The 72,089-nt window shown below is 38.7% G+C and overlaps 2 protein-coding genes across 3 annotated transcripts; both read left to right on the forward strand.

Annotated features, from left to right (window-relative positions):
- Positions 1-21,503: 21,503 nt before the first annotated feature.
- LOC141592470 (uncharacterized) lies at positions 21,504-28,392 on the forward strand. 2 transcript variants are annotated; one of them, XM_074413154.1, is made up of 5 exons: positions 21,504-21,711; positions 22,731-23,632; positions 25,982-26,182; positions 26,899-27,094; positions 27,966-28,392. In XM_074413154.1, the coding sequence occupies exons 2-5, from the start codon at positions 22,778-22,780 to the stop codon at positions 28,148-28,150; spliced, it is 1,437 nt and encodes a 478-aa protein (XP_074269255.1). In that variant the 5' UTR covers positions 21,504-21,711; positions 22,731-22,777; the 3' UTR covers positions 28,151-28,392. The 2 variants fall into 2 exon arrangements, with proteins under 2 accessions (XP_074269255.1, XP_074269256.1); XM_074413155.1 differs by having other exon boundaries at positions 22,775-23,632.
- Positions 28,393-29,151: 759 nt separating this feature from the next.
- LOC141592469 (protein PAM68, chloroplastic) lies at positions 29,152-29,984 on the forward strand. The gene has a single exon (XM_074413153.1). It carries the CDS (start codon positions 29,259-29,261, stop codon positions 29,856-29,858), a length of 600 nt encoding a protein of 199 aa, XP_074269254.1. The 5' UTR covers positions 29,152-29,258; the 3' UTR covers positions 29,859-29,984.
- The last annotated feature ends 42,105 nt before the right edge of the window (positions 29,985-72,089 follow it).

The raw sequence follows: 72,089 nt of genomic DNA on the forward strand, positions 1-72,089 counted from the left end.
TCTAAGCCTAATATATCTCTCTCTCTCACCTATCACCACCTCTCCACACACTCTCATCTAGCCTAGACACTAACCATGGAAGGGGATTGGTTTATATGTGGAGTATTCAAGTAAGGATGACATCGTTGTTGACTTCGGTCCGCGTCTCAAGGTAAGTCGCCGTTTCGTGGTTGTCTTTAAGTAGGTCTTTGGGGTAGTCTTGTAATAGGATATGGTTATCGTTGTAGGGTTCGTCTCGGAGTCTTGCCTGGCTAGTTGTTGGATGCATTTTCATGGATTAGCGATAAGGTAGGGTTTCTCTACTCGGTTTACTGTTTAATTGTTATAAGATTTCATTGTGATTGTTGTACGATTTGATATTGCGATTATCTGCTGATTGTTGATTTGGAGTTGGGTGTTGGAGTTGTGGTGGTTGATGGTGATGTTCGTGAGGTGCGTCCTCGGCTGAGTGGAGTCACTTGCGGGAGTGGCTTCACGCCCTAGTTTCGCCCTCTGTGGAACCCGCCACAGGAGGGGATGTGCACATTAATGAATAGGGTTATCGCTCGTTGATAAACGGGGCTTAGGTGGGTACGGCTGCGGTCCCCCATAGGCAGAGCTACACACTTTAGTGTGTAGTTGGTTACATGTTGTGATTGGGAGTTGGAGGTGGATGATGATCAGCTATTTTTCTTATTGTAATTGTCTTAATTTTGTTATACAGTAAACTGACCCCGTGTTGTGTTTTCAAAACTGTGGTGATCCATTCGGGGATGTGTTTTCAAAGATGATACATGCATTTTATTTAGTCCTTTTTGGCCTTTTTATGCACGTATTTCTATGCTATTATCGTAGTTTTATGCTACGAAATGTCCCGAATATGCTACTTTGGTTTGTTTTGTTCTATTTGTAGGAATGGACCAGAAAGTCGTAGAATCAAGCCTTTTACCGTCAGTTTTGCACGCATTTGGAGGAAGAGTGAATTTGGAGCGGAAATGTAGCTGTCTTGGGATGCGTGAAGCCATTTCGGGAGCTAAATAATCAAGTCAAAGCTGAAATTAACGGAATAAGTGGCTGCTGAAGTTAGATATCACTCGATCGAGTACTTTACTGGTCGATCGAGTGGTTTTGGATGGAATAATAGGTCGATCGAGTATAATATGTGGTCGATCGAGAATGTTCAATTTAGGGTTTACTCGATCGAGTAGATTTTCTATTCGACCAAGTGGTTTGAGCTTAGTTTTACTTGATCGAGCAATTTAAAAGGGCTCGATCGAGTGATTCCTTATTGGGCTCGGGCTTTTTAGCTATTAATTCGTTATTAGGTAAGATAATTAAAGATAAGAGAAATTAACAAGAAAGAGAGAAAACTAGGATTGCCGGGTCATCAACGAACATCAGTTAATTGCAGCTAAGGTCACAGATCAGTCGATGTGTCGGTCTAAGGGGCAACGAATATCTCCTTCCGGTCTCAATTCGCCCTAAAATACTATTAGCTTAGCTTCCGCCCTCACTAAAGCATCTTATTGTTCACTGCGGGTCTCACCCCTTCCAGCCTTTCGGTCTAGGTCAAGGCTTACCAAGGTTAAAAAGGCTAAATGCATCGATTCAAATAGCTAGATACAGTTTAAGGCAGTGATTAACAACATAGACTTAACAACAACGACAATCTATAAACCTAATTAGCAATTAACATCGGTTCATTAACTCCCCTAAATCCTAGCAGGGAGAATTAGCTAGACATAATAAAAGGAAGAATAGAAATAAAGAGAGAAATAAACATAAACATAAATAAGGAGAAAAGGGAAAAAGAGGAAGTTACAGTGGAAAAGATCCGAAAAATGAGAAGGTAATGTTTAACAGTGTAAAAGAGAAAAGAGTAATGTATCAGATGATGGCCGAGAGAGAGAAGTAGTGAAGAGATTTACAAATGACGTCTCTCCTTCCTATTTATAAGAAAATAGGATTTTATTTAACCTAATAACGAATTAATAGCTAAAACGCCCGAGCCCAATAAGGAATCACTCGATCGAGCCCTTTTAAACTGCCCGATCGAGTAAAACTAAGCTCAAACCACTCGATCGAATAGAAAATCTACTCGATCGAGTAAACCCTAAATTGAACATTTTCGATCGACCACATATTATACTCGATCGGCCTATTATTCCATCCAAAACCACTCGATCGACCAGTAAAGTACTCGATCAAGTGATATCTAACTTCAGCAGGCACTTATTCCGTTAATTTCAGCTTTGACTTGATTATTTAGCTCCCGAAATGGCTTCACGCATCCCAAGACAGCTACATTTCCGCTCCAAATTCACTCTTCCTCCAAATGCGTGCAAAACGGACGATAAAAGGCTTGATTCTACAACTTTCTGGTCCATTCCTGCAAATAGAACAAAACAAACCAAAGTAGCATATTCGGGGCATTTCGTAGCATAAAACTACGATAATAGCATAGAAATACGTGCATAAAAAGGCCTAAAAGGACTATATAAAATGCATGTATCAAATCTCCCCAAACCAAACATTTATTCATCCTCGAGTAAACTAAATGCAAACTAATGGAACGGAAAAGATAACTTAGAGTTAGCTACAAATGCTCACTTAAACCAATTTAATGCAAGCAAACTAACACTTATAGCAAACAGTCAAATGCAAACGAGTTGTAAGATGTTTATAAAAAAAAACTGAATCGTCGACCTTGCAAGACCTTTAAAAATGGACTCTCACGGGTCACTCTTCTCTCATGAAGTAAAGGGTGAACATATATATATAAGAGAGAAAGAAAAATAGTCGCTCACCTAGACTACGACCCACCTAAACATGCATGCAGCTAATATGATAGACAATTCTAGCTACCGTACACACATTCCAACCAACAAGGTCCTGTCACAGCCGAGAGCTTACAAAAATATGGTAAAGTGAGGCAATGGGTAAGAAAAGGCAAAACATTTATGGGAATGTGGAGGTATAGGCGGCCAAGCTAGTACCTAAATAGAACCAAATAACAACATCCGATTCTTACTCAATTATGAATTAAGCACATATGCCCTTCATTTAGCACAAAACTCACCAAACCGAACTGAAAATACTCCTCAATAAATGTAAATAAAGCATAGGAGCGAAACCGTCTCATCAAACAACATCTTTTTCTTTCTTTTTTTTTCTTTTCTTTTTTTTCACGGTTTCCTTCTTTTTTCCTTTTTTTTTCTATTTTTTTTGTTTTTTTTTCACGTTTTTTTTCTTTTTTCACGTTTTTTTCTTCTTCTTTTTCTTCATAAATTACCAACTCCAAATCAGTGGATACAAGCCAAACTCGGCACAATAAAATATATACCGCAAAACATACACTAAACTAGCTTGACAAGGCAGGCTAAATTTGGAATGTAGCTAAGGGTCACAGGCAAATTTAGCTAATGTGGAGTTAAATGGGTAAAAAGGAAAGAAAGGGAAATTGTAAGCACCTCCCTGCATGTGACACCAACCACTAACCCGAATGTATGTAGGCAAAAAGCAATTGAATTTCATAAACGTGCAAATTGATGAACATGCTATGCAAGAAGTAACTACTCACAATCCTACATGAAACTGGTCACAAATGACACCAGTTTATAAGGCTCTAAATCCTTAGAAATTATAAGTAGGTTGCCAAAATTTCAGGTCAAGTCTATTCGTTCAGCTAAATTTTAACATAAACTCGTAGATATGCAAAAAGACAATGCTAAAAAGAATAATAGTTTACAGCAAGGCTTAAGCAAAAAGACAATTGCAATGCAATTTCATCAATGAAATCAACCGTTCCGACTCAACCTATATGCAAAAGTAGACGTGAAATTTTTGAAATTTTTCTATTTTTTATGAGATTTTTTAAATTTTATGGAAATAACAATGTAATGCATACAGAAATTAAACGTGATAACAGAAATGCAATAAAAACAACATGCAGACACATATATGGATGCATAACCTCCTCAAACCAAACCGTACAATACCCTCATTGTACCCAAAACAGGGGAAGGAAATGCAAACTAAAAGAGAAAGAGAGTAAATGCGGAAAACTCACAAGAGTACGCAAATAAGGGACCTCCCCAAACCAGCCAGCAGCGTGGGAGGTCGCAAACAGCTGCCAAATACCGTCACAAGAAGCTAATCCAAGCAATGAGAGTCCAAAGGCACTCGATCGAAGAAGAATAGTGGTCGATCGAAGACTTCTCTCTTTGCAGGTACTCGATCGAGTAGAATAAATGCTCGATCGAGTAAACTTAGCAGCAAAAGCTCTCGATCGAGTACAAAAAGTACTCGATCGAGTCATCCTTAGTATATTCCTGCAAAGACGCAATAAAAACAGCCCGCAAAACTAACAAAACAAGCATAACCGATATAGTCTATGGTCTGAAAACCAATTATTACAACTAAAAAGAAATTTAATGTTCGAAAAACAACTGAAAATAAAAATCTTCGGGTTGCCTCCCGGGTAGCGCTAGTTTCAGACAGGTCCCAGCTCGACCTTCTTTTCTTCCTCCAGCCATCCTGATCTATCCCAGTGAAAACAGCTCAAAGCGCGCAGCAACCGATCAAACAGCTGAGCATGTGCTACACAAAACTGTAAGTAGCACCAAGGTAGAATAATAGCATAGGAAAATAAATGTACAACTGTTTAAGCCTAACAAATTTCCTATGACAACTCCTAAATTTGTCCACAAAATAAAGGAGCTCAGGAGCAATTAACAATAATTTAAGGCTCCGTTTCAGATTAACAAGTTTGTGACGATAAGTACGGTGAAAAACTATTAAATTACTTGTCTAGCTAGGAGGGGGTATGACATTAATATATGAAGCATGAGTCAAATGAGGCAATGTACTATTTAAACAAACAATAATATAATTATCGTTAACTACCTCGGTTTGGTCGCTCTTAGTGATGGAATTATCGATAAAGGAAGATATTACCCCTTCCGTGCTAGGAGCAATTACCGACTCAGCTGCCTCGCCATCCTCCTCTGTGGAAACCGTCCCGTAAATCGCAGCCTCAAGCGCATCCAGCTCGGCCTTGAAAAGGGGGGATTCACCGTAACCATTATCTTCAGCAAAATCGTCATCTAGAACAAACCCACATGACGTTGTATTGCTCACACTGGCCAATTCAGTCGATCGAGTAGAAATGTTACTCGATCGAAGACTCTCCTCTTGATTTTCACTCGATTGAGTGCATGAAACAGCTCGATCGAGTAGTTCCTCTAAGCAGCAGTTCGATCGAGTGGAATAAAGTGTTCGATCGAACGATTCTTCAGGTATTTCACTCGATCGATCAATATATTTCACTCGATCGAGTGATTCTTGATGTACAGTGCTGGAATCCTCGTGTAAGGCATCATTATCTGATAGAACTTCGTAATCCGAGTCATAAAAACCATCATCAGCACTAGGCAGCATGGGTTCTTCATGGGAAAAACCGCTCTATGCGTAGGTAACGCAGGCTTTCTCTAGTTGCCTAATTTTCGACTCAGCAGCTAGCTGAGCTATGTCAGACTCGAGCTCATCAATTTGCGCACAAACTTGTCTATCATATTCTTGCCTTTTGATTGCAAGTGCCTTCATCAAAGATTTCAGCTCCGCAATCTCTTCTTTCTGTCTATCAGGAGGAGGAGCTTGTTGTTGCGGTGGCCAGATAAATGGAGGCTGTTGGTAGCCTCGTTGATAGGGTGGATGTGGCGGCACAACTACATAAGGTTGACTAGCTCGTCTACGCTGTTTGAATGCATAGACCTCGTCATTTTCAGCTAAGCAAAAAGCTGCATTGTGCTCAGCAGCACCACATCTCCTGCGGTAAATCACCTGCTCTGCCATATAATGGAACATGGGTGACGGGTCAAAGGTACTCAACCCTTCCCCCTGACGATCTTTTACCTAGAACTGTCTAGGTAGGACCTGTGGGGCCTATCAAAACAGCACTAAAGAAAAAGATTAGAACGGTCTCAAGGGATAAATCCCTTGAGGCTAAAGACAGACAAAATTAAACAAGTAAATAAATAGTTGCCTCCCCGGCAACGGCGCCAAAATTTGATACCGTCGTTAGGTACCAAAAATAAATACCTAAGTACAACTAACAGAAGTCAGTTAGACAAGTAGATAGTGACCGCCTCCCTGTGGAGATCTACCCTACTTACAGCTGACTTCTGTTAGTTGTACTTAGGTATTTATTTTTGGTACCTAACGACGGTATCACAAGACTTAAAATTTGCGCTTCTTGGGAGGCAACCCAAACTTTTATTTATTTTTGTTTTTCATTTTCCACAATTTAATGTTTTCGTAGAATTAGAAATAAAATTACTAGACTTGACGGTGTTTATTTTTATGGTTTGTAGGTGAAAAAATGAAGAAAAGGAGTCTCGATAAGGTTATGCACGCTTCCCCATGCACGAAACCTCGTTTGGGGTCGTAACTTTCATCAACGGGACGGAATTAAGAAATGCGGAGAAAGTCCAAATCTGGCAAGATATGGTCAACCCCGATCGGGGACGCAACTTTTTCCGGAAAAAAAAATTAAAAAAATTAAAAAAAAAATTGCCAAATCACTTGCAAACATCATTCCTTCATCAAACTTTCAAATTTTGGCCCTTTTCTTGAATTATTGATGAATGGAAGAGTCCCCCGTATACGTTCTAGCTTAGGGGGAGGCTAGCTAGTCTAGTAAGTTTTCTTTGCTTTGCACTTTAGTTTATTTTCTCGCAACCCATTAAATAAAACCCCTTATCCTTCTTGTTTATTTTAGTAAATGTTCTTTTACTGTTTATTTGATCTACTACCTCGGGCAACCGAGATGGTAACACCTTCATGCACTAGGTTGGTCTTTGGTAAGACACCTTGGTGTACGGGGGTGTTACATTGTCTCCTTATTTTAGCTCTAATATATTTTATTATTGCACTAGCCTTAGTGATTTTATGAGCTAATATTGTATATGATGATAATTTGTGCACTATATATGATGATAATTTGTGCACTAACGATTTATTTCATGGTCTTAAGCACGATGCTTCATCTCTTACTAACGAGTGGAGTAATACAGTGGTTGTTTTTGAAGCCTCTCCTACGCATTTTGATAAGATTTTTCATCTTTATCCTTTGATCTTTTATGCGTTAATCTTATCAATTGCGTATATATGCTTTTGCATTGCCCATGCACAGGTATATGATCGGCTTCTAAGCGCTTTGACTTATTTTTTAAGGATGACGACGGCCATAACGCTTGAAAAAATAGGAGTCTAGCAAGACTTAAAATTTGCGTTTCTTGGGAGGCAACCCAAACTTTTATTTATTTTTGTTTTTCAATTTCCACAATTTAATGTTTTCGTAGAATTAGAAATAAAATTACTAGATTTGACGGCGTTTATTTTTATGGTTTGTAGGTGAAAAAATGAAGAAAAGGAGTCTCGATGAGGTTATGCACGCTTCCCCATGCACGAAACCTCGTTCGGGGTCGTAACTTTCATCAACGGGACGGAATTAAGAAATGCGGAGAAGTCCAAATCTGGCAAGATATGGTCAACCCCGATCGGGGACGCAACTTTTTCCGGAAAAAAAAAATTAAAAAAAAAAATTGCCAAATCACTTGCAAACATCATTCCTTCATCAAACTTTCAATTTTTAGCCCTTTTCTTGAATTATTGATGAATCGAAGAGTCCCCCGTATACGTTCTAGCTTCGGGGGAAGCTAACTAGTCTAGTAAGTTTTCTTTGCTTTATACTTTAGTTTATTTTCTCGCAACCCATTAAATATAACCCCTTATCCTTCTTGTTTATGTGCTTTGAGCCATTTTTATGGTTTAGTTGGGTGATTTAGATGTTGCCACATTGAGGACAATGTTGTGTTTAGCTTGGGGGGGGGGGGGGGGATTGCATTTGCGTTGTAGTGTAGTTTGCATGTAGAAAATTTGAAAATTTTGAGAGAAATTGTGTGTTTTTGCTTGCTTTTGGCCTACTTTCCCTCTTGCTTATCCTAATGATAGCTTATAGCTAATGATTTATTCTTATTTGATGGATAATTGCTACATGGGGATGTCTTGACATAGTAGGTGGGAGATGGAAAATGAACCGAATAGGCTTGATCTTGACTATTGGCAAACTACAAAATTGGTAAGGTAGAACCTCTTTGCACCGATGCATCCATATCCGGTCTTTCTTAGGTGAGTGTAGGTCTCCTTATGGCGTGTGTTTCATCAAAACGCACAAGTATGGTCTTAATTTCATCTCTTTATAAGCATGCATTCATTTGTTGTTAGCATTTTGGAGTCATTCACAACATTAAATTTGTTTTTTTGAACCCCTTCACAAAATTTATCCCTAGCTACATATAAAAATTGCCTACTTTGTTGAGCTAGTAGCTTTGATTAGTTGTGTTTGGGTGCTTATTTGAGATTTGTTCTATCTTGAAGTATCATTGTGAGCTTGGTCTTAATGCTCTTGGAGAAAAGAAATGAGAAAAGAAAAAAAATTGAAAAAAAAAATGAAAGAATGATGAAAAAATGATGAAAAAGAAAGAAAAAAAAAAGATGAGAAAGGAAGAAAAAAAAAAGCATGAAATGAAAAAGAGAAGCATGCTTTGTATCTTGAAATAGAAGAAGAAGTTGGTGTAAGAAGCTCTCATGTCTTATTCATATATTTTGGAGAACATTCTTATGATTTGATCGAAATTTTTGGGAATAATTTTGGGAATTGAGCATCCTTGCATATGGTTGTTACTAGCTTAACTTAGCTCCACATACCATAAATCATTCGTTCCCCTTTTTTACCCATTACTTATTTGCCTTCTTCTTACCCATATGGCTTATTTTTCATGCTTACATTTGATTGTTTTGACTTGTGTTTTGAAATGATTACCATATTAGATTGCGGGCACATTTTCATGAGTCGAGGATAGATGAATATTTTCACACAAAATATCCTTTCACATACAAATGTGTTTGAGTGCATCGTGAGAGTCCACTAGTCAAAAGATCACGCAAGAGTTTAAAGGTTCGTTCAAAGTCTTTCATGCTACGCCATCATGTAAATCTCATCCATGTTTTTGCATTATTCCTTATGCCCATGTTGTCTCGGGTTTTGAATCATTATGCTTAGCTTGTTTTAGGATATTGCAATTGATGGGATATGGTTTCTTGCTTAGGGACAAGCAAGAGTTTAGCTTGGGTGAGTTTGATAAGTCCATTTTATATAGACTTTGTCTCCTGATTTTAGTTCTAATATATTTGATTATTGCACTAACCTTAGTGATTTTATGAGCTAATATTGTATTCTAGTTGTCTTTGCATGATTTGTCGTATTTTGTAGGAACTTGAGCTTTTAGGTGCTTATTTCTAACAAATTTGCAAGTAACTAGAATCAAGGCTAAGTGTGGAAGCAAGATGGACCACGGTAGGATATTAAGGAAATGACAAGTCCAAGTATGAAGAATTGTGAAGTGGGTTGATGCACAAATGAAATCACAAATGAAGCCCAAATTAAGAAGTCCACACAAATTCAACATGGGATGCTCAACTTTGGATGCTCATGGGATGCTAAATTATGTGATTAACCGGAGGCTTAAAGATGGGATTAATGGCTCATATTGGATCCCCTTGGCAATTACTTAAGAATTGAAGGAAAATTAAGAGTGTGCTTAGGATGCCATTTTGGATTCCTTTGCAAATTTTACTCCCTTATTCTTATATAAAGGGTGTTGATCAACACACTTCTTACACACTTTTTTCCACACAATTCCCATTATGTTCTAGTTCACAAAAATCCTCTAAATTTCAGATTAGTTTTAGTCATTAAGTTAGGTTTAGATTAGTTTAGTTTTTATTTATGTTGTTTACATTTCACATTAAACATTTCAAGTTATAATTCAATTACAAGTTATTTACATTTCATTCATTGTTCTCATTTGCAAGTTCTTCCATTATCAAGGTAATTTCATTTCTTGCATTACTTTTATTATTCATTTGTCTTTAGATAATTTACATTATGTTCGAGTAATTTCCTTAGTCTAGGGACTAGAGAAGCCATTCAATAACTAATATATGTAAAATGACAAATTAGGTTGATATAATATTGTCTAATTGTTTCTATCACATGTTTGTATTGTCACGTTTAATCTTTGTTTAAAGGCCTTATTCATTGATTAAGTTTGTTAATTCGTTCTATAAGTCGAGAGGCACGAAATTGGATTAGACTAAGCATGTGTAGTAGGACGACCTAGTCATAAACGAGAGTTTCTCTAGGACCCGGTCTATGGTTGACACTAATATCGTAAGGTGGGTGTCTTTAAGCCTAAGCAATTGACAATTTTATTATTTCCGAGTTTAACATGAATATATATTTACAATTGCATGTGTGACCCGACTCCTCTAGACTCCTTTTATCATATATTTTACAACGTTTTATTTGCATAACCAACCAACAACCGATAAACCGATCTCGATAAATTAATCCATAGCAACTTGTTTAGCAATCTCCCGTCTCCTTGTGGTTCGACCTCTATTACTACATTTATTTGTGTTTAGGGAATTTATCTTTGCATAGGTGTGCGATAGCCTATCACCAATTCGATGATTATTATCATCCATCATTAAGAAACGTCGGTTTTCATCCTCCATTTGATTCATCTCCCTATATACTAAGAGAATAAAAATTTTCTAAAGTTTTCCCTCCAAAACGCTCAAACTTATATACGGAAACAAATTATATTTTCATTTATTAAACTAACTTTTTATTTAAAAATAATCTTTTCATCATTAAACTTAAAAATATAATCTTTTAACAAGAATAAAACAACAACAACAACAACAACAACAACAACAACAACAACATTAGAGCCTTAATCCCAAAATGATTTGGGGTCGGCTAACATGAATCATCTTTTAGAACCGTCCATGAGTGAAGGCACACCTCAAAATGCGACTAGAAAAGGGAAAAATAAAAAACAAAAGGGAGAGCGAAAATGTAATACAAAGTCAAGGTAAACTTACAGGTTTTAAAATCGAATTCCGGATTTCTTTTATAAAAACTTAAACTTTAAATCGAGAGAAAAGATTAAAACGATTTTGAAAACCGAAATAGAATTAAAGATCCGGAATGCCTTAAAAGTAAACCAAGTAAAATATATAAGAAAGTGGTTGGTAAAAAAAGTGTACTAAAGGAAAGAATAACAAATATTTTTTTTTTAAAAATTAAATAAAAACACTAATATGTCAAAAAAACATCAAATACTAAAAATGCACATGTATCTTTTCCCTCCATTGTGCCCTCTCTGTCACCATACGTTCCTCAAGCTCCAGAAATCTCATATCGTGCTCTATCACTCTCAAACATGTCTGTCTCGGTCTCCCTCTACCTTTAGGGACCTTTTCTGTTCTTCAAGTCTTCAGCCTCCTAACTGGTGCGTCCATGGGTCTCCTTCTCACATGACCAAACCATCTATTATAATTTATACATAAACACTTACTCCTATTATTAACGTCGTGATGAAAAAAAGAATTTATTAAAATAATTTGAGTTAGTTAAAATATTTCCATAAAAAACACACTTTGAAATTACTCAATTCTCTTGATTAATTTTAAGATTAGTTTTTTTTTAAAAAAAAATTCATGAGATATAAATCTAAAATTTATAAGTAATACAATAAAAATTAAAAGGTCTATATATAACGCGCTTTTATACGGGATCTAGACTAGTTTATAAGTTTAAGGAAAAATTACAAATAACCACCACGTATTTACGTATTTTTACAAATAACCACCATGTATTTTTGTTTTTACAAATAACCCCCTAACTTTTATGTATACTCCCCAATTACCACCGTATATTTAACCCGCCACTCATTTTTCATATTTTCCGACTCTTTAATTAACGATTTATCATAAATACCCATATTACCCTTTTCAACTCCAACAATAAACATACCCTATTCCTTTTTCCCCAAACCCTAAATCCCCAAATTGTTCTAGCTCTTTAATCTCTCTCTGTGCCAATTTTCAGAATTTCAGCAAAGTATGATGCACTTAATTAGTTTTTCCTTGACAAGAATGTAAGGACAATCAGACAAAGAAGATGAATGATTGAGCGGAACGAAGGGAGTCTGAGCTTATCTTGAGAGCCACCGAAACCAACCACGCGGTGAATTGCCATGTTCGTTAGCCTTCTGTCGTCGTTGTAGTAGCAGCCATGGCGGTCGTCGCCATTGTCATCATTTCAGAGGTGTGCGGTGTTCGCTCAACCAAGACGAGACCACCATGGCCCCATCGTTTGTGGCACACGGAAGCACCACGGCAAGTTCGTTTCAGGTTCACGAGTCGTCCTCGACTTCGTCAAACATCGTAGTGGCGCAAGAATAATTTCTTTGCAAACCAGTTTCTCATAAATTAGTGTACTATACTGCGATTCTTAATACGAGTCCAAGCCCATCACACCCGGCTGCTCTCCAACGGCTACATATCACCATAATCCGGGCAACAATCTTCTATATTATTATGTAATTATTTACTAGCCGTTAGCACATATTTACCTTCCGTAAATATCGTATTCTAAAGTTGTATATATAGTAGAACCTACATACTTGTACAACACAATTGATCCTGTCATATTAATAAGATTATCAATATTTCCATATCTCGATTTATAATATGGTATCAGCTAGGTTAATATAATTTCCCTTTCATTCTGCCTCATCACGTTTATCACATCTCTCTCGAAAACTCACCATGACAAACAACAGCGGCAACGAAATCGTCGATACCTCGAAAACACAAACTTACTCATTCGTCCATGTCGAAAATCCGAGCAATAACATTACCCAAATCGTCTTTAATGGTAACAACTACGACGAATGGTCCCGAGATTTTCTCCTTGATTTGCTTGCGAAAGGGAAAAGCGAATATCTCGATGGCACCGTGACCAAGCCTGCCACCACGGCAGCCACCTATCCCGCGTGGCGCTCTGCTAATGCCCTAGTCACTGCGTGGATCTTCAATTCTCTCGATTCCTCGATCCGAAAGACGATTTCACTCCGTCCCGAAGCCAAACAGGTATGGCTCGATATTAAAAATCGATTCTGTCAAAACAACGATGCTCGTCTCTATCGCTTGCAGGCCGATCTTCTTGCTTGTCGCCAAGGACCCACCGAATCTCTCATGGCTTACTACGGGCGACTGACTGCGATTTGGGACGATATTCTCGAAGTTGATCCACTCCCACCATGTTCCTGTGCCGTCTGTCCCTGTGATTGGGTTCAAATTATGGACTCCCGTCGCGGTAAGAAACGAGTTCTTGATTTTCTTATGGGCCTTGATGATCGGTATGACAATGCGCGCTCTCAAATACTTGGTACCACCCCTCTCCCGAGTCTTGACTTTGCCTATAATAGATTGCTCCAAGAAGAGGGAGTTCGTTCCCTTCACTCGACCAAAACAGAATCTCGACCCGACACCATGGTGTTCGCTGCTCGTGTTCATCACGGGTCTAAACAGTCAGGGGGGTATCTCGCGACAATCGTACTACCCAAAACAGAGTCCCCTCTGATAATCGCCCCTTTTGTCTTGCTTGCCAACGCCCTGGTCATTTTTTTAAGTCCTGCTATCGTGTGACAGGGAATTTTCCCGAATGGTGGGGTGAGCGACCTAGAGACCGTGTCTATCTCCCTCCTAATGCGACCGACATGAGTCAAGCCGTTTTCGTACCCGATGAAGCAGGCCGTGCTCGCTGGGCACAAATTAAGGCCTCCACGGCCTCCTCTTCATCCCGGCCTAAAACCCATGACCCTACTGGTAATGCCACCTCCTTTCCACGCGCCAACATGGCCTCGGGTCAGGCTCCTCCGGCTGGTAACTCTGCTGCCTCGTCCTCCCGTCCTCCTGTGACTAATCTTGACAAGCTTGACCTCAACAATCTCACTCCTTCGGAACTTGAAGAAGTAGCGCAATGGTGGAAATCGCGTAAGACCGACGCCACTGATCATCTAAACGGTAATATTTCCTCTTCCTCTTGGATTATTGACACGGGTGCGTCCCATCATATGTCGGGATGCCTTGCGAATTTTATTAATATACATAACATCACTCTTCTGAGTGTTGGACTGCCGAATGGAGACACGGCCATGGCGTCACAAAGCGATGATATTCGCTTATCTTCACGACTGATTTTAAGAAATGTTTTATACGCACCGAATTTATATTGCAATTTAATTTCTGTTTCGAGCCTGCTACTTGATTCCTCGCTTATTATACAATTTTCCCATCACTTATGTCTTATACAGGACCGTTCCTCGAAGATGGTGATTGGTGCGGGCGAACAAGTCGAGGGATTATATTACCTGAAGGGTGTTCGATCAGACGAAGTCCTTATCTGCTCCACCAAAACCGTTGATGAAATTGAATTATGGCACCGTAGGTTGGGGCACCCTTCTTCCGCTATTTCTCGTTTCTTACCTATTTCTAATAAAACAAACAATTGCTCTTTTCATAGCAAGCACTGTGACATTTGTCTCCGTGCTAAACAAACTCGGGCACAGTTTTCTTTAAGTTTGAACATTGCCACTGGTATTTTTGAATTATTACACTGTGATTTATGGGGGCCTTACTCAGAAAATGCCTCATGTGGATCCCAATATTTTTTAACTGTTGTCGATGATTTTTCCCGGTCCACATCGGTATATCTCCTACGTCGGAAAAGTGACACTCGTCAAACCTTATTAAATTTTTTTGCCTTAATAGACCGACAATTTAACAAGAAGGTAAAAACTATTCGTAGCGACAATGGCACCGAATTTACGTGTCTCGAATTTTTTTTAATGAAAACGGCATCATTTTTCAAACATCAATGGTTGATACTCCCCAACAAAATGCTCGAGTTGAAAGAAAACATCGCCATATTTTAAACGTTGCTCGTGCCTTATTATTTCAAGCGAACCTACCTATTCGTTTTTTGGGGGAATGTATTCTCGCTGCCGTATATCTAATTAATCGAACCCCGAGTATTTTTCATAAAGGTAAAACACCCTATGAAATTCTTTTTAACAAACCTCCACCTATGGGCCACGTTCGAACCTTCGGTTGTTTATGCTATGCCCAAAATATCAACCGTCCTAATGACAAGTTCGCCCCTCGAGGGCGCAAGTGTGTCTTCCTCGGTTATCCATTTGGCAAAAAGGGGTGGAAAGTATATGACTTGGACACGGGTACCTACTTTTCATCTCGCGACGTTGTTTTTATCGAACATGATTTTCAATACTCATCCTTAGACACTCGTGACGAACCCCCGAACACTTCGTCTTTCCTATACGACACTCTTATACCCATCACCACTATCCTTACCACGCAACCCACCCCTTCGATCCCTACCATCGACACCACGTCTCCCTCTACCACCACCACCCCCGACGCTGGCTGCTCCACTGCTCCCGGCACCACACCAGACACCACAACCCCGACTCCCCCTTCGACCCCAAACACCAACCCCCCGGCTGACACGGATAACCCACCCGTGTCCGTACCCGAACCAACTACCTTGGGAAAAGGTCATCGGATCAAGATACCCAATTCTCGCCTCAAAGGATTTGTCCGACCACCTATTAATCCCTCGACACACGTTACTCTCGCAACATCAACTTCAGGTACAAAGTATCCTATTTCACATTTTATTGATTATTCTAAGTTTTCAACTAACCACAAACTTTTTCTAGCGGCCGTGACCGACAATTACGAGCCGAATTCGTTCAAAGAAGCTATGCAGGTACCTCAATGGAGAGAAGCAATGAAGAATGAAATCGATGCGCTTGAAAGGACCAACACATGGACACTCGAACACCTTCCGCCCCATAAAAAGTTAATTGGATCAAAATGGGTATACAAGATTAAATACCACGCCGACGGATCCACCGAACTATATAAGGCCCGCCTCATGGTTATGGGTAACAGACAAGTGGAGGGCATCGATTTTCAGGAAACTTTTGCACCTACCGTTAAAATGGTCACAGTACGCACCCTCCTCACCATTGCTGCCGCCAAGAATTGGGTCATCCACCAAATGGATGTCCACAATGCCTTCCTTCATGGGGACCTCGATGAAGAAGTCTATATGAAACCACCCCCGGGGTTTAATACGGCTACTGACGTAAAAGTGTGTCGCCTACGAAAATCCTTATATGGCCTAAGGCAAGCCCCTCGGTGCTGGTATGCAAAACTTGCCTCCGCTCTTACTTCCTATGGGTTCCGACAATGTCCTTATGATCATTCCTTATTTTCCATAATCACGGCCAACACTGAGGTACATGTCCTTATATATATCGACGATCTCGTTATCTGCGGCAACGATTCCGTCATGATCGACCAATTTAAAGATTACCTCAGTAGCTGCTTTCATATGAAGGACCTTGGGCCTCTAAAATATTTTCTCGGATTAGAGATTGCGCGAAACTCGACAGGGCTATTTATTTCCCAAAGGAAATATACCCTTGACATTCTTAGAGAAACTAGACTTCTTGGGACCAAACCTCTTAACATACCCATGGAACCCAATCACAAATTGGCATCCACAACCTCCCCCCTACTTACGGACCCTCAACCTTATCACCGTTTGGTCGGCCGATTGGTCTATCTCACGATCACACGACCCGAACTGACATACTTCGTCCACATACTCGCTCAATTCATGCATGCTCCACGCATGGACCATTGGCATGCGGCACTCCAAGTCGTACGGTACCTCAAGAGTAATCCCGGGCAAGGTATTCTTCTTCGCTCCGATAACGATCTAAGGCTACACGCATACTGTGATGCCGACTATAACACTTGTCCAAACAGTAGACGGTCACTTTCGGCTTACATTGTGTTCCTTGGAAGCTCCCCTATCTCTTGGAAAACGAAAAAGCAAAATACAGTCTCACGCTCGTCCTCCGAAGCCGAATACCGCACCATGGCCTATACTGTCTGTGAAATAAAATGGCTGAAAGGATTGTTAAAATTCATGGGCATCACTCAAAATGGCCCCACCGAACTCTTATGTGACAACCAATCAGCCCTTTATATCGCTCGCAACCCGGTTTTTCATGAGCGAACCAAGTATATTGAGATCGACTGTCATTTCATAAGGGACGAAATCATCAAACGCACCATCCAACCGAGTTACGTCCATACTAAAGCTCAATTATCTTACATTCTAACCAAAGCTCTCGGACGTGCCTCTTTCGGTGATTTACTATCCAAGTTGGGCGTTTCAAACTTACACGAACCAACTTGAGGGGGGTAATACGAGTCCAAGCCCATCACACCCGTCTGCTCTCCAACGGCTACATATCACCATAATCCGGGCAACAATCTTCTATATTATTATGTAATTATTTACTAGCCGTTAGCACATATTTACCTTCCGTAAATATTGTATTCTAAGGTTGTATATATAGTAGAACCTACATACTTGTACAACACAATTGATCATGTCATATTAATAAGATTATCAATATTTCCATATCTCGATTTATAATAATTCTCAACCAATTCTCCAGATTTTTCAATTGACTTTGACACAATTTTGGCCTCTATAATCAAATTAATTGCATTTTGATGAGTATTAATGATACTAATAGCATCGGTTTAATCAAAACTAAATTTTCAGAAATTATACTAATTAGTTCTGAGCAAGAGTTTCAGTTTCCAGAAATTATAAAGTAATTTGAGAGAATCATGGAAAACGTGATTATGGAAAATGTTATGTTGGGTAGAGTGACTTATCGTAATTAAATGAGGGCAATATGGGTATTTAACGTAAATCGTAACTTAACAAGACAGGAAATAAGAAAAATGATGTTCGGTCGATGGTGATTGGGGAGTATACATAAAAGTCTGGGGCTTATTTGTTTTTTTTTTGGTGCTAAAGAGGGGCGAACTCCGAAACTAACTAGAAACTATTACACGGGGAAAAGCGACCCCAAAAATGTCCTCCCGCAGGATAGAACGTAGAGCATTAGGTGGAGAGTCTAGGTATGTGCCCGAAGTGCTGGAGTTGATGCCTTGATTTGCGAGCCAATCACTGGCTCTATTCGCCTCTCGGTAGCAATGCTCAAGTCTGACTGTCCAAGAAGTAGCGACTATAAGTTCTTTGCATTGCATCACTATAAATTTAAGGCCATTGATCACCAATTGATCCTCCAATACAAGCTTAATACAAGGCTTATTGTCCATGTGAACGATAAGCTTGGTGATTCTCAACTCTCGCGCCCATTCCAAACCCTTCAGTAGAGCTAAGAGCTCTGCTTTCATGGAGGTGCAAAAACCACAGGAGAAATAAAATGCGTGTTGGAAATTACCCGTTTCGTCTCGAAAGATGCCACCACCTCCTGCCATCCCTGGATTTCCCTTTGAGGCGCCATCCGTGTTTAATTGGAGCCACCCATACGGTGGTGGTAGCCAACGAACAAAGATCTCTTTACTAGCTAGACATACTGTGGGAACGAAGATGTCGAACTTATCAAACGCTAGCTTCGTTACTTCGAACTGTCTGATAAGAAAATCCCTAGGATTGGTTGGGTTTTCATTTGCTCGGCCAAACACAATGTTGTTTCTCCATCGCCATATCCACCAACAGGTAATAGTAAAACGAATCGGCCAATCGGTGACGGAAATTGCAGCATCATTCCCGGCATTCTTGACTAGCCAATCCGAAAAAGGGACATTATAAAAAGGGGTATGGGAGGAACGGATACCTAGAAGGCTCCATATGTGTTTAGAAACCGGACAAGACCTAAGAAGATGCTCCTCTGTTTCTTCATTGGTCTCACAACGAGGACAAATATAATCGTCACTAAGATTTCGACGGACTCGATTCACATTAACCATCAACCTTCCATGGGCTGCAAGCCATAAGAACATTTTAACCCTTTGTTAGATAGGTAAGCGCCAGATAATCCTCCAAATGGGAGCTTCGGAATTGTTAGAGAGGTCGTGTCCACGGAGGAATCCTAGAGCCGACTTGATCGAAAATTTCCCTGAGCTTGTACCATTCCAATACAATGTATCCTCAAGTTCCGGGTCTGAAATGAGGGAAATGGAGGTTATTTTTTGTAGATAAATTTGAGGTATAATATCTGAAAAAAGATCCCACTTCCAACCAGATTGTTCACTCCACATCTCGGCTATCGTTGCTTCGAGTATATCGTCAGGAATTGTAGAGATAGCCACATCCGATAGACAAGTCCCATTGACCCAGGGATGGTCCCAGAAAAGAGTTCGTCTTCCGTTACCCACCGCCGTGGCTGATCCCATCACAATGTTTTTCGATTGTGAGGTAATACCGGCCCATACATTAGACATGTTTCGCTTAGGTTGGAAAATATCTAGATCACAGCGACCATGGCAATACTTTGAGCGAATGACCCGTGACCACAAGCTGTCGGGTTCAGAAAGGACTCTCCAACCAAGTTTGGTTAGGAATGCGGCGTTAGCTTGACGGGCCGAAGTGATGCATAGGCCTCCGTGAGATTTTGGGCGTTGGATAGTCTCCCATGCAATTAAATGAATCGTTTTTTTATCTTCGTTACCGCCCCATAAAAATCTCCTAGATTTTTTATCAATAGAGTCACATACAGTTCTCGGGATTTTTGCGGACTGCATACTATAATTAGCGATCGTACTCAAAGTGGATTGAACTAAAGTGGCCCTTCCCGTAAGAGATAGCCGTTTTGTCGCCCAACCAGTAAGACGTTTATTGATCTTTTCCTCAAGATGGGCGAAAGTGTGTCTAGTTACTCTACCATTAATGATTGGCATACCAAGATAGGTCCCAAGGTCATTTGTTTTTTCCATATGCAGAGCTCGACATATATCCACTCGGATTGCAATGTCTGTATTTTGCGAAAAGAAGACACGAGATTTGGAGTGACTTACTTTTTCGCCAGAAGCTAAACAAAAGGCATCAAGAATATATTTGATAACTAGGGCTTGAGCAACAGATGCTTCACCAAATAAGACCATATCGTCTGCAAAGAACAGGTTCGTAATACCCGGACCATTGCGGCAAACCGAGAAAGGGTTCCAGTTGTTGTTACGGACTTCTTGATCAATTAATTGTTGTAATTTTTCAAGGCACATAACTAATAAATAAGATGAAAGTGGATCACCTTGACGGACTCCTCGAGATGGTCTAAATTGAGCAGTTGGTTCACCGTTCCATAGGACTTGCATTCTCAGGGTACGAACGCACTCCATAATGACATCGATGAGCAGCCCGGGGAAGCACATGTCGTTCAAAGTGGCTTGTATGAAATCCCACTTGAGACGATCATAAGCTTTTTCGAGATCTATTTTAATCGCCATGAAGCCCTTACGTCCTTTTTTCGTACGCATGGAATGGATTGCCTTTTGAAAGACTACAATGTTGTCAGTGATCTGCCGCCCTGGGACAAACCCACTTTGGGTCTCGGAGATACGGAAAGGGAGCACCTTTTTTACCCGGTTAGCGATGGTCTTACTGATGATTTTGTATGCCACATTACAGAGACTTATAGGTCTAAATTGGGACACGGTTTCCGGAGAGTCTACCTTCGGGATTAGAACAATGTTCGTGTCATTTAATCCTTCGGGAAAGCCCTTGCCCTCGAGTGCCTTGAGGACCATCGAGCATAAAGAGTCCGCCACAAGAGCCCAGTGTTTCTGGTAAAATAATGCTTGGAATCCATCTGGGCCGGGAGCTTTCAAAGGACCCATGTTATTTATAACTCGTTCGATTTCCGCTATAGTGAATGGTTTTGAAAGCCATTCCCAATCCACTGAGTTAAATTCTTGGAAGAGATCGTACGGAATACAATCCATATCATCAGGCGGTGTGTCATCAGTGTATAGATTTTTGAAATAATTCACAACTAGGTCTTTAACAGCTTCACTATCTTCAACCCAAGACCCGTTGTCATCTTTTAGGGAAGTAATATTATTATGCCATCTTCTTATTAAGGTGCTAACATGGAAAAAAGATGTATTTCGATCCCCATCTTTAATAAATTCCACTCGGGATTTTTGGTACCAAAGGATTTCTTCCCTTTCTAACACATCATCCAATTCTTTACGTAATTTGGCCTCAAGTATAATTAAATTGCGTTTTTAGTCCCCAGCGAGCTCTCGCGTTGTGACCACTAATACGTGCCATTAACTTCTTTTTCATCTTGTAAAAACGCAAATACGTGATGGTAATTTGTAAAAATACGCAAATACGTGGTGGTTATTTTTAATTTCGCAAATTCTCCCTTGTGACGGGTACTATTCCGTCACAAACACTGTTCACATTTGCGACGGGCCAAATGTGACCAGTTTTTGAGAAAATGTGACCATTTTTTTATAAGTGACATTTTATGAACAGTACTTGAGTGGTTACATTTTATTAAAAAGTGGTCACATTTGCCCGTCGCAAATTGTGACCGTCATAAGGGAGAATTGCTGTTTTAATTTATCCTAAATTTAACCAAATTCATTATTGTAGTTCGGGCCGACAAGTTCGGGCCGGATTTGGTATTTGGATTTGGTTTAAGACCAAAAGATTAGCTATGCTTTTACTTAGCGCATAAACCACCCCCAAATTTATTTCTACAAGAAATCCAAATCCCCTTTTATATTATCTCCTTCCTTTTCTGCATCATCATCAACATCATCATCATCATCATCTCTATCATATACTGCAGGAAATTAGTAAAGTCATCTGCTTTACTCAAGGTTAGTTTTTTAATTATCTCCAAATTTTCCAGCAATATTATACTCTCTGTTGATTCTGTATTTTCAATTTACGCCTTTTGGTTTAATTATTCATTTGTTGGTTGTTAATTTGTTGATTTAGAGTATATTAGGTTAATATTTGGATACTCGTGGGTGTATAATTAAGACTATTTTACTGAATTTCGTGGTCTAGGGTTTCGATATTATTGGTTAATACAAATTCCCAAATCAAGGGTTTCACTTAGCTTTAGATACTCTCGGAAACAGCCGCTTTGTGTTGCTAACACTTATGGCTGCGATGTCCAACCCCCTTATCCCTCAATTTGCGGGAGCCATTGAGGCACTAAGGAAATGAAGTTGTTTTGTCTTTATTTTGGAGGGGAATTAGTGAATTACAATTCTGTTTGTTAATTATCTAGGGTTTGGAAAAGCTTGGAACTTGTAAATGGGCGTGTGAAATTATATGCTAGTATCATATGGGAATTAAATTTAGCGATTTTTATTGGGAAAATGTGAAGTTAAATTGGAAAACGTGTACCTAAGAAAAGAATATACAGTATCGGATTTCATTTGCTTATGTGGTTTTAAATAGAGAAAGAATGGCACATGAGCTGAGCTGAGCGAAGTTTAGGTCAAGCTTTTTTATTCTATGTCATTAGGCATGTGTAAGATTAATGGAAGCTCTATTCTGATCTTTTTTCCCTAGTATATGCATTATCTTTTCAAGTCACAAAAGAAAGAGACCTACACATGAGTTTTAATTCCAACATTTTGTAGTATAGACTATAGAGGAGTCTCTCGGACTTGTTTTACTTTGTGTTCCTACTCTGTGAAAAGAAAGTATATGTTATGTCGAATAAAACTTGCCCTGTAATTCCAATGTGATTCATTCCTGCATATTGCACCCATCATTTATTTATTTACTTTCTTTGTTATTTCCCCGCGGTTTGTGTCAGCTCAAATGAGCAAGTCTGAAATGTCTCTTCCTGTGTTTGATGAGGTTTTATTTTGAATTTCAGTACTAAGAACTCGCTTGTCTGATTGATATCCGTATGTGGCATAGTAAATGGATAGTTCTGGACAAAGAGTGTCATATTCTTCACTAAGCAATGTGGAAAGGGAGGACAAAAAAGTTCACTATGAGGATGACTATGTCGATAATGAATGGGCTATGCCAGAAGACGACAGCTGTTTATCTGGGTCACCGTCTTTGAAACAAGGTGCTTTATACCCACATCTACCTGATCCTGAAGATTTTATTGATGGAGGCTACGATTCTAATGAGGAGCATCCTGGTTCTTTTCATCCTAATAAGCCGCCAGATATAAACTTGAAGAATGTGTTGGCTGGGATTTTTGCTATCGTAACTGGGCAAAATAAGGGCGGAAGTAATGATCAACAGTTCTCTTCTTCTAGCGTTTCCTTCCTGGGGCCTGGAAAAAATGGCGATTCTGTCTTGAACTCCTCAGTTTACATACCTAGTGCCCCACCAATTCTTGAGGGAAGCAGGTTTGATTATAGTGCATACAAAGATATTTTAGAAGCTGAACCTCCGGAGTGGCTTCCAGATAGTTCTGCTATGGTTTGCATGCAGTGTTGTTCCCCATTCACTGCAGTTACACGTGGTAGACATCACTGTCGGTTTTGTGGAGGGGTATTTTGTAGAGTATGCACAAAGGGAAGATGTCTGCTTCCTGTTAAGTTTAGGGAGCGGAACCCACAGAGAGTTTGTGACGCCTGCTATGATAGACTTGATCCATTGCAAGCGGTACTAATTAACAGCATTAGCAACGCTGTACAGGTAGCAAAGCACGATGTGGTGGATTGGACATGTGCAAGAGGTTGGTTAAACCTTCCTGTTGGTCTAACTATGGAGCATGAAATCTACAAAGCGTCCATCACTCTGAGGAGTTACAGTCAGGTAGAACCACCAACTATTATTATTCAACCGACCATTTATTTTAGTGCCTAGCTTGTCGGCTTCCCTTTTTTTCATGTTTTTTTTAAAGGGTTTTTTCTACGTGGTACCCTTGTATTTAAAGAATTCTTCGTGATACCCCTCATCTTTTAAAAATATCACTAGTACCCCTAAACTTATTGAAAACTTCTTAAAATACCTAAAATGCTCTATTCCACCGTTTTTAAATTTTTAGTTTATGCACTTTCTATTGATTTTTTGGCAATAATTTGTCAAACTATTATCACAAATTCCGTTAACTCGTTCTTAAATATATTTTCTTTATTAAATTTAACTGTTAGAAAACTCGAAATTTATTATTTTGGGTATTTTATGAACAATTTATAAAGTTTAGGGCTACCAATGATGTTTTTAGAAACCGAGGGGTACCATGTAGAAATCCAAAAAATACGAGGGTACCATATAGAAAATCCTTTTTTTTTTTAAATTATATTGCCTGACCTGATACCTGTTGCTGGGGTTTAGTCCGAAATCTATCAGTTACCATTATACATTTAAGTAATTAAGCAACTTAAAATTTGAACAAGTGGACTTGTGATTAAGAATAAATATTATTTGTTGAACATAGTATGTGTTTACTTCTACCATTGCCCTAAACCCACACTATTCACCGCAACCCACCTTACCTCAGCAGAATTCACTGTCGACATCATCTCAGCCATAAAACCAAGTTGCCAGTTCAAAGTTCTGTGACAAGGTCAATGGTGCACTTTATTTTGGAACTTTGTATCTATCTTTTCCTAGATGTGAAACAAAAACATGCTGAACAAGAGGAGTGGGGGCTGAAGGAGGGGCTCTGGGTAACTGAGGGCTCACATAAAAAGGTTGGTGTGCAATCTACTTCTAAAAAGGGCGAGTAAAGGTTGATAAATAGTAGACAACAGCCAGGGTGGGGTTGAGGGTGTGTGGAGTGGGCCGGGGTTTGGAGGATAGATAACCAAAGGTTGTCGGCTGCTGGATGAACCAGAAGGTGCGGCTGCATAAAAGCTTGGCTGTAGGAGAATTGGTTGGGGGGTTTGGTCATAGTTATTGTGATAGTGTGGTTGATTAAGAAATAAAATATCAATAATTGATGGATTGTGTGTCAATGTAATGTTTTAATCCCTTTTATTCAATAGATCCTTTTCATATTCCTTTTCGGCATGTTGAATTGGCTCTCTAATTTTTTACGCTTCCAAAAATGGAAACTTGTACGACAACAAATTCCCAATCTACCCTTTCTCATTAGCGTGGTTGTTGATCTATGTGTGGTCGATGGTTGGTGATAAGGATGGAGGATAGTGAGTGATCAAGTGGTCAGTGGTTATGGTGAGGGCGAGGGTGGTGAGAAGTTAGGTGAGGTTGGTGGGGTAATTCAGAGAGAAGGGCAAATAGATAATCTCAATAAGGGGAAATAGATAATATCAACGACGAAATATCCCTTGAATAAAGAACTGAGCTAATATCAAGAGGAAATAACCTATTGAATAGGAGGGAGTAATATGGACAAGATGGTCGAAGTTTTTCCAGAAAAAGTAATGTGAAGAGTGGATTGGATTGTCAAAGAAGGGATATGGGTAAATTGGGTTAGATGGGAAGGATTATTAGTTTCAGAAAATTTTACCATCTCGATGTTTTTTTTTAGAATCTTATTGTTTCAACTCCCCAAGAGTCCAAGACCTCTGGCCGCCGTGGGCTGAATTTTTTATTTATTTCCTTGTTAGTAGGATTTTTTACTTAGATTACCCAACTGCCAAATTCCTAGGCATGTTACTAAATATTTTTTTGCTGATATTGTGGTTGGGTAGCTGGATGGTTTGAATATATAGTTCCAGTTGAGATCTTCCACTGCCAGTATTTTACTCCCTCCATCCCATTATTATCTTCCTTCTTTGAATTTTAGGGTCAAAATTTAATAACTTTGACCACAAAGAAGTGTTAAATAATAAAAATTCACATATTATAACAAAATATTTACATTCATCATAGATTTCGGAAATATAATTTTTGAATGAAAAAAATAGAATATAAATGGAGAAAAACCGAGTCAAAGTGTCGTCTCGAGACTGTGCAATTCAAACTAGGAAGATTATAATGGGATGGAGGGAGTATTTGTCAGGGGCCTGGGGGAACTTTAACAGACACAAAGGCCCAGGTTACCCTACAGATACAAAGTTTAAGTGCAGTCGTGCTTATGTTTTTGTTATTTTGGGATCGCTTCTCTCTTAAGTAGCTGTAATATCTGCTCACATTTTTTTTTTGCTTCTGTACAGTCTCGTCTGATTTTTTTTGTAAATGCACTTATCTGGGCAGGTTTCACTTTTGAATCCTGAGAGATCTATTCCTTCAGCGGTTCTTAAAGGAGCTAAAGGCCTGGCTATTTTAACTGTTGCCAAAATGGGGGCAGTTCTTGCTTACAAGATGGGCACTGGATTAGTTGTTGCTCGAAGGATGGACGGGACATGGTCTGCTCCTTCTGCAATAGCTTCAGTGGGTCTAGGATGGGGTGCTCAGGTGTGCATTATTGCTGTTATTCTATCTATTTTTCCATCAAGCTAAAGTTATTACTTGAAGTTGACATGACCTATTTATTCCATATAACTCCCTTCGTTCAGCAATACTTTCCACTTTCCTATTTATTCAAGAATCAACTAGGATTAGATATATCAAATTATCAATCTTGTGTTTTTGTTCTGTTTGTTTTTAACCTCAAGGACAAGTGTATTATATTTGTGCTTGAGTTTAAGAAAAATAAAAAGATAAAACACAAATATTGGCATTTCTTGTTCTACTTAAATTCTTGTACATATTTAAAACGAAGATAATTGCGAAACGAAGGACGTGTCATTTATGTGATGAATGATATGATAGCTGGACACCTGGAACTGTTAATTGCTTGTTTCTTTCATTTAGTTGTTCAATCAATTTGTAAGCATCTTGTGAGTCACTTGGTGACGGTAATCCAGTTATCTGTAGAAACCATTATAATTTGCTTTAGATTTTGTTACTCTTTGCTATTATTTTTATAGGGGCAATGACTTGTTGTCTCTAGCTTTACATTCATCTTATAAGTAAGCGTGTATCGCTTGGAATTGGCATGTTATTACTTTGTCTTTTTTATGATCACTTTTGCACCATCTTTTGATTATGTGTGTTTGCAATTTTATGATATGATTTTGCATGTCGGCATCACTCTATGATAACTTTAAAAATTTGCCGGCTGTTAACAGATTGGGGGTGAGCTCACAGATTTCATAATTGTGCTTCATAATTATAAAGCCGTGAAGACATTCTGCAGTCGCGTGCATTTTTCTCTAGGAGCTGGCTGTAGCGCGGCAGCTGGCCCTGTTGGAAGAGTACTTGAAGCGGATCTTCGAGCTGGAGATAGAGGATCTGGCCTGTGCTATTCATATAGCTGTAGCAAAGGTATGAAAATATGGGAGCATTTAGCTTCTTACAAAATCATTTTTTACGTGCCAAATCCTTGTTCTGAACGCAGTTTCTTGTTTGAGATTACTGGTTAGTCATGCAGCCACAACCCACCAACCAGATTTGGAATATTTTCATTCGAACACCTTACAAGAAAACACCCTTTCTTTGGAATATTTGTATGAAAACAATCAATTTTTCCTGGAAATATTATGTGAACTCCTTAAAGTCACAGACTCACAGTGTAGCAATCTGTGCTGTACCTTGTGATATTCCATGGACACCTTTGAACCTTTAATTCAAAAGACAGCATTTTGTTTGGTTTTACTCAAGATTGAACCGTGATTCCTAGTTCTGTCGGCTGATCGTAAAACTGAAACTGTCCGTAGTGAATGGGATTCGTCTCACGAATTAGGTTGCTGGAGTTCTTTGTATTTTAACTCGGTACTCCATATTTTCTATGAACTCAAAACTGTTTCCCAAAGCAAATTTAACACCGAACCACCTTGCAATTCGGGTTTAGACGTTGGAGGTGCTATCTTATTAATTTATCTTTTTTGAATTTCACAAGTTTGATTTTACCAGCTTCTATTGTACGATGTTGCTATTGTAAAGGTATACGGTCGTTCAAAATTGTTTTCCTTATAACAACTTTCTTCTTAGGATTCTGCAATCTGCTGCATGATACAAAGTTGCTTTTAAAACTTATCCTTGATTGCATATTTTGCAAGGATAAGCCTAGCACTTTTTCACCTTGAGAAGCTGATGTGCTTCTTATTTACTCCGTATAGGCATAAATGGATTTTATCCAATTTTAGGTGAACTTTCACGCTTATTTGACCGTATCTGAATGTGATGTATATCTCAGGGGCATTTGTGGGCGTCTCATTGGAAGGGAATGTAGTCACCACAAGAATAGACACGAACTTGCGTTTCTATGGCGATCCTTATCTAACGGCAGCTGATATTTTGCTTGGTTCAGTTGATAGACCAAGGGCAGCCGAGCCACTGTATGGAGCTCTCCAAGACCTGTACTCTAAAATCCAACATTAGATCCGTTGGGGAGTAATTTGTCTGTTCTACACTCGTGTGTATAAATTATACCTTGTTGATTTTCTGGACATTTCAGGCTCGTTTAAAAAGTGTACCGTACCCTCCGGCCTTGCTCTCCGGTATGTTAATATGTTTGGCCGTAGAAAAATGTACATAAAACTTCGTATGGGTACTCTGCTTTTTCTACTGGTAGTTGATTTGTTCGGAGGAACACCTTATTTATTTTATTTCTTTCCGAAAAAGGAACAATAAATCTTTGTATAAGAATTATAGAAGTTAACTGGGGCGATGAATCAAAGAACCAAAACCGTTTGCCAAAATGACTTGGTCTTTGTTGCAAACAAGTATACGAGTGATCTTAATTTATCAAATATAGAATGTGATCAATTATTTGGAGAAATCAAATGCTTAAGCATGGATGTCTAAGCAATAATAACCATTTTTCAAATATCAGCCAATTTCATCGGTAAAGTTTCTAGAGATGTTGCTAATGATCTAAATTGGATTCTATCTAACATTCTTTTGTCTATTACAAAAAACTGAAAAAAATGAATTACGCATTTTAAAAAATCACAAATTCTCCCTTATGACGGAGGGTATCCGTCACAAACTTGTGACGGGTACCATATCGTCTCACAAAAAACCCATAAGGGTGAGAGAAGGAGCACATGGGGTGGGTGCCCACCTTGTCCCCTCTACCCATTTTCACTCACATAATACCCGTCGCAATATCCGACCCGTCACAAGGGAGACCTACTGATCCTTTGATTTTGGCAAAAAGATCAAGGAAAGGGGAGGGGGTCAATTACTAAATGACAAGTGGAATAAATTGAGTGTGAATGACCAAATTACTCATCAAATTCATTCTTAAAATAAAAAGGACAACAAATGACTGAGATACCCAAAAATGAAAAAGAACAACAAATGACCGAGATAGAGGGAGTACTCCATATTATTTTAAATTGGGAGTATGATATTTGGAGACTTATCCGGTTATCCCAATAACTCAACCCACACGACAGTTATAATTGGTTATGATGTGGGTAAGCAACGAAATCTCAAAGAAGATAAAGGTGTTAGCAAACACCACACAATTCTTTTGTGTAAAATGGAAACCTGCTCTTTCCATGGAGCTCTCCCTTTGATCTCCCCTCAAAACTTGTCTTACACTAAATTTTCTACATTTTTATGGACAACCAAACATCCCCAAAACTTGTTTCTCTTGTCAAACAAGTCTACTTCCCTACATGCCACTCTTAAGAGTCCTAAGGGGTTCGGAGCCCCGAAAAAGAAGAAGAAAAACAATAAGAACCTCAAAGACGTAGACGAAGAAGAAGACGATGATGATGATGACAATGACAATGACGACGATGATCGAGAAGAAGGGGTAATCCCGGAAATAGTGACAAATAGAATGATAAGCAGGATGGGGTTTTCAGTTGGGATACCTTTGTTTACAGGGTTGGCATTTTTCCCATTCTTCTATTACTTGAAGGTTGGGTTGAAGATAGATGTGCCTACTTGGGTGCCTTTCATTGTATCCTTTGTTTTCTTCGGGACTGCGCTTTTAGGGGTCAGTTACGGGATTGTTTCGTCTAGTTGGGACCCTTTAAGGGAAGGTTCCTTTTGGGGTTGGACTGAGGCTCAGAAGAATTGGCCTGTATTCTGGCAATCTTTTCGCGGTGGTAGTAGCTCTTCAAAGAAATAAGTAGTCAGTAATGAATACAAGTCGTTTCCGATTGTCAATTTTTTTGTATGTTACTTTACAGTTTCCACATTGAAGTTGATAGTGTATTACTCGAGTTGCTGATAAATATACACCTACTGTAGTTTATTTGAAAGTGTTGGTCGAAACTCGAAAGCATGATAAAGTTAGCATGTTGTTTGACAAATATGGTCTATATTCTTGACTGAATAGGATTAACAAGGAGTTTCTTCTGATGACAAAAGTTCCATCAATGCTACCGGTTTAGATGGGAAGCGTTCCTAGAATCAAATGCTAGAAAGTCCGCATAAACATGGATGAAATCCGATTGATCTGTTTTTCATGCTTACTTGTAGCTTTAATGTGCAAATGCTAGAAAAGTTGCATCAGTGTTAACAACAGGGATTAAATCCGACTGATCTGTTTTTCATATTAGTCAACTACTGTAAAAAAGAAATGTGAAATATTGGATAGATCCTCCGAGTTACTAACATATTCAGCCATCGCCTTTCATTTCCTTCAAATGCCTCTGTAGCAAATAATCCAACTAATCTGTTTTTGATATTGTCGATTTACCAAGAGTGAAAACTAGTCATATATAAAAGGACCAACCACACGTTCCATTAACCAAGAGTTCACTTCCTTCAACAACAGCGGAATAGATAAATATCCAAATGCAGCCAAGGAAATAAAACATAACATAACATAACATAAATACGGAGTTAAAATTAAGTAGTCCAACTCACTTCAATCCATCTAATGCGTTTGACAACACTGTTGGATATAATTTTTTGTAAATCGCCAGATCCTTGAGATTAGCGGCAATGTCATTACGTAAATATGTCTCTCGTTCAATAGTCTTACCTCTTAATGTTATTTTTTTTACTTTTTTTTATTCCTTGTGAGGAGTATTTTTACAAGGGTAAATAAATAATTGGGACGTAGGGCACATGTCCGAATTTTTTTTTTGGTAAATTCAAGACTAACGCCATATGCTCCATAGTTCTTAGTGTACAATTTACATGATACAAATGAGAATTTGAAAGCAAAAGACTCGTCTATAAGCATTCTTCTATTTTATTCTTTTACGAATTTTAAAAATGGTGCATATACTAATGGATTCTCTAACTTCATCTTCTTTAATAGACACTTTTGATATGCCTAATTACTTCTACACAAATTCTTATTTCAGACCGTAAGATTCGTCTGAAATAATAAGACGGACCGTTTTCTCTCACAAAATATCCATTTAGGAAATGAGTGGGAAAGCACATGGGGTGTCCCACCACCCATGTGATTTCCAATTGTGAGAGGTCTTATTATTTCAGACGTATCTTGCGGTTTGAAGCAAGACGGACTGTTACTTCTATTGCAGTAGCTCTCATTGTTTGAAAATGAGAAAAATTGAGCTTGTGCACGTACAGGTTCTACTTGCCAACTCAAATGCTATTATTATAACTAAATTTCCAAAGTGATCTCACTTGGTTGGGTGCTAGGTAGCACCAAAACGGACACGGACACGGGACACGGACACGACACGGACACGTGACACGGCATCCCTTGAAATTTAGGACACGGGACACGTTATTTAAATTTAATAAAATATATATTTTATAATTATAAGCGTTCGATTTTATTTTTATAAAAGTATTTGATATTAAATTTAAATAAGTGAAGCTAAAACTTGCCTTGATTATAACTCATTTTCATTTACTATCCAAACGAATCTTTTAATCAATCTCTTTCGACAACTCATTTCACGCTTAAAGAACATCATTCACCCTAAATGATGTCTAAATGTCATGGACACGCGTCGGACACGGCCGAAATACCATGGACACGCGTCGGACACGTGCCCGAATAAATGTAGAAAGTTAGACACGGCTTTATAGGTGTCTGACACGTTTCGACGTGTGTCCGAGGAGTGTCGGTGTCCGACACGGTGTCGGACACGGGACGGCTGATTAGGAGAAGTGTCCGTGCTACCTAGGTTGGGTGATGGTCCATGATCGATAAATTGTTACGTTATATTTTGTGTTTAATCATTTATGTTGTCTTTTTCATTAATCATCGTTGGTTTAAATATAATACGACACAACGAGACTACATATGTCTAAGGTCGGCCCTAATACACCCCCCCCTTCAAACTGGAGCATGGAGATTAAGAATGCCCAGTTTGCGGAGAAGAAATACAAATTGAGACGATGCTAAGGCCTTTGTGAAAATGTCAGCTAGTTGGTCCTTAGTCGATACATGAGAAGGTTTAATCAAACGATCAGTAATTGCATCACGAATAAAATGGCAATCAATCTCGATATGCTTTGTTCGCTCGTGAAAAACTGGATTTTGTGCAAGCGGAATCGCAGATTGACTGTCGGAGTAGACATCAACGGGAGACGAAAAGGACACGCCAAGGCTAAGAAGCAATCCCTTGACCCATTTTAATTCGCAAAGGAGAGCTGCCATGGCCCTGTACTCGGCCTCAACTGAAGATAAAGAGACCGTCTGTTGTTTTTTGTCTTCCAAGAAATAGGGAGGCACCAAGAAAAACGATCCACCCAGAAACAGAGCGACGAGTAGAGGGATCACTACCCCAGTCGGAGTCACACCAACCGGTGACAACAAACTCACTGTCAGAGCGAAATAGGATTCCTTGTCCCGGACTAACTTTGAGATAACGAACAACACGAAGAGCAGCGTCATAATGTTCCCTGCGTGGCTTATTTAGGTACCGCGACAAGGTGTGGACAGCGTACGACAGGTCTGGCCGTGTCAAAGCTAAGTATACAAGGCGGCCAACAAGTCGTCGATAGAACTCTACATCCTCAAGAAAATCGCCCATGGCCAACCCAAGGTTATGATTTTGTTCAATGGGAGTGACGACGGGTTTGGAACCCAACAAGCCGGTTTCGGTAATGATGTCAAGAGCATACTTTCGATGACTCAAGAAAATGCCTTTGGAGTTTCGTGCAACCTCAATGCCCAAAAAATATTTCAGGATTCCAAAATCTTTCATATGGAAACATTCACCAAGATAGGTCTTAAACTTCGAGATGGCCAAAGAATCATTACCGGCCACCACGAGATCATCCACGTAAACTAAGACATGGAGACAAACCTTGTTTCGTGCATAGTTAAACAATGAATACTCGGAATAAGACTGAGTAAAACCATACCTTCGCAAAGCTGTTGCTAGTTTGGCAAACCAACAACGAGGAGCCTGTCTAAGGTCGTATAAGGATTTGCGTAACCGACAGACCTTGCCCTCCTTTCCGCTTCCAAAACCCGGGGGAAGCTTCATATAGACCTCTTCGTCAAGATCGCCATGTAAGAAAGCGTTGTGTACGTCTATTTGATGGAGTTCCCAGTTCTTCACAGCAGCAACAGCTAAAAAAGAACGGACAATAACCATCTTGACCACAGGTGCGAAAGTTTCTCCATAATCAATACCCTCCACCTGATGATTACCCAAGATGACCAACGAGCCTTATACCGTTCAATGCTGCCGTCGGAATTGTATTTAATTTTGAAAACCCAACGACAACCAGGCGCCTTTTTGCCTGCTGGAAGAGTGGACAATTCCCAGGTGGCATTATTTTCGAGAGCTGCAATTTCATCCGCCATTGCCTTGCACCAAAGGGGATCCGCAAGAGCCGCTCGAAAATTGGTGGGTTCGACACCTGAGGTGATAGCTGCAAGAAATGCTTGATGTTTCGAAGAAAATTTGTTACACGAAACATAGTTAGCTAGAGCATAAGGAGTACCTGAGGAACGAGGTGAGTCAGGAGGTGAGTCGGAATCAGGTGAAGCGCATGCGGTGCCAACAACGAATCCACGAAGACGGGTCGATGGGATTTTGGTTCTTTTACCACGGCCCAATTCAACAGGAGTAGAGGTATTGACAACATCGTCATGATTAGCATCCGACCCGGAACCGGGTTCACCTGGAGTGTCGGTGGTAGGGCCCGGATCCGAGGAAGGACTTGTAGCAGCACTTGACCCATTCCCAGAACCCATATCAGTAGGCGAGGGCTCCATTGAGTCCGTGATATCACACGGATCAGGCGAAGTGAATGGGGCCATCATTACCAGTAAGATTCGAACTAGGACTAGGAGACAAAGGGGTGTCCGTGATGTACGGGAAGCTATCCTCATAAAAATACAAATCCCGACTTACAAAAATTTCCCGAGTGGCAAGATCAAACACCTTCCAGCCCTTTTTATTGTGTGGGTACCCAATAAATAAGCACTTTCGACTCATTTTAGCAAATTTGTCACCCTTTGTATGTAAATTATGAGCAAAGCAGAGATAGCCAAAGGTGCGAATATGAGTATAATTAGTGCCGATCCAAATAAATGTTCATAGGGGGTTTTATCAAGTAAAAGATGAGACGGGGTACGATTAATTAAATACGCCGCCGTTAAGATGCATTCACCCCAAAACGAGACCGGTAAATTAGCTTGAAACATTAAGACCCGAGCAACATTAAGAATATGTCTATGCTTGCGCTCGACACGGCCATTTTGCTGTGGTGTCCCGACACATGAGGTGCGAAACAATACGCCATTGTTTGTGAAAAATTCGGCCATGTGAAAGAATTCCGACCCATTATCCGATTGAACAGTTTTAACGACGGCATTAAATTGAGTTTTACTAGGACAAAGAAACTCAAAAACATGTCTGTGACTTCACGCTTATCGAGGAGTAAATAAACCCAAACACTACGGGAAAAATCGTCAACAATAGTGCGAAAATACTTAGCCCCACAGGTAGACAGAGACCGATAAGGACCCCACAAATCGCAGTGAATTAACTCAAAAATATTGGAGGCCTTTGTCTCATTCAAATCGAAAGAACTGCGGCTATGTTTAGCTTCATGACAAATTTCACAACTAATATCCGAAGTGGAACGGGAATTGCTAACACAAGGTAAAAGTTTAACTACTTTATTAGAGGGATGGCCAAGGCGTCGATGCCACAACTCAAAGGAATCAACGCTCACCCGATGGATAGTTGGCTTGACCACCGCACGCAGCAAATAGAGACCGTCCCGTTGCTCACCGACTCCAATCCTCATCCTCAAAAACCGGTCCTGAATATGACAAGACGAGTTAGTAAAGCTAATAACACAATCGGTGACTGCAATTAATTGAGAGACGGAGAGAAGATTGTAGGTAAGGCTAGGCACATATAAAACATTTCGCAAAACAAAAAATTCATTCAATTGGACCGTTCCGGCTATAGTAGCCGACACACTCTGCCCATTAGGAAGTGTAACCGGGTAAGGAGGTATCGGGTGGGGATCAGCCAACCATGTCGCATCACCGGTGACATGGTGAGAGGCTCCTGTATCAATTATCCAAGTAGGAGACATACCACTTAGACGATCAGAAGACGGAATTGAAGATGAACCGCCTAGAAAATTGGCACGAGCAGGAGTACGTGCGGAGGCAGCGCGCTTGGCTTGTAATTCTTCGAGGGTTTTGGGTCTATCACCCCACCAATCTGGAAACCTTTGAGTGGAATAAAACAGGAGAGAGCGTCATGTCTGTTAGCTTGACAATGGGTACAGAACAATTTGCGCCTTTCCTGTCGCTCAGCATTGCGCAAGGCACGCCAATCCGGAATCGAACCAGCCGCGGCAGAGATCGATGAACCAGGACGGACTACAAAAGCCATGACATCCGTGGGCTCTTAGACGGCAGTAGGGGAGGAGACAAGACGTTCCTCTTACAGCACAGAGTGATAGACGCGGTTTAATGATGGCAACGGGTCAAGAGCAAGTTGTTGCGAACAAATTGTTTTATAAAGAGTAGCATTCAAACCCATTAGAAATTTATGAACTCGCTCCAAATCTTGTCAAGCCAAAGCTGTTTTCGAGATGTTACATTTGCAACCACCGCATTTGCAAGCAAAGGGTGGTTCGTAATTGGCAATAACATTCCATAAAATCTTTAATTCGCCAAAGTAGGTGGTTACAGTCATACCTTTAGTTTGGCGGCAATCATGGAGTTTGGCCTTGAGCGCGTGAATCCGTGACCCATCGACAACGCAAAAACGCTCCTCGATCGAGCTACAACTCACGAGCATCTTCAGTTATGAAACAGAATTTTTAACGGAACGATGGAATTCATGATCCATTGAACGATCGTACAGTGGACAACCTCCCATTGTTGGGAAAGAAAATCATCGTCTTGAGGTTGTGTGATCGTACCATCGCAAAACCCGAATTTGCGGCGTGATTTGAGGGAGATACGCATAGAACAGCTCCATTCTTCATAACTATCGCTGCGAAGACGGATGTGGGTGATGTATTGACCGAGTCCTTCTTGGTTTGCGAGAGAGAGAAAGGAGATAGAGGATCGAGTTTTGGTGCCTCGGTCTTCGAGGCAGAGGCAGGTTGATTGGGATTGGTCAACCCAGAAAAGGAGGCGGAAGAGTGATTAGGGTTTCAGGAAGGAGAAAGACACTGATACCATGTTACGTTATATTTTGTGTTTAATCATTTGTGTTGTCTTTCTCATTAATCATCGTTGGTTTAAATACAATACGAGACCGCGAGACTACATATGTCTAAGGCCGACCCTAATATAAATTGTTAACCTTTCCATTTCTCAGGCACTAAATTTTGAAGAGCATTATTTTGCATTGTGAGTTTTGAAGCATGACACTTCATTTGAATAATGTCTCACATTTATTACAAACGGTTGTCTTGACACTTTTAGAAAGATTAGAATCTCTAATAACGCATTAGTAATAAAATTTTTATCTTAAAGCTTTGATTGTTTGAAGTATTTCAGCAAACCATCAGAGTAATTTAACTAAGCAATTGTTGGTTATAAATCAATTTTTGTTGCAAAGCCCATCACTTTTATTCAATAAGTTTTGTATAGTTATGAAAAATTGTTGAGAAGGGGATATTTAGGTACTCCAATTACTCCTTCAAGATTAACATTAGCCAGGTGAGTTGTCCTTATAGCTTCATTATGATAAACAAATATAAAATATTTATAAGAAAATATTGCTCCTTGTTTTAATTTTTTGTTTGATCATCATATGCTGCTGCGTGCTGGCAAGGAAATGTACTAGAAATTATTCCTATGAATTTGAATGTGCTTACCTATCTAGACAATTTAACGTTTAAACCTGAATTTGTCTGCAAATCCCTTTAAATAAGCTTACCATCAGATTCTCAATAGCGAGCCCATGCTGGTTAATATAACCTATTCTATATTTTTTAGACCTATTTTTTTACTATTAAGTTGCGAAACCTAAATGTATCAATGTTTCTGTTTTAATTTTCTTCAATTAACTAGAATGTTGAGTAGCTCCCCATCATCTGAGTTACATTTTTATATGCCTGCCTTTTTTAGTGGTAATATGTATATTTGATACATGAAATGACCACCACAATGAGTGAATTTGATGGCAAGTCAAACACAACTATTTTGCAACCCCCAACCAAAATAATGTCGTACATCCTCTTGAAGAATTTTGGTCCATCGGTTGATACTTGGTACTGCTTCATTCGAACAACTTTCCTTTTTTTTTGTCCAAAGACTGTACTATTGGTCTGGCCATTGACATGTCATGTACAATGACTTAGAAATGGTTAATCCTATAGGGACTAATATGTTATGTACATCGACTTAGAAGTGGTTGCTACTGTAAGGACTGATGATGAATCAACAGGATTTTGAGGTGCAGTGGGAGATTTGAGACTTGGATTGAATAGATGAGTTAATGGACGTATCTTTATTAAACTTATTGGGACGATTTATATATATATATATAGATGGATGTATATTCGACAATCTTGTATGAAAACATTCAATTCGTAAACTGAATTCCTTTTGTATGAGTTTTATCCTTCAGACTTGGAATTTGGAACTGGAATTGGACTCAATTCCTTCCCAATTCCAACCTAGTTCAAATTTGAGCCTCTCAAATTCCTATCACATAGTAGTCATTTCAATTCCATCACTATTTACGTTTTTTTATATGCAAATTTAATCGCAATATTTTTATTCTCTATATTTTTTTCCATTCGCAAATATCTTACATGATTTTTTTTCCAAATAAATAAAAATTTCCCGATGACCTCGACCAATATCGGTCCCCCCCCAATTCCGATTCCAATTCCAATTCCAATTCCATGGGTTTCCCAAACGAACTTTTGGAATTGGAGTTGGAATTGAACTCAAACATTTTGATTTCTACAATTGATATCATGAAAATGAAATCAATTCCCCCTTCCCAGACACTACCTTAGGTATTTTGAATTTGAAACCGAGAGAGAGAGAGAGAGAGAGAGAGAGAGAGAGAGAGAGAGAGAGAGAGAGAGAGAGAGAGAGAGAGAGAGAGAGAGAGAGAGAGAGAGAGACGAGTCCCTAATTTTGGTTGAGTCCCTAAGTCCTATTCTTAGCCAATCATTTTTTAGTGTAACTCTACTGATTTATGAGTGTAACTTTAAGCATTCAATGATTTATAAGTGTATATTACCTTTTAAGGCCAACTTATATATACAAATTTGAATTTATAAATTGAAATTTATGTAATTTTAACAAAAGTCTATGTAACTTTAGTATCTTACGAATGTAACTTTAGTCGTCGGAGTTATAACTTTAGTCATATGGTGGTTTGAATGTAAAAATTTGAATTTATATACTTTTATGAAGGTAATTTTAGTCGTTGGAGGTGTAACTTTAACCGTCGAAAATGTAACTTTAGTCATATGGTGGTTTGTATGTAAAACTTTGAATTTATATATTTTTACGAGTGTAATTTTAGTCGTTGAAGGCGTAACTTTAGTCGTTGGAGTCGTAACTTTAGTCGTATAGTGGTTTGTATGTAAAAGTTTGAATTATTATACTTTACTTTTGCAACTTTAGCCATTTTAACTGTAACTTTTGTCCTTCAAAAGTGTAACTTTAGTCATTAGAGGTGAAGTTTTTCTCGTAATTTTTTAGTCTTAGATTGTAACTCTTGTTCTTGAATTTGTAATCTTAGTCCTCGGGAGTGTAACTTTATCCTAATAAAACTTCTTTCTCGACCATCACCGCCACCGCCACCACCAAGCTACGACATCCTAACCCAACCCCATAGCACCACCACCCCAATCCCACCAAATAAAAAAAACAGAGGGGAAGGAGGCGGCAGACCCACCACCCACCATAGCACCACCACCCAGTCCTACCAAATAAAAAAAAAACAAAGGGGAAGGAAGCGGAAGACCCACCACCCACCACGTACTACAACACCACAACCACCACCACCACCATCCCCATCCCCCTCAGACACACACGACAAAAAAAACGAAAAAACCCACATGCAACAAACCCGGCACCACCATCCAAAAAAATCAAAAACTGAAAAAAACAACCACAAATATGGCACCAACTCACCAATCAACGTGGTGGTGTGTGGTGGGTGAAGGGGAGAACGGTGGTGAAGGAGAAAGACGGAGGAGAGAAAATCATGGTGGTGTATAGTTGGTGAGGCGGCGGCAACAGCGAGTGGAGGGCGGCGGCGGCAGGGAGAAGTTGAGAGAAAAATTTAGAGAGAAAGAAGAGAGAGAGAGATAAAGGGTGGAAAGATTTGTGAGAGTGATTAGGGTTTGGGTGGGATTTGGGAGCTTTTAATCTCAGCCTTTCATTTTATTTTAATCATCACCACTCATCTAATAGATCTAAAGGCCACAATTAGAACTTATGGACTCAACCAAAAAAGGTGGACTTACATGACACCCCCCCTTCTCTCTCTCTCTCTTTCTCTCTTTCTCTCTTTCTCTCTCTCTCTCTCTCTCTCTCTCTCTCTCTCTCTCTCTCTCTCTCTCTCTCTCTCTCTCTCTTTACACACACACACACACACACACACACACACACACACACACACACACACACACACACACACACACACACACACACACACAAGGTAGTATAACGCGCTTCGCGTGGTCTGTTTTAATGAATTATTATTATAATTGGAGAAAAATAATATAATTCATATATAACCTTTAATATTTTACCTATAAGTAAAAATAAATTATTATTTTTTTCTCAAATTTTATTTTTTTTAGGTTTGAGTTCAGTGTTTTAAAATAAAATACATATAATTTTAATTTAAACTAATAAGTTATAGTTAATTACGCATGATCAACGTTTTACAAAAAAATGTAACTGATCAAATATCATATTAATTAAAATAAAATGTATTCGAATTATGCAACAATCAACATTAAGTTATCAAATTATATCATTTCACGATACGTTATGTTCCAAATCAGTTAAAATATTTGTACACAATGATGTGAATGTAATTTTGTACAATTTTTAATTTTGAATGTAAAATGTTTGATATTTATGTATCAAATATATAGGATTCAAACTAAACTTTTTCAAATGTTTTGGTTGTGTCTCACATGTGCTATGTGTCAAATATATCTATAAGAAATTTGCACCTTTTGTTTTTTTAACAACTATATATAATGATGTTTAAGAGTTTACACGTAAATAAAATAGGTTAAACTTTCTCAAATATCAATTTTATAAGATAACATATAAAATATTTAACTAAAAGTAATATCTTGTTAGTCATAATCAATGTTTTATTCTTGGCGTATACATATTAAACTGAAGATATTAAAGGAAAATATAATGTGTTTTCTACTTTTTCATGTTGTTTATATAATAGGGTTTTTCTACATGATACCCTTGTATTTATTTGAATTCTACATGATACCCCTCGCTTTTCAAAAATACCAGTGGTACCCCTAAACAAAATGTAAATATCTTATGATACCCAAAATGCTCTAATCCGCTTCTTTAAAATGTTTGAATTATACATTTTTAATTGGTTTTTTTGGAAATAATTTGTCATGTCATTAACATAAACATCATCTACTCAATTGTAAACATATTTTTTTTTTACAAAATTTAACATATTAAAAACATAATTTTTATTAATTTGGGTGTTTTTAGAACATTTTACTAAATTTTGGATACCACTTATATTTTTAAAAAAAGATAGAGGTAGCACGTAGAATGCGAAAAAACACGGAGTACCACGTAGAAAACCCTATATAATATTGTATTACTTAATAATCCTTACATTTCTTTTAATTATTCAAACTCACTCGTGATCACTGTGTACATACATACTCGTTATCATAGTATTTAAACTTCTCAAACTCTCATATGTATTAATTTAAAGCAAGATAATTTTTTCGTTCCCACACTATAAAAACTTACTCCGTATATCTTAGTAGTTTTTTTAAGTTTTTGTTTTTAATAAATACAATTACTCTTCCAACTATATTTTTCTTAATAAATTTAAGGGATAATTCACGTGGTGCCCCTGAGGTTTGGCTTAATTCACTTGGTACCCCTACTTTTAAGAATGTGCGCATGGTGCCCCTGAACTTTTATTTTAGTGCACCATCTACCCTTATTTTTTTTTTGTTATGACGCCGTTAAATCTTTGTCTTTTTCCCCCTCATTTACCTCACAAACCAATAAACAATACTATCTTCCCCTCTCTCACTTCCCCAGTGCCTACCAATCACCATTATTGATGAACAAGAAATTAGTTCCTTCTCTCTCACTTCCCCACAAATCTTTGTTTCCTTCGTTTTCCCCTACAGTCTCCAAAATTACTTCCATCAGACTTCCCCAAATTTAAGCATTCACCACCATCCTCACACAACAGTTATCATTGTTCATTCTTTTTCTCCCTTTATTCTTGTAATCTCTTAACTCATTTTACCTAATTATCATTTCCATTTTATTTTCTTTCTAATAATGAAGAAGAACTCCAAATTATGCTCCTATTGAAAATATCAGACGATGAACCAATGAAATGGGAAAATATGATGATGAAAAACGCCGAAAATGGTGAACAATTAATCCGAATCTGAATTAAATATGCGGTTTCTTGCTTTTATTGAAATCCACTCTCGGATTTATTTGATTATTTGAAGGATCCGGGCATTTGGAAATTATATTTAAGGAACTAGGTGGTGCGAGTATGTGGCGACGGAGAACGGTGTTGCTGCTCTAACATGGTTGTTGTCGATGGGGCGAATTAGAGGATACTTGTCGTGGTGGTGCGGTGGCTATTGGTGAATTGGACTTGGGTTTTGATTCCGAGTTCAGTATTGAAGATGGAGATGGTGAATGCAGGTGACTTTAATTAAAGCCATGGTGATTGTGAGATGATGCTACTGTTGCTGGTGCGCCGACTCGAACCACAGTGACTCGGTTAGTGTTTGATTGGAGAGGCGAGGCAGTTGAATTAGTGATTAGTTGAATTGGTGATTGATGTCGCGGGCTGAGAACTGTGAACCATGATGGTGAATTTGGTGGTGTATTAATGGAGTGTATGGAATTATGGATGAATTGTTGTGGTGTGAAATTGAATTGTGGTGGAGAAAATGACAAGAAAAGGAAGATAGATAGTTTGGGAGACTGACTCAAAAAATTGGAGAATTGTAAGAAGAAAAAAGGAAGATTTTGAGGGAAAAAGATGAAGTGTTTTGTGAGGATAAAGATGAAGATGACAAGGGAATTATATAGTTAATGTTTGTGTGTTAACGGCGTCATAACATGAAAAAAAAAATAAGGGTAGATGGTGCACTAAAATGAAAGTTCAGGGGCACCATGCGCACATTCTTAAAAGCAAGGGTACCACGTGAATTAAGCCAAACCTCAGGGGCACCACGTAAATTATCCCTAAATTTAATGGTTTAAGTTTTACAACTTTCTCAAAATATTTTTTTTACGTAAATGTAAAACATTGTGAGATACTTATTTTAATCATCTCTACATATCAAAATATGTTAACAAATATAATGAAAATTATACTCGATTGAAAGAATTCTTCGCAATGAACGTTTTTATTTACAATTTAGAATTTTTATCAAAATATTTTTTTTAATAAATTTAGAATCAAATCAATGTAATTATTTAATGTAATTTTATAATAAAATTTATGAAATTATAATTAATATTTACTGAGATTTATGCTGCATTTATTATATTCATATTAAATAATTAGCCGTAATTAATGTTTGTCATTAAGGCTGTATGGGACACGTGGTGCATCTACAACGTTTTAACCCAATTTTATACATATAGATAAGATATATTGGAACAAACAAACACTAGGTGAGCACCAAAGACTCAAAGAGTGTTGTATATGAACCTTTCGACGCTTTTTAGCGTGGAGAAAAATTTTCATTTTAAAAGCATATTTCCCGCGTAAAATTTCATACAGACACTATGTAGATTTGTAAATAGAAAATGTTGAATTAAAAAAACATCAAGAACTAATGCGTCCAGGTAATATTGACACCAAAAAACGAAGATAATTTTGACATAAAAGCGTCAAAATATTCCGAAGCCCAAATTTAATTCTTTATAAAATCGCCAAGAAATTAATTTTAGACAATTTAAAGCGAAGAAATTAATTTTAGACAATTTAAAGCGTCAATAATCAATGAAAAAAGCGTCGTAAAAATAAGGAATATAAAGTCTAACATATTAAAGCATGTAAATAATTTACAATATCTTACTGGGTCATTGATAAACACAACTTTCCCTTCTTGTTCATTCACGTATGTTGAATTCAGTAAATCTCCAACAAAATTACATTTTTTATGTTCCTTATACAAAGCACTACCAAGCATATATCCAAGCTTCCTCCAATCAACCCCAAAACTTTTATATGATCCATTGTGGTCATATTCCCACAAAATTCTAGACGGGTTACGCATCCAAGAAATGAGTTGAACACCAACATTTCTTTCCACAAGAAGCGATATACTCTCTATCATACCACTGCCCGGCATGGGCGGATTTACAGGGGGTGATGGGGGTGACCCCTCACCCCCATTATTTTTCAGGAAAAAAATTATGAAGGTTAAAAAAAAACGGTGAAAGATCTGGAAAATGGATGTTGAAGGAATGGTGCGGCAGTAACAAAAGCGAAGTATTTGTGGTGCGGAAGGAGATGAACGAGATATCAATATAAATAGTTGTAAGTAAATTAAAAAATATATAGTAATAGTAATGGTGTCTTGTTGGAAAAGAGAGAACAGTAGAAGACTAATGAAGAGATGAAGAGGATGATGAAATATTGAAATGAAGTGGTAAAAAAAAGCTGTTTTTAGGAATAGGAGTGCTTTTTATGGGGAAGAGGGGAAATTATATTTTATTTATCTTCCTTTTAGAAGTGGGAAATGAGCTGTACTTTTGTGTAATAGGCTAATAGTCTAATACTAGAAAATACCGTATGACTAATGGATTACACAGATTCTTGTTATAGACGGACACTATTCGTCTATAATAAAAGACGGGTCAAATACAATACTATTTTTTTAATAAGACAAACAATAAGTGGGGTGGTGGGAGCAAATAATGTCACCACTTTTATTGTATTTGACCCGTCTATAATAATAGACGGATATACTCGATATACCCGTCTATAGCAAGACTAATTGAATGGAGTAAAGGGGAGAAAAAGGATTGTGATATTAAATTCATTTTCTGCCTTTCTTCTACCAAGTGTAGCGTATTTTTTTCCCCATCTCAATAATAAAAATTCTCGTTTTAAGTTTAACCCCTCTCTGATCTAGTAGTAAGAATAAGTCAAAAGCATAGTGTATAGCATATGGCCATATGGGTAACAATAAAAGATGTATCTTATATACTCAAATTGGATAATATTTAACCCGTTTTCATGTTAAGACGGAGCTGTCTCTTTAAAAAGTGTAAATTGTCAATTATAAAATCACATAGGAGTAATAATTATTTTTCTACGGAATAATAACTAGAATCTCAATCTTTTATGATCATGAACAAAATTAGATTAAAAAAGAGTTATTTTTTTCAAATACTAAATTTGTCCACCACCATAGGAGCGATTCAAACCGAGTTCGAGCCAAGTAGTTTTCTACGAACTCGAACCCATTCTTCACTTCCAACCATGTGATGCTCATCACACCTGACCAAAAAACTAACTTATTTTCATGACCAAATAACATATTTTCCTTGTGGTACTATAGATAGATTATCTATACTCGAAGTCTAAAATTTTTAAATGTAATCGGTAGTTTTGTTTCTTATTGTGCCTACCCCTTACTCAAATCCTTCGTTCGCCCCTGGGAATGATGTATGAATGCTATACATTTTATTGAACACCCGTCACCCCCATTAAGTAAATCCTAGATTCGCCACTGCTGCCCGGGGGTGGTCTCATATTAAAGACAGGTCTAAAATTCGATGATGCAGAACTACTTATTTGATAATAACTCGCTACCTCAGTTTGATTTTGAAGATGAAAGGCATGAAGGCTCGTTGATCGCGAGGTGCTTGAAATCCCAACATTCGACATAGAGTGATCGTCAATATTTCCATATTGCATTATTGTTCTTGAATTTCTTTCAAAGACATTGCCATCATCGTGTTGAGTTAAGTTCAATTATAGTCTAATGGTTTTGTCCTATAAAAATTCTGTTTCGGAGAGGAAAAAACAAAATATGTAACGTTAGAAACATTGATTTTTCGAGTAAGTATACAAAAATTGAACTTCATATCGAGATTTGTTGTAAACTCACCCAATTTTCACCATTTGCCATTTTGTCAAAAAAAACTTTCTATTCAACTGTAATATGAAAATGAGATAATCAAAACACAAATTCGAAATTACATTTTAAATGATGATATAATCTTTATTTCTTCAACGTTTATATTCGCACCATATTCTTTCAAAACAATGATAACCGATTAATCTACCTTAAATTATAGTTCGCAAATAAAAATATAAAATTTTTTGTTTTGAAAAAATTATTTTTGGTTGATTTAATTACTTATCTCAGCTGTTTTTAATGAAAGAACAATAAAATTAAACAAATGACTGGAATGGAAGGCGTATAATAAAAAAAGTCGTAGAAAAACTCAAAGACAACGACAACAATAATAACAATAATCGTGGTAAAATACTAATAAACGTAACAATATTAATGGCATTATACAAATATACTTATTGATTAATAGATTTTTTTTTTCTTACAAGGTCTTTTTGTCCTTAGTACTCATTGTGATCTTAAGCATGGGTACCAACATCCCAACATAATCAGACCCGTGAATTTCACGGGTAATAAAACTAATTAGCTCATTAAACATGTTTTAACACACACTAGCTTTTGAACACATGCCCCCACGGGAGATCTTCAAAATTGTATTATAAATAATATTTATGTTAATTGTAATTTTCATATTTTGTACGTTAAAAAACTCATTTATGTGTCTTTAATCGAGTATATAACTATTTGTATATCCAACGTCAATCCCCATCATTAAAAACTATCATGCCCTAAAAACATACATGATGTGCATCACGCTCATTTTATCTTCTTGTAAATCAGCCCAAAAAAAACTATATGAGGTGAATATATAGATACGAATCATACGATGTAACGCCCATTTTTGAGCTATCATTCACCACGGGAACAAAGTTTAACGTCCTCAAAAAATCTTTCTTATTAAATGCACTTAACAAACGATTGTCTTCCAATACATCAAAGTTCATATGGCTGCTCGACTCAGCTTGAATTGTCTCATATCGTAATGACCCGTGTTTATCTCGACATGTTCAACCCGTGTTATATATTTAAATATTTTTTTATGGATTTACATGCTTTACAATTCTTTTTATGGTTATTTCTACATAATACCCTTGAGTTTTTCGAATCCTACACAGTACATATATATGGTTGGCAAGTAGTCCAAATAGGTTGATGTAACTTAGACTTGTCATAATTGACCTAATCCGAATAACCCTACCCGGCACCCAAATTCAGGATCCAAGCTTGATCTAAACCCGAATTGTATAAAACAATGGATAAGAAACTCCTTATATGATACTCCCTTTGTCCCGGTTATTTGTTTAATTTGCCCATTTTATTTTAGAGTGTTTATGTCAATTGTTTATCTTTCTATTTTATGAATGCCTTTGATGTGAGGGGGCAAAGACCATTTAGGTGTGACCCGACCTGTTGACATGTTCTAACATTATTTTTCGATAAATGAAAATTATATTTTGGTAACTAATCGCATAACCTTTAGATTGTGATTCCTCCAATTTTGTTCTCAAAAAGCACTCATTCTCCCATATAACATACTCATCCTATACAATGTATCTATTATAAAACACCCAATTTGTGTTTTAATATAGTATAAACAAAATCATCTACGAAGTAATTAGTTGGACATAAAATGTGTAACTCTATTACCATGTTTATTGTATTATTCACGATATTATACGTTTTCTCTTTTCTGATTATCTTCAACATCAAAAAAGAAAAAAGAGTTTTACTATTGTTGGATACTACTTGGACCAAACTGTCACCTTATTATTTTATTGATTAATTATCTTGGATGATTTCCTAATGATGTCTTAGCTTATGTAATTTGTTTTATGTATTTGCTAATGATTAATGTGCTCTCGCATTCAATTGAATTATTTTGGAGTAATTTAATAGTTTCTTTATCCCATACTAAGATTCACACTGTAGGGTTATTGTTGATAAGAAATCCGGTATTCACAATTTGTGAGAAGATGGGATCCATTTAAAACTATATTCAATCCATCCCAATCATTTATTTACCTATTTTATTTGTGCGTATTTCATTTATTTATTTACCTTTGTATATTGAGAATGTTTTTGAAAGCTAATTTGATTATTTACATAACAGATTGTCCACTTATCACTCAATAACACTACCCACAAATGGTCTCATCCCATCGGTCCTTGTGCCAAAACTAAAGGTAAATAAATAACCGAGACGAAGGGAGGATATTTCTTTCAAAAAAATCCGTTAAATTACATAAATCCCAGTAATTTTTAAAATAGAGATGTTATAATTTAAAGGAGACCAAGAACACGCAATTGTTGTACGTGTGAATACTCTTACAACCTCTATACAAATACCCGTACTAACCGATTGTCCAATTCTCAGAATTGCTGTCTGCGATTTCCGAGTGCTTTGTTGTATCCTTAAGAAGTAAATTTGCCATAACTCTACAACACTCTAGTGGGGGCAAATATTACTTTACAGAAAGTGAGTTCTGTCACGCCTCAAAGTAATTTCCATACCCACTGATCTAACACTACCCAAACCCGACACGATGGTAGAGAAAAATTTGGATGAATCATAACCGGCCGGCTCGTCCCAACCCAAAGTTAATCCAATAACCGAGATAGCCTAAAAAATAAGGGGCCAAAAAAGACCAAATTGACATTTGTCTAAGTTTTTGCTTAAAACTACAATAAATTCACTAAAATTTCAATTGACATGAAACTGTTGATTCAAACTCGATCTCTTATAATAAAATATATGTTGATTACCCAGTAATTACCATACATGATCCTCGACCTAACTTGTCACTAAGTAATGATAGGATGACGTTAAGGATTCGACATAAATTCTCCGAACTTAACAGAACCTGATATTAATCCAACATAACCTAGTCTCCATGTGACATCTCCATTCCCAAATTGGCTTGTTGTCTTCTACATGATCTTCGTATTTGTTAAGTGATAGTTAAGCAACATGTCAAATGATCCTAAAACTGGTCCGAGCTCAAACCCGCCATAAAATTAAAATTGTCTTTGTATTACCTGGGGATATAGATGTTATACTCTTCCATTTGAAACTTTGAGCTCGGAGCTGCCAAAATAAAAAACAGCAATGGAAATAAAATGTAAGATTTTTTCAAAATTAAGAGAATCGAGAAAGCCTCAAATAATACGTATAACAAATATACATAAAACGCCAAGTTGGTTATAAACACATAAAGCAACCATATGGAGATATCTTTTTGCTGAGATTTTTATAATTTTAGCACTTAACATAAACTTTCACTTCATTCACAAGAACACAATGTATAAGCGCAATTGATGTAATCGGTTACAAACTCGAAAACGAAACCGTAAGTTTGAATAGTTTTTGAGTTTCTGAAAATAATGTTGTAGATAACTCATAATACACATACGCAAAATAAAAAAACAAAATAATAATAATAATTTTATCATCTATAATTTGATATGAATTACCCAGTGTTTCTCTTATGAATTTGTGTTTATTATATGCATTAAAACACAAAAAACTTTAACAAATCACAAACCATGCTTATGGTTAAGATTACAATATAATTTTTTGTCTTCATTATTGTTGGCTATTATTGTTAAGATATTTACTATTAAGATTGCAATCTTCTATTATTGTTAAGATTATTACATGGATACTAAATCTATAATTTCAATTATGAATTATTTTGGGTGCTGATTTTCGCAGTACACATTTTACTTGTGCAGTACATTATTGACAATTATACCCCTCTCATTTCCCCACACATCTTCTCTCTAAATTTTCTCTAATCTATTCTCTCTATTTTCAATTACCCATAAGGCCATAATTCTCTAATTTCACCCACTTATTGTTAATGAACAAAACATTAGGAGAGGTGGTTTGTCGGCCGGCCGACTAGCCGCTGGCAGTGGGACTATAATGGTCAGTCGGAGCCTCGGAGGACGGGGGGTGGTGGTTTCAGTTTGGGAGTTGCGGCACATTGTACTCCGATCCGTCGTGGTGGGTTGTGGCGGCTATGTCGCCGGCGGGGAAGTCCATTGGTAGGCTAATGAGACAGACGGCGATGAGGGGCCGGCGGTGGGTTGCAGTGGTGTTACGGAATTGTTGGTGTAATGGTGTGTACTACGTTGATGTACTATGCTGTTAACTTGTTTTATCACTTTTTTTTTAGTTTGTATACTACATTGGTCAATGTACTGCTACGTTGGTGTGTACTATGCGTATTTGCGTTGATAACAACACAACCAACTCGCCGTTAATCACAACCTCCGTCACTGTCCTTACTACCGTCGCCGGACGCCGTACAACCACCATCGACCTACACCGGCGACGCAATATGCTAAAACACCAACCGCAACTCCGCCATATATACACTAACAATTTATCAATTTAGACTTAAAACCCTAATTAAAAGGAATAAAAATATAAAAAAGAGTCAATTAAATCATTTATATAGGATTAATGAATTAAATCCCTGCTCTTGATTCGAATAATCTTCATAATTGAAGAATGTTATGGAGATTGGAGAAGGTTGGTTTTATAGAGAGAGAAAGGAGGTGGAGGTAGAGAGAAGGGAGAGAAAAACAGGGTTACTGTGTTTTTTTAGTCAAGGGTATCAAATGGAAATTTTGGTGTAAATAGTACTAAGATGAGTAAAAATCGTACTGCGAAAATAAACTCCGATTATTTTAAATGACCTAGGTTAAGTATTTTCCACCTAAAATGAGCAGTTATTAATGGAATGAAATCAAGCCAATTTAATATCAAATTCCAATGTATATCATATTTGTTATAGGATTTTCCGATTTTCTACCTACCCAATGTATCCCGTGATATGATTGCAAATCTTATAATTTTTTTCTTTTTAAATAGAAACTGACACGTGGCGTTTCAAGGGGTTGTGACACATGGCGATCAACGTGGCTTGCGTTTGTTGCTTTAATATAATATATGATTATTGTATCAGTCATTCAATCAACCACTAAACGAACATCAACAACAAACTTTACAGCAAAAGTTACAAATGTCTACAATACCAATTACACCCTGGTCTCGGTCAATTGTTGTCCTTTGACTTTTGCACAAAGATTAAGGAAGAGAGGATACTAATTATTAAATGATGTGGATCAAATTGAGGGTGAGTGCTTAAATTGTTAATTAAATACATTCTTAAAATAGAATGACAACATACCCCCAAAATGGAATAAGAAAACAAATAAACGGGACGGATGAAGTATATTACATCAACCCATTCTTTCCTAAAATGAAGAAAGAAAGACAGAAAGTCTTTTACATGATTTTTTTTCCAAATAAATAAAAATTTCCCGATGACCTCGACCAATATCGGTCCCGCCCAATTCCAATTCCAATTCTATGGGTTTTCCAAACGAACTTTTGGAATTGGACTTGGAATTGAATTCAAATATTTTGATTTCTACAATTGATATCATGAAAATGAAATTAATTCCTCCTTCCCAGACACTACCTTAGGTATTTTGAATTTGAAACCGAGACTTTTCCATTGCTTACTAAATTCTTACTCTATATATATACACACACACTAGGTAGTATCCCGCGCTTCGCGCAGTCTGTTTTAATGAATTATTATTATAATTGAAGAAAAATAATACTCCCTCTTATTCACTATATTCTTCCCCTTTCCTTTTTGCACAAGAAATAAGAAAGTGAATTTGGACCACACAAAACACACTACCCCACATGCAATTTAATTTGGACCACACAAATCAACCCAAAAAAGGAAATAGGGAAGAAAACCCGAATAATCCGAATAAGGAAATAGGGAAGAATATAGTGAATAGGAGGGAGTATAATTCAAATATAACCTTTAATATTTTACCTATAAGTAAAAATAAATTATTATTTTTCTCTCAAATTCTATTTTTTTTAGGTTTGAGTTCACTGTTCTAAAATAAAATACATATAATTTTAATTAAAACTAATAAGATATAGTTAATTACGCATGATCAACATTTTACAAAAAAAATGTAACTAATAAAATATCATATTAATTAAAATAAAATCTATTCGAATTATGCAACAATCAACATTAAGTTATCAAATTATATACGTTATGTTTCAAATCAGTTAAAATATTTGTACAAAATGATGTTAATATAATTTTGTGCAATTTTTAATTTTAATGTATAATGTTTGATATTTATGTATCAAATATATAGGGTTCAAACTAAACTTATTCAAATGTTTTGGTTGTGTCTCACATGTGCTATGTGTCAAATATATCTATACGAAATTTACACCTTTTGTTTTTTTAACAACTATTTATAATGATGTTTAAGAGTTTACCCGTAAATAAAATAGGTTGAACTTTCTCAAATATCAATTCTATAAGATAACATATAATATATTTAACTAAAAGTAATATCTTGTTAGTCATAATCAATGTTTTATTCGTGGCGTATACATATTAAACTGAAGATATTAAAGGAAAATATAATGTGTTTTCTACTTTTTCATGTTGTTTACAACAGGATTTTTCTACATGATACCCTTGTATTTATTCGAATTCTACATGATACCCCTCGCTTTTCAAAAATACCAGTGGTACCCCTAAACAAAATGTAAACATCTTAAGATACCTAAAATGCTCTAATCCGCTTCTTTAAAATGTTTGAATTATACATTTTTAATTGGTTTTTTGGAAATAATTTGTCAAGTCATTATCATAAACATCGTCTACTTATTTGTAAACATATTTTATTTACAAAATTTAACATATTAAAAACGTAATTTTTATTAATTTGTGTATTTTTTGAACATTTTACTAAATTTTGGATACCACTTATATTTTTTTTAAAAAAATATAGGGGTAGCACGTAGAATGCGAAAAAACACGGAGTACCACGTAGAAAACCCTATATAATATTATATTACTTAATAATCCTTACATTTCTTTTAATTATTCAAACTCACTCGTGATCACTGTGTACATACATACTCGTTATCATAGTATTTAAACTTCTCAAACTCTCATATGTATTTAATTTAAAGCAAGATAATTTTTTCGTTCCCACACTATAAAAACTTACTCCGTATATCTTAGTAGTTTTTTTAAGTTTTTGTTTTTAATAAATACAATTACTCTTCCAACTATATTTTTCTTAATAAATTTAATTGTTTAAGTTTTACAACTTTCTCAAAATATTTTTTTACGTAAATGTAAAACATTGTGAGATACTCACTTTAATCATCTCTACATATCAAAATATGTTAACAAATATAATGAAAATTATGCTTGATTGAAAGAATTCTTCGCAATGAACATTTTTATTTACAATTTAGAATTTTTATCAAAATATTTTTTTAATAAATTAAGAATCAAATCAATGTAATTATTTAATGTAATTTTATAACAAGATTTATGAAATTATAATTGATATTTACTGAGATTTATGCTGCATTTATTATATTCATATAAAATGATTAGCCGTAATTAATGTTTGTCATTAAGGTTATATGGGACACGTGGCGCATCTAGAACGTTTTAACCCAATTTTATACATATACATAAGATATATTGGAACAACAAACACTGGGTGAGCACCAAAGACTCAAAGAGTGTTGTATCATGAACCTTTCGACGCTTTTTAGCATGGAGAAAAATTTTCATTTTAAAAGCATATTTCCCGCGTAAAATTTCATAAAGACACTATGTAGATTTGTATATAAAAAATGTTGAATTAGAAAAACGTCAAGAAGTAATGCGTCCAGGTAACTCTTGACACCAAAAAGCGAAGATAGTTTTGACATAAAAGCGTCAAAATATTCCGAATCCCCAAATTTAACTCTTTATAAAACCGCCAAGAAATTAATTTTAGACAATTTAAAGCGAAGAAATTAATTTTAGACAATTTAAAGCGTCAATAATCAATGAAAAAAGCGTCGTAAAAATAAGGAATATAAAGTCTAACATATTAAAACATGTAAATAATTTACAATATCTTACTGGGTCATTGATAAACACAACTTTCCCTTCTTGTTCATTCACGTATGTTGAATTCAGTAAATCTCCAACAAAATTACATTTTTTATGTTCCTTATACAAAGCACTACCAAGCATATATCCAAGCTTCCTCCAATCAACCCCAAAACTTTTATATGATCCATTGTGGTCATATTCCCACAAAATTCTAGACGGGTTACGCATCCAAGAAATGAGTTGAACACCAACATTTCTTTCCACAAGAAGCGATATACTCTCTAACATACCACTGCCCGGGGGTGGTCTCATATTAAAGACAGGTCTAAAATTCGATGATGCAGAACTACTTATTTGATAATAACTCGCTACCTCAGTTTGATTTTGAAGATGAAAGGCATGAAGGCTCGTTGATCGCGAGGTGCTTGAAATCCCAACATTCGACATAGAGTGATCGTCAATATTTCCATATTGCATTATTGTTCTTGAATTTCTTTCAAAGACATTGCCATCATCGTGTTGTGTTAAGTTAAATTATAGTCGAATGGTTTTGTCCTATAAAAATTCTGTTTCGGAGAGGAAAAAACAAAATATGTAACGTTAGAAACATTGATTTTTCGAGTAAGTATACAAAAATTGAACTTCATATCGAGATTTGTTGTAAACTCACCCAATTTTCACCATTTGCCATTTTGTCAAAAAAAACTTTCTATTCAACTGTAATATGAAAATGAGATAATCAAAACACAAATTCGAAATTACATTTTAAATGATGATATAATCTTTATTTCTTCAACGTTTATATTCGCACCATATTCTTTCAAAACAATGATAACCGATTAATCTACCTTAAATTATAGTTCGCAAATAAAAATATAAAATTTTTTGTTTTGAAAAAATTATTTTTGGTTGATTTAATTACTTATCTCAACTGTTTTTAATGAAAGAACAATAAAAGTAAACAAATGACTGGAATGGAGGGCGAATAATAAAAAAAGACGTAGAAAACTCAAAGACAACAACAACAATAATAACAATAATCGTGGTAAAATACTAATAAACGTAGCAATATTAGTGGCATTATACAAATATACGTATTGATTAATAGATTTTTTTTTCTTACAAGGTTTTTTTGTCCTCAGTACCCAGTGTGATCGCAAGCATGGGTACCAACATCCCAACATAATCATACCCGTGAATTTCACGGATAATAAAACTAGTTAGCTCATTAAACATGTTTTAACCCACATTATTGTATCAGTCATTCAATCAACCAATAGACGAACATCAACAACAATCTTTACAGCAAAAGCTACAAATATCTACAATACCATTTACACTCTGGTCCCGGTCAATTGTTAATTTAATACATTCTAAAAATAGAATGACAACAGACCCCCAAAATGGAATCCCTTATGTATAAAAGCTAAAGCATTTAAACCATTCTCATTGGTTCCTTAATTTCAGGAAAAAAACAAAACAAAACAAATGCTCAACTTTTTCAAACGTGCTCTTCCTTTATTTTAGGAGGTTTTATTTTTATCTCTCCATTCTACATGTCTACATTATTTACAATTTTATAAACTATAAAAACATATAGAATAAACTATACAAAATCATACATAACTATACAAAACTATATATGATATTAAAAATTAATTGTTAACATCAAGAAATTACAAATTGAAAAATTACAATTACAAGTTTTAACAAAGCATATTTAAATAAAATAAAATTATACAAGTATTCTTAAAAATAAATTACACAATGATATGATACTAATGATAGTACAGCTGCTTGACTCATTGGTTACTTAATGTTAACAAAAAATTGTAATCATAATTAAGAAATAAATTAACTTGATAAAATATACAAAAAGACACAACACAAAATAAAAAAATGAATCACCCAAAATAAAAGAAAAAATGATGTACTCTGGTACAAAAAAAACAAAGATACAATTTTTTATTTTGAAAAAAAATTGAAATGGTCATTTAATTCATGAACTCTATACAACGATAAAAGTTTGTTTATTGATAATTGAACATAATGAATAAATCGGAAGTTGAAAACTATTCACATCCTCAAATAAGATGTTGATAAATCTAGACTAATAATGAAAATGATAATCTTTGCCAAAATATTGGTGAATGAAAAATAATGAGAAAGATAGAATTATGATGACTTAAATTTGTAGTTAAGGATAGTGAATGAGATGAAAGTAGGGAGGGAAGATTTTTAATTGAATAATGAATGAGAAAATCAGAGAGGAGAAATAAAGATAGAGGCAACAGGAAAACGAAAAAGGGATTATTTTATAGCATTATTCACACGTATTAAAGGTGTTTAAATGTAACATAATAAATATAAAATGAACAAGCTCTTATAAGAAAGGATTTACTTACTGTTTATTTTATCTAATCTAAAAAAAGAAAGGACTTTTTTATGGTGGCAAACTTACACCAAATTTTATCTTTTTTCCCAAGATAATCAAAACAATTAGTTGCACATTAAGAATTGAGTTATATTTATATTAAGAAATCTTTTTTATATAGAAATAAAAATTTAAATGATTTTATGCATGCCTATCTCACAATATGTGCGCGCTTCGTAAGATCAAAAAAAAAAAAAAAATTAATATACTAACATTATAAAATAAGGAAAAAAATAAGGTACCATTTGATCAATAATCTTCCAATCATTTGTTAACAATTACGGAGTAATAAATATACTACTCAGGGAGAGTAAAAAAGATTAAAAATGAAGGCAAACTCGAAAAACTAATTAGCTACTACACGGGGAATAACCACCTCAAGAATGTCCTCACGTAGAATATTACGAAGCTCAGCCGGTGGATACTCGGCAAATGTTTTAGTAATGCTCGGCCCTATTGTGGACAGCGGGCCGCCCACGGGGGCGCTTGGTGAGAAACGGGACAAGCGTTTGCATTTCGTATGGAGTCGCCACCAATTGTTATGGGAAATTGGAACCGTTCGAATACCTCGTGTCATGTCAAGACACAAAGTAAAGACATGAACACTAAGCAATCGTTACCCTTAGCATTCTATGTCTAGAATGACTCTCGTGGATGCCAATGAACACGGGTGCTCACGGAGATCTGGAGTAAGGGGTGCGGGTACGTATTAGGAAGCTCTTTTGATCGAACACCTAATCCCGCCCGCCTCGATAGCGGCCTCTACTAATGATTAGGGAAGTTATTCGTACTTGATATATCGTCGGCTATATGCATGCAATGCAACATCCAAGTTTAAACCTAACATGTGAGAATTTATACTAAGTCGGTTGACACGTAATTAGCACACAATTGGGTCGAAGTTGGATTTAATGCTCATTTACATGTGAAAGCATACAAACAATAAAAGAAATACAATAACTATGAATTACAATAACGAAAATTACAATAATTACAATGGAATAGGCGATTTATGTCGAAAATACCGCTAAAACGGATGATTTGAGAAAAAGAAATAAAAGAATAAAAGAATAAAATAAATTAACGAACAGGAATTGGAAGGTGATAATACGGATATTAGTTAATTAATACGTAGCCTAATTAATTACGTCAAGGCAGAAAAGGAGTTCAGAGGCAGAACTCATCCTGGAACAAAGCGAAGAGATCGCGCCCTCTCGGAAGAGGCGCAGACGCTGCGTCTGTTCCAAGGGTGAATTTGTGGCGTGAAGCGGAATCGCAAACCGTTAATGTCGATTGGTAAATTTGATGATTGATTGATAATATTTACTCGGATGAAAGTGATTAACAGATTAATTATATGTTAACGATGGTCATAAAAGCGATAAAACACGGATGAGACGGATGTAAACGAATTATCTACATGATGAAGCGATGTTAATGAATGAGTCCTCTGTTGAAATAAATTAACTAGTCTAAACATGATGAGTATACAACGAATATACGACAAACATGTGAATAAACAAACGAAAACTATATCAATGACGAATCCCTTAAACCCAATATGAACAAATTGAATCTCTCGAAATCCGGGTTTGAATTTAATGACGAAAACCCGTAAATATGGATTATTTAGGATTTAAGTCGGACTTATGATGATTAAAACAAGTTAATGATGAATGATTAATATGATACAATATACATGTGAATTATCAATGGCGATTATATCAAAGAATTAACGGACGAACAAATGACAAAACGAATTGCAGAGGACGAGGAAGAAGAAAAGAAGCAGGAACTGCGGCAGCCTCACGAAGAGCGCGCAGCAGAATCGCGCTCCTTCGAAGAGGCGCAGCAGTTGCTGCGTCTTTTCTCGACGTCTGTCTACTGGAAATCCGCAAAAACAGGTTTTAACAAAGGGTTTTAGAAATCGATTTTAACGGTATTTTCGACGTAAATCTTACAATGATGATACGATAAATAAAATACAATAAATAAAGAGAATTATTACACCCTCAGACTTACATGTTGACGGAACGAGATGAACTAAGATATCGACTAGTGATGCTCGACGCGAATGCAAAGAGAGTGCCCTCGTAAGAGGAAAACGATTGATTAATTAAAGTTGATTGAGTGTAGTTGGTCAAATTGGTCGGTCATGCAACGGAGAGGCTGGTACCCGGAAAGATCCGAGCTTACGTGGTCGGAAGTCCAAGCACGTAGGCGCCAATTAGTAAGAACGAAGTCTAGAATGCAAAGGGAGAAGAGAAGGGCGGACACTCGCGTGAGAAATATGAGGAGCGAAAGCTCCTATTTATACTAATCACGTGAAGGAATAGGGTTTCGGAGACTCTTTGGAAGTGAATCTCGGAAAGATATGAAAAAGATACGTAAATCATGCAAAGAAGGGCTTGGGAAAAGGCGCAAAGCAGCGACCATCTGCGTCTCTTGGAAGAGGCGCAAAGACTGCGTCTATTCCCAGGAGGTTTCCTCCCCGTGAAGAAAGATTTCCGCGTTTGAGTTATGGTAGGACGGAAATAATTCGATTATCTTATGAATATTACGGGATATTATTTGCCAAAAGATAAAATTTATGAAATATGGAATAGAAACATCCGGAACATTCCAGAATATTCTGACTCGGGATTTAATAGTTATCAGAAAATGGAGACGGTTTTAGACCCGGACTCCAAATGTACTCTAATTACCGTCAAAACGACCGTATAGGGACGTAGATGACAACTAAGAGGTCGACATTAATATTTGAGCAATCACTTGACGATAATCTTACGAATTGTCACAAATCGTTCCGCGTATCAAACATGCGGCCCAATCATCACCGGGTGGTTTGCGGGAGGTGCGGAAATGAGGTATCTGAGAGCCCCACTTTGACCGAGGCTTGGACATGGCGAAAGTCAAAGTATAGCCATCAGGTCAATCGAAGATTACAACTTGACGACTATGGCGACGCGAGGCGCTCAAGGGGTTCGAACCAAGGACCGTCGTCGGGAACATTTTAGAGTCCGTCGACTATCGGGAGGGTCGTTTAAAGTCCATTAGACTACGTAAGGAAGCTCGCTTGACCATAAGAAGAAACCATACCCGAGATACCCCCGGGTGAAGCGGGATCAAGACGCTTCAAGCAAAACTCTTTGGTCCAAGATAACTTGGTGTCCGAAGGCATTAGGGGTCACAGGGAACTTTGGTCGAACTCTGCGGGGAAACAAGAAATATTGAAAGCAAAGCAGGACGTCGCAGAAACTCGCGGGGAATCCGCTTGCGTCGGTCTCACGCGAACTTCTGGCAAAACTTGAGGTTGAATCTGCTTGCGTCGGTCTCAAACAAACTCTTGCTGGGGAATATTTTGACGACTCGGAACATCTAGATCGTCGGGGGAGAAATATTGAGTGAGCAGTACTGCAAAATACTACTGTGCTGGATATAATGATCTTGAGCAATACTGCAAAATACTGCTGCGCGGGATAAAATGCGGGCCGGAACGAAAGAAAATCATCGAAACGGACCAAAAGAATATAATAGCGTTGAAGAAGAGGCGCACCAAAGATGGGCCCACGAATAATGAACTCATAACGAATTTTTGAAAATCCGTATGGAGGGAACACAAGGAAGAGGCGCAGCAAGAGCTGCGTCTCTTGGAAGAGGCGCAGCGCCTGCTGCGTCTTTTCCCCAATTTGGCTATTTCTGCGTAAAAACGCGAACTCAGAAGGATTGTGTTTCATTATTTCGAAACATAATTCTTGCATTTCTCTCTCAAATCTTCACCATTTCCGTCAAGGTTTGATTCAAAAGCTTGCTTTAAACATGACTAATCGAGGTATGTGTCTTAATCTTGCATTAATCTTCTACATTTGTCGAATTTTGAGCCGCGAGATTTAGGGTTTTCGACCCTTTTGATCGAAAATTTGGGGCTTTTCCCCCAAATGGATTTGCTTTGCCAAATTGATGCTAGAAATGGATAGTAGGTGATGTTAGGAACATAACCATGCGTTTGCTTCGAATTTTCATCGCGTTTTGAGCCTTTGAGTGAATTTTGAGACGGTTTTACAGCTAGACCGTAAATTGCTTCGAAAATAGCCTTAGGATTGCCCATTTGCGATGAAACTTGTTATTTGGGATCCTTGGATGCTGGGTAAACTTTTTACCATCTTGGAATTTTGGTTTGTGACAACTTTTTCAGGACACCTTTTTAGGGCACAATCGCCGTTATAACGAAATGCTGCCGAATTTTCGACTCGAACCCGGAACTAGGCCTTGAACTGGACTTGACTTGACTCAATTTATCACATGAGTGATTGGGTTGGCGGGAATATGGCCAAAGATGGCCAGAAAGGGGGCGATTTCAGGGCCTTGAGGGCTCGAAAACCCCTTAACAAAGGCTTGTCGTCGTATGACGCGCCCGAATTTGCTTTAACGTTGCGGTGATGAGGCTTCTACTTCGGGAGAGCTCCCATGGAGATAGATGTTGTTACGGTTGAGGAGGCTTTAGAGCGTGCTTTCACCGCTGCGGTGATGGTCGCTGGAGACGAGACTCACGAGGAGGAGGTCCGAGGAGGAGGAGGCCCCGAGACGGGCTAACGTCGGGCGAGGAGGTCGTCACCGAGGGGAGCTCTGCGTGGGCCGAGACACGGGAGAGTAGGCACCTCGTGTGGGGCGCAGAGGGTCACCTGTCCCTACAGACGGTGAAGAGCTTGGTAAATAAGAATTCACTACTCATTACCTATTCTCTTTCATTCTTTTTGTCCAAACTTCTTTCGAATTTCATTTAAAACTAAAGATAGCCTTGTTTCAAATCATAATAGGAGGCCGGGAACATCAGGTCGTTCTCGGGTTACACGACAGCGATGGAGCACTACGAGCGGCTGTCGGCGGAGGAGAGGGCCATAATCGAGCGTGGAGCGTTCGGTCCCTCGGTTCGTGTCCTGGAGGGATATCGTGAAGAGGAAGTTGCGGGCCAACCTTAGCCTGGTCCGCGCTTTCTTGGATCGATTCTGGGATACGACTTCCACGTTTCACCTACCTTTCGGTGAGGTGGGAGTTACTCTGGAGGATTACGGCATGATTTCTGGTCTACCGTGTGGGACCGAGGAGATGGTGTGGCCGAAGACTGCCATGAGGGCGGATTCGGCCGAGGCGAGGAGATTGATCGGCTGGAACTTATCGCCGAAGGCTGTTGCAGTGACGGGTTTGGTACCCAGTACCTACGTCCGAGAGTACTTTGCGGGGAAGACCCGGCGCCGGTGACGATCGATGGGAGGGAGACAGACTCCTCCTCCTCAGACAAACGGTGAGCAGAGAGGGCTGCCCGTGGCTTTGGTGGTTCCTGTCTTCGATTTACCTCGGAGACAAGGGCGAGAGGCTATCGACGAAGCTTCTTCCCTTTCTTTCGACCGAGTTCCCTAGGGCGTTGGGGACGGGTCATCGCTGGTTTTGCGGTCCTCATCCGCTTTATGAGGGCCATGGTTCGTCGGGAGTTGATGGAGAAGGGGACTTCTCCGGTGGTTGTCGGACACAGGCTCCGTTGGAGGTATGAACCTTCCTTTAGACCAAAGTAAATTCCTTTCTTTATCAAATCACGAAAGATCGTCATTGATTATTCATTTTCTGCAGGCATGGGTGTACTCTTACTTCCCGAGTCTCGCGCCCAAGAGGACGGAGCCGTTGGAGAGGGCCTATCCCGTGGTGGGGGATTGGGTCATGTGCTGGACGAAGAGCAAGCGTTCTTCTCACAATGTCTACCGGCGGGACGTGAACGCTCTTGGTGAGCAGCGTGAGTATCCCATTTGTATTCATTTATTCTTCTTATACTTTGCTTTTTAATTGATCATAGGAATGACCTTTGCCTTTATATTGTCGCAATGGGTGCCGGACCTTGGGCGGAGTACGCTAGAGCGCCTCCTTTTGTCGTTGAGGTCCTTCGACCTAGGAGCCCGAGTAGGTCTGCTTGTGGACGTCGATGGGTCTGTGTGGTATCCGGGCGAGCGGTTGGCTCGTCGGTGCTCTCGGGACGTGTTGACGGTCCCGTCGACCCTCCAGGACGATGTTTAGGGAGCCTTCGAGGCCGAGAGGAGGCGGACTTGGCTGGTGCCAGTGGCGATGACCTTCTTCTCCCTGGCGAGGACTACTCGGCGTTCCTCTACGGGAGGTTGGCGTACTGGCCGGTAGTGGTGAGTAACTTTTACTTTTGTTTGATTTGATTTTAGCGGATTTGCGACGAAAGATCGTCGGTTAACGAGAGCTATTTGTCTTTGCAGGAGGTTGAGGCGGCGGGCATCGAGCCCCCAGTGTACCCCGAGACCCTTGAGTACACCGACGCGACCGGGAGGACGACGATCTCCAGTGCGTGACTTTGACGTAGCCGTGGCGGATCTTTGGCCTAGACGACCGGGCAAGATCGATTCGGAGGGTGAGCCTCTTGTTTATATAACTTTGGTGTAAGAACACATTTGATTGAACTTGTTCAATTTCCGAGAATTTCTCTTGAAAATGCAGTTGCGCCGTCCCGGTTCGTGGCACTATAGAGGGTGGCCAACCGGCGCGAGCTACGCCATCGAGGCACTCGTCGGTGGTCGAGGTCGTCGGTATGAACCTCATTTGATTTCTTTTGATTTTTGGTTTTTTTTTTTTTTTTTTTGATTTTTGATCTTGCTTGAATTGATTGACATGAGCCAATTTCTTGTTTACAGGGTGACCGCGAGCTGGAGCGAGAGTTGGCCCAGTCTCGGGAGGAGACGGCTCGCTTGTTGAGGGAGCTCGAGTTTCGGGACGCCGAGAATGCCGTTCTTGCGGCAAGAGTTGCCGAGTTGGAGGGCGCCCAACAGTAGTTTTGTGTAGTTTTGCAGACTTGTACATTTGGACATTTGATTTGAACATTTTTGGACTCTGTTTGGGGCGCAAGCCCCCAGTTTGCTTGGACTTTTGGACTTTGTTCGGGGCGCAAGCCCCCGCTTGCTTGCTTGTACATTTGTATATATGATGGCCCGAGTGCCTTTGCTTTCTTTGGGTTGTGTTGCTTGTACCTGCAGGTTAGTTCTTGAACAGGTTTGGTAGACAACGGTTTACGCCGTCATGCTGCCGAAATTTACATGGAAATTACGCAAAACATACATTTTATATACATATGGCCTTAAATCAGCGCAAAATGAGACTCAAAAGGACACAAAAATGCAAAAAAATTGCCGGAAATGACCGGACGGTAGGGAGGGTTACCCCCTAAAAAAAAAGAAAAAAGAGAAATCTATAAGTGTAGAAATGAAAATGTTGAAATTCGTTAAAAATGAAAACAAAAGAAAATTATTTCCTAAAAATGAAATTTACTTCCTAAAAATGAAAAAAAATGAAATTTATTTCCTAAGAATAAATAAATGAATTAAAATAATAATAAAAAGAAGAATTAAGTGCGATGAAAATGGCGAAGGTGTCGACGTCGCCTCGAAATGCGTGCCCGCGAATTTAGGAAACTTGAAACATGGTAAACTGCTCGTATTTACCAAAATAAAATCCCGTAGGAATAGGAAATTATTCGTTATAGAATTAGGAAAGATCCAAACGCGGAAATCGCAAAGTGAGCCGGGGAAGAGGCGTTAGCGAAGCATGAGCTGCGTCCCTTTGAATAGGCAAAGACTGTTCCCAAGCCGGTCTTTTCTGGCGGATTTTTGGAAACAACAATTAGTATAAATAGAAGCGTCGACGAAGATTTAAATCATATAATTCTTCCGTCTCTTCTCCGTTAATCCACATAAAAACTCCCAAAATAAATTTTCAAGAGAAAATTGTCATCATGAATACTTTGGAGATCCGCTTGAAGGAATGGACTAATGAATTCTCGAATATTGAGAAGCACGACATGGGTGCTCATAACCTTGGGTCTCTATTGAGTTTGAAACTCATTAAGGTTGTAAAACCGTTCTTGGATGCTTGCCTTGACTATTGGGACCCAAATTATCATGTTTTCGCGTTCCCGTGTGGTGATATTTGTCCTTTCCTAGGAAGAAATTGTCGCTATTGGCGGGTGGGACCCCGAGCATTTACCTGCCATTCCTTCTACTTCACAAGGGTATAAGAGCAAATTCAGGGACTTGCTCGGATTGACTAGACTCGAGGTGGATCGTCTAGTTACCCCGAAAGGCGTGAGAATGCTGGACTTTGTAGACCGATTCATTAACAGGGCCGACCCTACTGTTTCCTATGTTGCCAGGAGGAGGGCATTTGGCTTTTGTTTGCTGCATGTGTATGTCTTCCACGGACACGTTGATGAAGATTTGCGAGGTGATCCCCGTCTTTTGGGTCTTATCGAGCAAATGGAGCTGCGCAGGAGCCCAGCTTGTTTATGCTTAGGGGAGATTATCTTGGGTTTGGATAATAGGAAATCCAACCGCGATCTGCCACTTTTGGGGAGTTCCGTTATCTTACAGGTAAAAGACACCTTTTTTTTTTTTTTTTTTTTTTTTTTTTTTTTTTTTTTTTTTCTTTTTTTTTTTTTTTTTTTTTTTTTTTTTTTTTTTTTTTTTTTTGTTTTGGTGTCTAATACCTGCTTTTGGTAGGTTTGGCTTATGGAACAGCTCCATCGCTCGAGCCCCTGTTTCATGCACTTTCCTATCATTCCCGTATGATTGCGATGAGGACGCGGTTGTACATGGTGGACTTCACTCGGTGTCCGTGACTATTGGAAGAACAAGTCAAGAATGATGATGGCCCGTTGATTAGGTGGGTCGCACCGTGGTGGCACCTCAAGTCCATCCACCGGAGTGTCTTCTTTGGATCCCACTAGGTCCGTGCGCATTCGGGATTGGAGTTCATGGTATGCATCTTTCCGGAAAGATTGATGAGGCAAGTTGGGCTGAAGCAGACTATCCCGAGGCTTGATACCGTTCCGCAGATCGCTCGTAGCGCTTACCACCGAGAGTCAAGAGAGTGGGCCATTAAATGGGCCCAAAGAAACATGTGGTTCTTGAGCTTCTCCGCCAATGCTTTGTGGGTGTCGGATTCCTATCTGAGGTGGAGAAAGGCTGCAACTTCGGAAGAACGCGAAAGACTGAGGAAACGCGAGCCTGTTGACTACAAGGTGCGCGAAGGAGAGAAAGAGAAGGAGAAGCATCTGACAGAGGGAGAAGAAGAAGCTGGATTTCAGGTCATTCATCCTTCGAAGAAATCAAAGACTACTCCTGTTGCGGAAATGGTGGTTGTCAAGAATGGAAGAGTCAGGCCTCGAGAAAGACCGTTGGTGATTAGGTCTGAAGTGGTGCAAGAGCGTCCGGCTCGAGGTCGTGACGGGAAATATGACAAGAATGACAAGGGCAAGGGGAAGATGGAGGAATAGCCCGAGTCTTTATTTATTATTTGATTATTATTATTATTGTTGTAATAAAAAGGAGGGATTTTTAGAATCCTAGCCTATTCTATTTTTATTATGTAACGTACTATTATTATTAGAAAGCGAATGGAATAAAAATAGGTTAAATGGTTATGAAACCGTTGTGATTTTCTTTTATTATTCTTGTCGAATTTCAAATGCAATGCAAATGTCCTTCTATTTACATTTTAGATATAATGGGTTGAATCCCGTGAAGGATTGCCTACGTATTCACTTAAAAAAAGTGAAATCAAACCCTTGCGCGTAGTTCGAGTAAATGTAAAAGAATAATTGTTCGAAGCAAGAGCTTGTAATGAACATAGAAAATAAGCATGAGCTTTTGCTTGTTCTCAAGGTGCGAATTTAGTTTATTTGATGATATGAGGATGACAATCTTGTCAAAATGCAAGAGCATAGTGACACTAGCTTATTTCAGCTCGGCCAGGGGCCGTTTATTTAGTGCCACAAGAGCGACACATGGGTTTACGCGAGGCGCGTGTGGTCCTATTCTAGGCATAGTATCGTTTCAATTGGTCAAGGTTTGTGGGATTTGAAAACTCATTCCCATCTAGGTCTGTGATTCTAACCGCACCCCCCGGGAGTATGGATTTGACTAGATATGGTCCGGCCCAATTAGGTTTGAATTTTCCCCTTGGGTCGACAGGTAAAAGAGCTCTAACCGATTTGAGTACTAAGTCTCCTTCTTTGATGTTTCTTGGCCTAACCCTTTTGTTGAAAGCTCGTTTGATACGTGCTTGATATGTTTGGACATTATGTAAGGCGCGTAGCCTACGTTCATCCAGGAGGATGAGTTCTTCATATCTATCCCTCTTCCAATCGGCTTCAGGGATTTGACTTTCGAGTAAAATACGTAAGGATGGTATTTCTAGCTCGAGTGGTTGTACGGCTTCCATGCCGTAGGTCAAATAGAAAGGAGTAGCCCAGTGGGTGTTCTAACAGATGTACGGTACCCCCACAAAGCAAAGGGTATCTTGCTTGGCCAATCTCTATAGTTGTCAGTCATTTTCTTGAGAATTGTGACAACGCTCTTGTTTGCCGCTTCTACCGCGCCGTTAGTCTGTGGTCTATAGGGCGAAGAGTGGTGATGCTTAATCTTATATTTGGCTAGCAATTGCTCGGTTTCGGCTTGGAAGTGTGACCCATTATCGCTGATGATCTCATGTGGGCAACCATATCGACAGATGATGTTGTTTTGTATGAATTTGACCACATTTTTAGCCGTAAGACTAGTGTAGGAAGCCGCTTCTACCCACTTGGTGAAATAGTCGATTGCTACTAGAATGAAACAGTGACCTCCTGTTACCGGGGTTATTTTCCGATTATGTCAATTCCCCATGCAGAAAATGGCCAAGGAGATGTCATTGTGTATAGCAACGAAGGAGGGACATGTTGTACATTCCCGAAGATTTGGCAATTGTGGCAATGTCTCACGTATTTGATGCAATCGGATTCCATTGTGGTCCAATAATACCCTAAGCGTGAGATTTTCTTTGCCATCATGGGCCCACTCATGTGAGGACCGCATTCTCCGTCGTGGACTTCTTCCATCACCTTTCGCGCCCGTGAATGATCAAGGCAACGTAGGACTACACCAAGAGGTGTTCTTTTGTATAATTCTCCTTGCATCAGAATGTATTGGGAAGCTAATAGGCGTATAGCACGTTGTCCCCTTTTGTCCATATCCGGTGGATAGGTACCATTAAGCTTGAAATTTAGGATTGCTTGGAACCAGGGTTCCTGTGCGATTTCTTCTTCATCGGTGATTTGATGGACATAAGCCGCTCGACCGTCGCTCGATACACAAGGGCATGTCTATCATGTGATCTGGCATATTTATTAGAGATGCAAGTTTCGCAAGAGCGTCTGCAAATTGATTTTCCTCCCGAGGTAGGTGTAGGTATGTTACGTGATCAAAGAATTGAGCGACTTGGTCTATCCTAGCTTGATAGGGTGCGAGGCTTTCGCTTCGGATTTTCCAGGATCCTGTAACTTGGTTGATGATCAGTGATGAATCCCCATGTACTCGGAGGTTTTTGATACCTAAGCTTACTGCCGCTTGTAGCCCAATGAGACAAGCTTCGTATTCTGCGGCGTTGTTTGTCACCTCGAAATCGAGTTTGACAGCAATCGGTGTATGCTCACCTTCAGGAGAAATGAGCAACACTCCTATCCCAAATCCTCTTAAGTTTGATGCTCCGTCAAAGTATAGGTCCCAGGAGTCTACGTCTGTTTGAAGTATATCCTCGTCGGGAAATGACCAAGTATCTATGGTTTGTGCGTCGTTGATGGGATTTTCTGCGAAGAATTCGGCGACGGCGCGACCTTTTATAACTTTCAGTGGCACATGTTTAAGGTCGAATTCTGAGAGCATCAGAGTCCATCTTGCCAGACGTCCGTTGAGGACGGGCTTCTCGAAGAGGTATTTGACTGGATCCATTTTGGAGTATATCTTGACGGAGTAGCTAAGCATGTAGTGACGTAGCTTCTTCGTTGCCCACACAAGAGCGAGGCATGTCTTTTCGAGTTGCGAGTATTTGCACTCATACTCCAAAAACTTCTTACTTAGATAGTAAATAGCTCTTTCTTCGCTTCCTACAGTTTGAGCTAGCATGGCACCCATGGCGGTTTCAGTTACTGTGAGATATAAACCAAGAGGTTGATCTCGTTGCGGTGGCATGAGCACTGGTGGTTTAGCCAATATCTCCTTGATTCGGTCAAACGCCTTTTGACAATCATCATCCCACATGGTGTGGTCTGTTTTCTTGAGTTTCTTGAAGATAGGCTCACAAATCATCGTGAGTTTCGATATGAATCGACTTATGTACTGTACTTTTCCCAGGAATCCTCTGACTTCTTTTTCTGTTTGAGGTTGTGGCATTTCGATCAGAGCTTTGATTTTTGAGGGATCTATTTCTATACCGCGTTGGCTAACGACATATCCCAGGAGTTTTCCGGATGTTACCCCGAATGTGCATTTCTGAGGATTGAGTCTCATGTTGTACTTTCGTAGCCTCGCAAAGAACTTGCGAAGGTTTGCAATATGTCCCTCTCTTTCCTTGGATTTGACGATCATGTCGTCTACATATACCTCAACTTCTTTGTGCATCATATCATGTAGGAGTGTAGTTGCGGTGCGTTGGTATGTAGCTCCGGCGTTAATCAATCCGAATGGCATTACTGTATAGCAATATGTTCCCCATTGGGTGACGAATGCGGTCTTGTGCATATCTTCCATGGCCATCTTGATTTGGTTATAACCCGCATATCCATCCATGAAGGATAGTAATGCGTGGTCTGCAGTATTGTCCACCAATATGTCAATGTGAGGTAGAGGGAAGTCATCTTTCGGACTCGCTTTGTTCAAGTCCCTGAAGTCAACACAAACACGGATTCTCCCGTCCTTTTTGGGCACAGGTACTATGTTAGCTACCCAGTCAGAGTACTCGGAAACTTTGATGAACCCGGCTTTGAATTGTTTGTCCACTTCTTCCTTAATCTTTAGAGCCCATTCTGTTCTCATTCGTCGAAGCTTCTGTTTCACAGGTTTGAAACCCGGCTTAATCGGAATCCTATGTTCGGCAATATCTCTGTTGATCCCTGGCATGTCTTTGTAGGACCAAGCGAAGACGTCTTTGAATTCATTTAGGAGGTCTATGAAATCGGCCCTTTCGGTAGAGCTCAAGGTAGTCCCTATCCTAAGTTCTTTGGGTTCTAGTTCGGTTCCAACATTGATGGGTTCGGTATCTTCTATTACTGGTCCCCCTTCCCCTTCTTGTAATATTTCTTTGGCTACGTAGGGAGGTATTTCGGTCAAGTCTGGGTCTTGGTCATCTCGTATCATCATAAACAGAATTGCACTCGAAAGAACACAGAGAGTAAGCAGAACCTGATTTATTCATATTAAGATTTGAGTAAAGTTGAAACAAAGAAGCCAACTGATCCATGGTCAGTGGCGGCAAAGGGACAGTAGTTGGGACATTTCCCGAACTACCGTGACTACTCGAGGCTAAGCTAGGAGAAACGAAGGGAGTGGGGATGACAACAGGAGTAGATTCTCTAATGACTCCTCTAGACTCTGACTCTGACTCCGACTCCGACTCGAACTCGTCGTCTTCTGGTTCTCCTTTGAACATCTCTCCTTCTCCAGTGGTGAGCTTAAAGAGCCTTCCTTGGTTGTTGGTCCGTTTGATAGATTTTCTCCACCCTTTCTGTTGCTTTGTGTTGATTTCTGTGATCAACGCGGTGGGGTTGAAGCGATCGTCCTGAAGTATCATAGTAATGATCTCATCCTGCGCGGCCCTAATGAATCGATCTTCTCCAAACAATAGGCTCACAGCTTGTTCGTCGAAGCAAGGTGCTTGACGGGTTTTGACGGTAGGAACCGTTTCGGGAGGAATGAAGTAGCAATCGTGAAAGATCTCGATTCCGGCTAACTTCCTCTCAAGATAATGCCAAGGTTCGGGAAATCCATGAAAGGGTTCTGAACTTCCTTCTTGGACAAAGTACCCATTTAGAGTGGGGAGATATGGCCTCATTTGGACTCCCACGTGCTTGCAATTTTGGACTTGGGCAAGCATTTCGAGAACTTCCTCTTTTGTGGGTTTGTACCCTAGTCCAAGTGGTATCCTTGCCGAGTTGCCTTCCTTGTATGGTGCGAAGGTGTTCTTCCGAATTGGGTTTAAAGGCATTCCAGGAAGTATCCCGGGATTTGAGTATGTGGTTGACCACCAAGTTAGAGTAGGGATTATAGTATAAGGGTGCCAACTCACTTTCTATGACGTTTACACTTTGGAAGCCCCCAAGTTCGTATATGGGATCCGCAAGGACTTGATTGTTTGATTGCTTCTCGACATCGCCTTGATGGGTGACGAAGTGATCGTCACAACTTTGCCATTTAGTGGAATCTTGATTTTTTGATGAAGGGTGGATGTTACCGCTTTGGAAGCGTGAATCCAAGGCCTTCCCAGAAGTATGTTGAATGAAGCTTCGATGTCCACTATTTGGAAGTTAACCTTCCGTTCGATTGGTCCCGTGGCTATGGTTAGGTTAGCGAGTCCTACCACCTTTCGTCGTGTACCGTCATATGCACGTACACCTTGATTGGTAGGAGTCCAATCCAACTCTTTCATGCCTAGTTTGTATGCCGTTTTGAGGGGTATATGACGTTGACCGCATGAGCCATCGTCTACCAAGGTCATTGGCACATTTTTCTTTAGACAAATGACAGTGATGTATAGAGCAAGGTTGTGACTAGCGCCAAAAGGTGGCAAGTCTTCATCCGAGAAAGTAATAGGATTACTTAGCTTAGGTGATTCTTGGAAGACCAAGTTGACTACATCTTCAGGAGTGGAGTTATGTGCTACATTCAATTTGGCCAAAGCTTGCAGTAAAGCTTGGCGATGTGGAAATGAGCTTGCCACTAGTTGCCGACCTGAAAGATCAGCCTTGGTTTTCGTAATTGCTTGAGCAAATGATCAGTGGGGTCATCTTCGTTGTCATTTGGTGTGATGACGTTGGTTGGACCGTTTTGAGTAGTGCTTTGATATGGACGACCCGAACGAGTTAGGTGATCCACATCTTGGTCTTCACCATTTTGGACTATTTCCTTGACTAAGGAGTTTTCAATGAGATATTCGTCTTCATCGTCATCGGCCCAAACCCCATTGACTGCAGCTAGTTCCTTCATTCTCATGATATCACTTTCTAGTCTTATGATTTGATCGACTAGTTTATCAACCACGGTGACTACTTCTTGCATAGTGGCATTTTGAGAGAAGATCAATGGTACGCGTTCTTTGGGTATTGCGTTAGGATTGCGCAAGGTTGTTACCATGTCATCGACGTCCACAGCAGCAGCCTGCTCGGGCTCCTAGGTCGAAGGACCTCAACGACAAAAGGAGGCGCTCTAACGTACTCCGCCCAAGGTCTGGGCACCCACTGCGACAATATAAAGGCAAAGGTCATTCCTATGATCAATTAAAAAGCAAAGTATAAGAAGAATAAATGAATACAAATGGGATACTCACGCTGCTCAGCTGAAGAGCGTTCACGTCCCGCCGGTAGACATTGTGAGAAGAACGCTTGCTCTTCGTCCAACACATGACCCAATCCTCACCACGGATAGGCCCTCTCCAACGGCTCCGTCCTCTTGGGCGCGAGACTCGGGAAGTAAGAGTACACCCATGCTCGTAAAAAGAATAATCAATGACGATCTTTCGTGATTTGATAAAGAAAGGAATTTACTTTGGTCTAAAGGAAGGTTCATACCTCCAACAAAGAGCCTGTGTCCGACAACGCCAGGAGAAGTCCCCTTCTCCATCAACTCCGGACGAACCATGGCCCTCATAAAGCGGATGAGGACCGCAAAACCAGCAGTGACCCAGTCCCAACGCCCTAGGGAACTCAGGTCAGAAAGAAAGGGAAGAAGCTTCGTCGATAGCCTCTCGCCCTTGTCTCCGAGGTAAATCGAAGACAGGAACCACCAAAGCCACGTGACGAGCCCTCCGTCACCTGACAGGAGGAGGAGGAGCTGTCTCCCTCCCATCGATCGTCACCGGCCGGGGTCTTCCCCGCAAAGTACTCTCGGACGAGGTACGGGTACCAAACCCACATCGCAACAGACCTTCGGCGATAAGTTCCAGCCGATCAATCTCCTCGCCTCGGCCGAATCCGCCCTCATGGCGTCTTCGGCCACACCATCTCCTCGGGCCCCACACGGTAGACCAGAAATCATGCCGTAATCCTCCAGAGTAACTCCCACCTCACCGAAAGGTAGGTGAAACGTGGAAGTCGTATCCCAGAATC

This window comes from Silene latifolia, chromosome 7 (assembly GCF_048544455.1).
Source record: "Silene latifolia isolate original U9 population chromosome 7, ASM4854445v1, whole genome shotgun sequence".
In the NCBI taxonomy this organism is placed as follows: domain Eukaryota; kingdom Viridiplantae; phylum Streptophyta; class Magnoliopsida; order Caryophyllales; family Caryophyllaceae; genus Silene; species Silene latifolia.

Bases quoted from the DNA above. Each gene is read 5' to 3' on its own strand.
- LOC141592469 (XM_074413153.1), top strand. From the start codon at position 29,259: ATGGAAACCTGCTCTTTCCATGGAGCTCTCCCTTTGATCTCCCCTCAA.
- LOC141592470 (XM_074413154.1), top strand. From the start codon at position 22,778: ATGGATAGTTCTGGACAAAGAGTGTCATATTCTTCACTAAGCAATGTG. The intron at 23,633-25,981 runs GTAGAACCACCA...TTATCTGGGCAG, and splicing joins CTCTGAGGAGTTACAGTCAG to GTTTCACTTTTGAATCCTGA. The intron at 27,095-27,965 runs GTATGAAAATAT...TGTATATCTCAG, and splicing joins TTCATATAGCTGTAGCAAAG to GGGCATTTGTGGGCGTCTCA.